The sequence below is a fragment of the Juglans regia genome, chromosome 9 (assembly GCF_001411555.2).
Source record: "Juglans regia cultivar Chandler chromosome 9, Walnut 2.0, whole genome shotgun sequence".
In the NCBI taxonomy this organism is placed as follows: domain Eukaryota; kingdom Viridiplantae; phylum Streptophyta; class Magnoliopsida; order Fagales; family Juglandaceae; genus Juglans; species Juglans regia.
In genome coordinates this window covers 19489764-19561387 of record NC_049909.1, presented here as the reverse complement: position 1 = coordinate 19561387, position 71624 = coordinate 19489764, and the positions used below count along the sequence as shown (strand labels likewise).

Below are 71624 nucleotides of genomic sequence, written 5' to 3'. Positions count from 1 at the left end.
TTAACCAATTAACCTCAAGATTAATCTTTAGTACTAATTGAATATTTAGATTTGTCAAAAAATGAAGATAAATACAAAACGAGATCATTTCATGACAATTTTTTTTAAAATACAAAACTCGATCGAGTACTACAGATACCGGAATAGCCTCCCAGCTCGAGAGATCCCCTCTTCCCTCTATGTCGCTCAAACCAATTAAGTAATAATTACTAATTAGCTTATTTGGTTGTTGAAGCGAGTTCATTTTATCCTAAATTAATTATTGATGAATCTTACTACTTTTTCAAGTTTTCGTAAAAAAATTAAACTCATATAAACTTATTTCATACATTCAAATGTTAGAAAATGTATTTTAATTATAGTCGTAAAAATGAAACTTCAATAAGTGACTATTTGCTGGCATATCTATAAACACCAGTAATATAAATCACATTAAATCCTCTCTACTTTACTATCACTTATGTAATTGTCAACAAATGTATATTTAATTACTGTCGTAAAGATATACGTGCTAATAATTATCGGCACAAACATGAGACGTCAATAATGTCTATTTTTACCAGCATCTTCATAAACGTTGGTAATAAAAACTTTGAAAAATTGGCCTTTTTTATAATGATGAAATTTATAAAATACTACTATTTACAAATCAATTCAAATCATTTAAAATCACCTTAACATTCACATACAGAGTAAGATCATATTATCATATTGGGCCGATTATGTTCATCCGAACTAGTTTCAGCCATTAAAAAAATACAATAATACATTATACATCAAGTGTTTTGTTTTTACAAATTTTTATTTAAAATTACAAGCATTTAAATTTCCCCGCGGGGGTGGTCCTGTCCCTGCTACTCAATAGATTCGTTTCGGTGTCATATCATGACGACGACAATAAAATAAAAAAAAAATAAATAAAAGATGATTTGAGCGTTTTAATATTTTTTAATACGATTTAATGTGACATATTATATTATAAAATTTTTTTTATTATAAATTAAATACCAGATTATCTAAATCAGACTTAGACCTAAAACAATAAAAAGAGAATAAATTAACTTAATTATGAACTATTATTTTTTAATAACAATAATATTATGCAATTACATTAATTTTCCATCATGCTATATATTAACTGTGAGTTTCTTAAAAATACGATTTCATGAATATATATTAGTTTTTAATTGAAATCTAGAATGCAATTTCTAGCTATTAATATTATACTAATTAGAAAAAAAAAATAAACATTTTCAATAAATTTCCGAGCAATAATTATGCACTCAAATTCAACAGGGGAATGGGGGATCTTAAGTTGGTTGAATTGTCCACCTTGTGACTACACGTCTTTCATGAGCAAAACGCATAGCAGCACAGTATAATTGGTTCACAATTATTCACTCTTCGAGAAGACACACCACTACAAAGTACAACGACCATCTAGAAGTCAGCAATTCCACCCGCCGTGTTTGGTAGCAGAAGAAAAACTCTCCGTGAGTATCCGTGTTTTTAGATTCTCTCACCTTTTCCTGGAAGCTAACTCTAAACTCATCTTTCACCCTTTGAGTCCCGATAAATTAATTTCCAAACCCTATATATATGGCCCAACACTCCCCAGCCAATTATCCATACAAACAATCACCTTCTAATCTCCTAGCACCATTCAGTAAAAGGATTAACCACAACAATTTTCGAAACTCTGTATTGTATACACTGCTCGAAACAAAAGAAAGAGCCAGAGAAAACGAACCAACAGGTGTATCAAATGGCACCAGCAACTAAGCAGCCAAGCAACGACGAAGAATCGGCGATTTTGCACTCCGATGAGCTCCGCCGGAAGAAAAGGATCAAGTGGGCCATATATATTACTATATTTGTTGTGTTTCAGGCCATAGTCATCGCTGTTTTTTCCGTCACTGTGTTGAAAGTGAAGACCCCAAAGGTGAGGTTGGGCACGGCTGTGACGTTCCAGAACGTGAGCACTAGCACTCAACCATCGGCCTCCTTTGACATAAGCTTCACAACCCAAGTTAGGGTTAAGAACACCAACTTCGGTCCCTACAAGTATGACAGCGCCACTGCCGCGTTCATGTACGACGGCGTGACGGTGGGTGAGGTTACTATTCCTAAAGGAAAGGCTGGGATGCTTTCGACTAAGAAAGTTAGTGTTAGTGTTAATGTGAATTCAAAAGCCCTGCAAAGCACATCGAATCTTGGAAGTGAGTTGAGTAGCGGGATCTTGACGCTGAGAAGCCATGCCAAGCTCAGCGGGAAAGTGGAATTGATGTTTGTGATGAAGAAGAAGAAGTCCGCCGAAATGAACTGCACGATGGGCATCAATTTAGTTTCACCGAATGAGCTCCGATATTTGAAGTGCAAGTGAAAACTTCAGGCTGTTTTAGCAGTAGTTTTAATTCCTGTGTTCACTTCTTCTGGTTTTGCTCTTATTATTATAATTAAATTTCGTGGGAATACATGTATTTTGACAGCAATTTTCCGAGCGCATATACGAAATAAAAAAGGAAATGCAAGAAAAACCCATGATTTGAGTCTTGAGCCAAGAGTGCGTCAAGTAGTCTCTCTCAATGTTTTGAATACTGTACTGGTCAAGATACTGGAACAAAATATTTTAATACAGATACCGTTTCGAGTTAACGTTTCGGGATAACATTTCGAGATAGTCGATATATAAATAAATTATATATAAAAATTATATTCCAAAATAATAGTCTATATATAAATAAATTATATATAAATACATATATATAAATTATAAATAGTCTAGTCTGAATTGAAGGTTAAAAAATAAACTTGTAGTTAGAAAAAATGAAAAAAAAAACACTGGCCGAAATTGAGGCCGGTACAGGCCGAAATTGTGGCCGAAACGGTACGAAATTCACAATACTGCTCTCACTACTCTCACTACTATTTTTTATTTTATTATTATTTTTTATCTACTTTTTTTACTATTCATTACTTTCTCATACTTTTTACTATTATTCAATATTCTATTATTATTTTTTTATTATTTTTTCACTTCTATTCACAAACATTATCAATACTTCTTATATATTCTCACTACCCAAACGTAAGTCACAGATCACTAGGATAGTTGGGCAGCTTATAATAGTGTTGTAATCAGCAACACCACGCCCATCGTCGGCTATGACCAAATTAGTTATGTATTAAGCGGACCGATTAACATTAAGAGCATCCAGATTGGTCTATGTATATGTATATATAAAGTTATATTTATATAATATGGCTCTAAAATCCTCTATATTGACTTATGCATATCCAAATATTTAGCTAGTTATGAACAATACTTATCTAAATTTGGATAACGCCTATTCACTCCACAAAACATATTTTACGGTTGGACGGCAAACGATATCATGTGAATTTATCTTTTCTAATAAGAATGAAAGCTATGGATAAAAAAAAAAAAAAAGAGAGAGACTGTTATAGCTACAAAGAAATTACACAAAAGTAATCACACAAATTGACGTGATTTCATATGATCTGTTAGATCTACTTTACAATAAAAGTAACTTTACAATCTGACGAATCACGTGAAGCCATATTAATTTGTGAGATTATTTTCATGTAATTTATTTATGATTAAAATATTTCTCTTAAATATTAGGTATGGAGTCAACGTCTATGTCTCGCAACTCTAGAACAAGCAAATGAGAAAATTCTTAAGTTTTGACTTGGTGATGATAGCTAGCACTTGTGAATCTGTGGTCTTGAATGTAAGCTTCAAATAGTTAGATCAAAATGAGCTCACGATCCAACTCGACTGGGCCCAATTGCATTCGTACTAGGGGACGGATCCCTTAAAATAAACAATGAGGCAGTTTATTGGGTTTTCGGCTCATCGAGTATTACATTGGGCCTCGTTCGGTTTTTCCCTTATTGATATTCATTTCTTTTTTTTTTTTTTGTAAAGATATTGATATTGATTATTAATAGAAAAATAATATTTACAGCATTCATTTTTAAAAAAAGTCAGTAAATATAGAATTAACATGAAAAAAATTAAATTTTTAATAATAAATTTCATGTTTTTATAAAAAAAAAATACACAACTCATTACTATATCTAACGTTAGTTTTATTAACCTATCAATAAATTACTTTAGTTCAAAATGATCCTCTTTTTGGGCCGAGAAGGATTGTGGCAAGTTCAGAACAAGCTTGGGCTGTCCAAAATGTTAATTACCCTAAGAATAAGTCTACGGTGACTGGACTATTTTCTACATATGGGTTTTGAGTTGATGCCCGTAACAGTTAAAAGAAAAATTATACTTAATTAAGTATAGAAAAATTCTACTTAATAGTTATACATTACACGCATGTTAATGGAAAAAAATAAAAAATAAAAATCCATGTCAACAGGTCATATGTGGTGAAGGGCTGCTGATGAGTAGAAGAACTATTAACAATATTAATTTGCTGTCATTAATAAATCTATTTGCAAATCTGTAAAATATATATATTATCGAACAACTATAATATAAAAAATAATATTTATAATTTTAGAATGTGTAAGTCATGCGCAATCCTTTTAAAAATGGTGGATAAATATGAAACTCATTGTTGGGGGAAAATACATTGGCCCATAAATTGGATCCAACCTATCAAGATATCACTAAGGACAAAAGATGAGACAAGATAAAAAGAGGACTGCACATGTCAGAGAGGATAGAAGGGACATGAGTGAGACGTGAGGGCTGCACATGTCAGGAGGGATGGGGGACAAGAGAGATATTAAGGCCAAAAAGTGACAGGGTCAGAAGAGAAGACAAAAGGATCACGCAAAGGAGATTTACCAAAGGCAGTCTAACATGTACAGTAGATGGGTCAAACAAGCCTATAAAAATGGATGCCCGGATTGCCTTAAAAGAGACTTCTGAACTGACGAAAAAGAGACCATCCGGACGAATGAATCGATGGAAATATACATAGAGAAAGAGCTCTAACTTCTCTACACAGTAAGGCAGGAGGATCCATGAGTGATTGTAAATATATATATATATATATATATATGTTATATTGGAGACTTCTCTCCACAAACCCTGTGGATGTAAGCATATTGCCGAATAACGTAAATCTTGTGTCGTCTCTTTTTATTTTCATAGCACTTATTTTTCATTCACTGTCATGGATGTACAAGCTGCCGCTAGGGGTGATACCCGCCCCCTACGGGCCGGGGCCACCCCTCCCCCGCCACCCACCCCCGCATATGCGGGGGTGAGATTTTTTTCCCCGGACCCCGCCCCCGCATGGGCGGGGGCGGGGTCCCCCGTCCGCTGCCCGGGGTGCGGGGGTGGACCCCCACCCGTCCGCACCCCCGCACATGGTACTGGGCCGGACAGTACTTTTTTCTGGGCCCTAAATGGCCCAAAATCAGTTTTTGGGCCCCTTTGGGCCCAGAATTCGTTTTGGGCCACTTTGGGCCCATTATTTAGATTAAAAAAAATATAAATTTAAAAACAGAAAATAAATAATTTTTTTTTGATAAGTAGATATTAAGTTTTAACTATTAAATAATTAAGTAAAATTCATCACTAAGGCAGTAAGACACTATGCTACAATAAATAGTTTACAATTATACAAATTAAGAGAACTAATAAACTATTACACTATTACAAACTCTTCTAAAAAAAATAAATATTACAAATTGTATAATTAACTATTTTAGCAACATTACAATAATTGTAAATTAAGAAAATTAATTTTGGGGTGGAGCCGTAGTTGTGAGTTCACTGAGTTGTGTCGAATGTCGATTGCTGTGAGACTGAAAATCAATAAGTTAAAAATAAAAGTTAATAAGTCAAAAAACCTGAAATATTAATAAGTTAAAAATAAAACAAATTAGAATTAAAAAGTTATAAAAATGAAACAAAGTTTTAAATGCAAAAAAAAATTAGGGAAGAAATTATGCAAACCATGGCAATGGTGAGTCCAATACAAAAGTCATACTGCATCGGAGGTAGCCGTAGACGCCGTCTCATGTATCACTATAAGTATTAAATTTGAAATGAAATTAATGAATACCGATTAAATGAAAATAAATAATTGAAAATAAGAAATTAGAATAAATACCAGATCTAGACTGATCATCACCCTCCTCCTCGACGTCGGCCTCTTCATACTCAAGAACATCCGGAACATGAATTGGAGTTCCCTTGATCTAATTCTACGTGCAAATCAAAGTCTCCACAGTGGCAGGAGCTAATGAACTCCGAAATGAATTTAATACACGTCCTCCGGTGCTAAAGGCCGACTCTGAGGCTACTGTGCTAACAGGGATGGCCAAAAGTGTGCGGGCTTTCTCTCCAAGGATGGGATACTTCACAGCATTCACCTTCCACCAACTTAATATATCGAAATCTCGTGAAAATGGTAGAATCTCTGCTGCTAAGTATCTGTCTATCTCTGACTGAGCCTCTACAGAAGTCCGGAGGAAGGGGGTCTGCTCATACCTCTCACCCCACTCCAATCTACGCCTTTTCCCACTCTCGACTTCAGGAAACTGTGAGCCTGAGGCTGAGGGGGTAGATGTAGGTGCCGCAATATTACCACCCCGCAGGGTGGAAAACTCATCAAATAATCTAGTAAGGGTTTCCCGAACCCTTGCTGCAATAAGCTCCGCCCATATTTGCCCATACGCAAGGCCCAATCCAAATATCATGCCATACAACTTATACATCGGGTTAAAGACGACAGCTACATATAACAAAATATTAGCCCTAGTTAAATCTCTCCGATACTTGTCGTACTTTGACCTCATAATCAATGCCATCTCCCGCAGCCTAATGTGACCACCCGCGACCATGTCATCTAATTTCTTCTTTTACCCTACATATTTGCTGGCATACAACATTGGATGTAAGGTACAAAGTTCCAGATAGCCTTGTGGTGACATCGTAAAAAAGCCTCAAAAACTCTACAAAAATAGTTACAATTTTCCAATCATCAGCTACGGGTTTCCCCAATCCCCCGTGATCATCAAAATATTTTACATATTGGATATCTTCATCACCCAATAATGCAAATGCCAGCCTATATTCTTGGGCCGCCTCCAACATCAGAAATGTTGAGTTCCATTGTGTAGGCATATCAGTACAAAGACCCTTTCTTAGATGTTAGACCCGCAGATCTCGCAGCAACCTTGAATTTCTCCAACCTTGAAGGAGAATATCTCACCCATCGCACAGCAGTCCTAACTCGAGCAATCGAGTCATGAAGATCTCTCAAACCATCACTGACAATCAAATTCAGAATATGTGCTGCACATCTCACATGCAGACACTCACCACCCATAAGTGTCTTATTTGCCTCTCTAAGATAAGTTTTCAAATGTCCTAATGCAACATCGTTAGACGAGGCATTATCGACTGTGACTATAACAACTCGGCTCAAACCCCACTCTTTTATTGAAGCCTCCAAGGCCTTCCCAACTGTCTCACCCTTATGATTGGTGATTTTATAAAATTTTATAATTTTCTTGTGTAATGTCCAATGGCAATCAATAAAATGCACAGTCAAAGACATATAATTAAAATTTTGGATCGATGTCCAAGTGTCAGTGGTCAGACAAACAAATTGATCCGCCAATTGACCCCTCAACTTCTCCTTTTCAATGTAAAAATACTTTTTTACAACCTTTGCCATCGTGTGGCGAGAGAGAATATTAAACCTTGGTTCAAAGTAGTGAGAATACGCTTGGAACCCTTTCCCGTCTACAATTTGAAAATGTAGCTCGTCCATTATGACCATACGAGCTAGATGTCTTCTACACTCATCGGGATCATACTTAGTATATCCCCTCAAACTTGCACCCCCACTAGTCCCATCCGCCATTTTTTGAAGTCCAACTTCTAGCCTAGATTGGCTTTTATCTTGTAATGATTTTAATATTAGACTTTTTTTGCATTCCTCTTCTAAGTGCACCTTTAATTGTGAGGTGCCATGTTTCCTATAGTGGCATCCATAAATTTTGCCACAATGGTTACACTTGGCTTGGGAGTTACTTGAGTCACCACCCTCTAGTTTGGTGAAATAACTCCAAACTATTGAAGCATGTTTCTTGCTGGGCTTGGGGGCGGGGCAAGGTGCCGTAGGGCTAGGGGTAGGGGTATGAGTAGGAGGGGTAGGTGTAGGTGTAGGGATAGGGGTATGGGTGCCCTAGGCCTGAAAAGGAGAGCTCGCACTCGAATCCGCTGGCATATCCATGAACTAAAGCAAACAAGAAATCTGAAATAATAGAAAACATAACAACTATATAATGAACATAAAAGAAAAGTAGAATAAAAAAAAGTATCGCACTATCATTTGGTTATAAATGTAATAAAGTATATTAACAACAAATACATTATATGTTGTTAATAAAGTATACTCACTCTCACTACATGAGGAAAGAAAATATGAATGTTTCCTTTATTTAAGTAAGGTAGAAAAGTCCACATCCAACAAATTAAAAAATATTAACGAAGAAATGACATCTTTTTATTTATTTATTTATTTTTAAAAAATATTCATCTCTTAATATAACATCAAATAATTTTTAAAATGTAGTATTATGCATGGGTTGAAAAATGATATTTAGAGTAGATAAGTCTTGTATATTTTTTTTTAAAGAAAAAACTTGATTAGTAAATGTGAAACTTGCAAGAATAATATTTTTTTTTTAATGATGAATCTCATTTTTTTTAAAGAAAATCCTTAGTATACTTGTATAAATTATATCTAGCAGTACTAGTCTAGAATAGGGTATTAGAGGATAATATATACACACACAAAGTTAATTTCCAGATTTTAATGGCATGCAATTTCCTATTTATACATTGAGCCCTAAATTAATTTAGGGGTTCCAATATTTGAAAACCCTAAATTAATTTAGGGGTTTCAAAGATTGAAACCCCTAAATTAATTTAGGGTTTCAGATTTGAGCCCTAAATTAATTTAGGTGTTCCAATCCGAATTAATTACACAATCAAATCCAATCCAATCCGAAATAATTACAAAAATGAGAAAACAAACACAATTCACATGCATTTCACGGACTCATTCAAATTTCAAACCAAAACACATGCACAATCTAAGCTCCACAGCACACAATTCACAAAAATCTCATACTCCATCTCCGATAAACCCCATCCTTCCTCCAATCTCCATTAAAAATATAAATCACAAAAAAATAAAATAGGATAGGGTTTGAGTTTCTTACCTTCGAGTTCGGGATTCGGATCTTCGGTGAGATGCAGAGAAAGGGACCGGATGCGCACGGCGACGTTGAAGGAGACGCTGGTAGCTGGGTGCGGCGCCAGAAACTCAGAGAGAGGGAGAGATGAGCGGAGCTGGGTCACTGTGAGGCAACAGAGACAGAGATGAGAGAAGTGAGAGTCTGAGAGTGAGCGAGGGAGGGAATCCTGAAACGACGTCGTTTCATGCGTAGGTTTTTATATATATATATATATATGAACAGTAATGGCGGGGCGGGGTATATGCGGGGCGGGTGTCACCCCCATCCCGCACCCGCCCCCGGACAGAGCGCCAGATACGGGGCGGGTGACCCCGCCCCCGCATCTGGCAGACGGGGTGGTCCACCCCGCCGCACGGGTGCGGGGCGGAAACGGGTCGGGGCAGCGGGGGCGGGGCCCCGCTGCCCACCCCTAGCTGCCGCCGTACAGTCGCACCGAAACACTATCGGGAGCTCCAAATAATTCGCATCGCTGTACCGGGGGCATGGATTTACCCGAGCCTGCGAAACACGACATTAACACCCATATTAAAAAGTTAATTTTTTAATAATAAATTATACTATTTTTCAAAGAAAGTGCTTAGAGCTTGTATACCTTAAAACTAGATCTAACGTTACTCATAAAGTATTATAAAACATATTTTATGTGTATGTATTTTCTTACTTCATCGTAGTTCAAGTCAATTTCACGACTTAGCCAAGAAGTAAAGGCATAAGCCACTAAAATGCTGATTGCTGAAAGGTAAACGCGTATGTGTACGTGTATACATATACATACATATATATATATATATATATATCAACAATATAATAACGTGTAGAAGATTTCTTGGGTTTCATCGTGCTATCTTTTTCTTGTTTTTGGGACCCATGTGTCAATTATTAGTTCTTTCTTAAACCTTATCTTAATTAAGAAACCTAGCTCATTTATTATGTAGAGAATTCCATATAACCTGCATGATAGCTTTTGCACTAAGTTTGGGAAGCAAAAACGGTACTATACGATTCAAGGCGATTGATTTGGTTCATTATTGCCTTATCATACTAATAGTATTTATAAATTATTATATTATAAAGTTGGCATGTAGAGTATGCTATGCACATTATTTAAATAATAATATTTAATTTGTAAGATTTAAATTTTAAAAATTATATTTTAAATCAAATTATGTCATTACAATATAAAAGGGCAATACTAGAGATCTTGCTGGGGGATCCCGTTCAGGCATCCCGTTACTTTTTTTTTTAATTTTTTTTATGTAGTGATTAAGAAAATGTTGTTTAATAATATTGTGAATTTTTTTCTTTTTTTTTTAAATATTTAAAAGTGTAAAAAAAGGACTTAAAAAAAACACTTTTAAATATTTTTTAAAAAAGAAAAAAATTTAAAATATTATTAAACAATATTTTCTTAATCACTATATTAAAAAAATTAAAAAAAAAATTGCAACAGAGAATCCCCCAGCGGGATTCCTATCATTTTCCAATATAAAAACCTTTAAAATAACAATAATTCTAATACTATATATCCCATTATTGGTCCATACATGATCCTTCCCTTCCTACAGCTTTACCGGCCTGCCCGTTTTCATGCTTGCTTCATAAAGTTTTAGAGGGTGGTGCTGTAGAACCGATAATTCAATCGAAAATTCAAATGTACTTTTCTTCAAATTATTTTTTATATATCTTTAAATATTTTTTAAAAATAGAAAAAAAAAAGCCTTATCTATTATTTTTTTATAGGTACAACTTCATTTTCCATTTTTAGATCCGCATCCTCCATAGATCTTTCACACTACTTTTTTGAACATCACTCTTTTGGGTACTTCCACGCCAAGAAATCAATGCCCCCGGTGCCAGGTTGAGGAGGCCCGACCGGCCTTTTTGACCATACCCATTTCTATACCTTTAAGAATTGGAAAATGCTGGAACTCCCGCTGGGGGCTCCCGCTGAGAGCTCCCGCTGGAGCTCCAGTGTATTTTATTATGTGTTTTTTTTAATTTTTTTTTATATAGATATTTTTAATAATTTTAAATATTTTTAAAAAATAAAAAAATTTATAATATTATTAAATAATACTTACTTAATCACGAAGTAAAATATAAAATATTTTTTTATGATTTTTTATTTTACTTCGTGATTAAGGAAGTATTTTTTAATAACTTTTTTTTTTACTTCTTGATTAAGAAAGTATTTTTAATGATGTTCTAAATTTATTTTATTTTTTAAAAAATATTAAAAAAAATTATATAAAAAATAACTTAAAAAAAAACACATATAATATATACAACAGCCCCCAGCGGGAGCTCCCAGCGGGAGCCCCCAGCGGGGGCTGTAGCATGATCCTTAAGAATTTATTTGTTATACTAGCAATTATATAACGTGTAAAGCGCGTTTATCTATTTATCTAATTAAAAATAATATATTAAAAAAGAGTATATATTGTATAAAAATAATAAGTTTTTTTTTAAAAAATTAATTAATTAATAATTTAATATACAAGAACAGAAAAATAAATTTTAACAAGCATCATAATAATAACAAAATATTATAATACTATGAATAATATGAAAATTAAAAAATTTTAGATATTTTAACAATAGTTTTCTTAGCAAAATATATGAATCGTGTAGGATTCAACCACAATACTCAATGACTCAAGGAGTACTGAAAAAATACACAATTTTTTATTTCTATATTGTCCTCACATTTTTTCATCATTAAAATAAATATTTTCTATTTTAGAAACTCTAAAAATATTATAATAATAGAAAATCATTTTATCTAAATAATTTTAATTAATTAAGAATATTATAAGATTTAAATTATATTAAAAAATTTAATTATTTATATAATTTTACTATCTTAAAAATATTTAATAAAACTCTATCATTTATTTTATTGTCTAGTACTGTTTGTTACTGTAGCACATACGGTAGATTTGTTCGATACTGTTAATTACTGTTCATACTATTTGCACTGTTTCATTACTGTAGTATTATATACTGTTTATTACTATTCACGTCATAGCCACTTTTAAGTTAAAAAAAAAGGAGATATTGAGAAATACTTACAAATTAACGTGCTAAATATTCATATATGTGACTCCATGTCAGTTACTTAACTCATGATGTCATCAATCCCAAATGCCACCTCAGGTTAAATGTAACATTAATAATTATTTTTGAAAATTAATTTTATTAATTTATATTGAGCTACATGCATACTCCATAGGTTGTTGTACTTTAGCACTAGCATTGGTTTAGTTATTGGTTAAATACACTACTTTTTGCATTTTGATTAATCTATTTAAAATCAACCATATTATATTAATTATTATCTATATAATAATAACATATTATTATTATTATTGTTAGATTTCATTAAATTTTTTAATCTATTTTTCTAATGTGTATTTATAAAATCCATCCAATCAGTTCCATTTTCCTTTTTTATAATTTTAAAAATACATCCAAAAAATTTTAAACATCAAATTGCATAAAATCAACATCAACATCAATAAATCACATCAAATTATACAAAACATAAAATTACATCAACTTACAAGAGAACACAGCTAGCTCAACATATTTTGGGACAAAAAAGCCGGCCACCTCGTGATAGAGACCCGAAGGCCTTGCATGTGGCTGCTCCAAAATAAGGCCGCCAAGTAACGCATTCAACGCGGTTAGATTCTACACTGTATCACGTGCATACAATATCCCAGTCCTCTACGTACAGTACCTATATATATGCATATCTTCATTCTCCTCCAACGCCATTCCCAGTAATACCTCATCTCCTAGCTCAACCTTTCTAGCTCCTATTAAGTAAAAAATGGCATGATCATTCACTTCCTTTTGCACCCAGCAAAATGCACCAGAGAAGCGACGAAGAGATTGCCACGTTCAAAGCACTTAAAAAAGAACGAAGTGGCAAGTGTTTCGTTTATGTCTTTGCTGGTATAGTCATCTTGTGCCTCCTCACATTGATATTTGCCTTAATCGTGTTACGTTTTAGATTTCCCGACGTGAATTTGAGTTCGGTCGCAGTGAAAAATCTTAGGTTGTCTAACGTCGGCACTGCATCATCGTCTAATTCTTCGTTTAGTGCCACTTTGGTCGCCGAGGTGACTATCAAGAACACGAATTTCGGCCGGTTTAATTTCGAGAACAGCACGATGAGTGTGCTGTATGGAGGCATGAATGTTGGCGATATTCGAATAGGCCGCTGGAGTGTTAAGGCCAGAGAGACCCGGAAGATGAACGTTGCAGTGGAAGTAAGATCCAACAGGCTGTCAGATACCAAGAACCTTAGTAGTGATATGATGTCAGGGATGTTGAAACTGAACAGCTATGCCAGCTTGAGTGGTAGAGTGAATTTACTGAATATTATTAAGAAGAGGAAGATCGCAGAAATGAACTGCACCATGACTCTTAACTTGACAAGCGGTGCAATCAAGGATCTTCAATGCTAGGAATGTGAAGGTTTTGTGGATTTTTTGTTCCTATTTTCTGCATGATGTTTGTATTGAAATCGAGTTGTTTATAGCTAGCTAGGAGTCGTCTTCTGATTAATTGAGCTTCATGTTCAAGTCATGATTATTTGTTTACCAATCCCATACTGTTATAGCTAGTTTGGTGCTTCTGAATTAAGTTTGTAACTTGCCTTTTCTTTTAGGAAAAAGGGGGGCTCCCGTTCAATTTTTTTTTTAGTATTTTTTTTAACTTAACGACTAAGAAAGTGTTTTTTAATAATATTATAATTCTTTTAAAATATTTAAAATTATTAAAAAAATCATGTGAAAAAAAAAACCTTCAAATGTACAAGAGCCCGGCGGTGGGCATAGACCCACCTTTTTTTTTAGCAGGTTGAGTTTTGATAAAATTTTTGATAAACGGCGGGACTGGTTTGTTTTCGGAAAATATCTAATCTTATCTTATCTAATTATTATAATTTTTTTAATTTTTAATATAAAATAAAATAAATAATTTAATTTTTTTAAAATTTTAAAATAAAAATAAAAAATAATATTAAAAAATATATTTTAATAATATTTAATTTAATTTTTTAACTTTAATTTTAATTTATTTTATCTCATCTCATCTAAATAATAATGAGTTGTGAAATTATATATGTTAACATAACATGTTTTCTGCTAAAAGATACCCATAGTGTTCAAATTTCTCTAGTCCAGGCCTGTTCTATTTGGTGTGGGTCGATCTAGGCCTCGGCCTCGGCCCAGGGTACCCACCGCGCATATTCGGGGAAATGTTCTCTTTTCCGAATCGGCATAAAACTTGAGGAATAATCTCATATATTCCAAACCAACCACATCGGAAATGGCCGCCTTAAAATTGGAATGACTCAAATGGACATGTCGAAAGAAGACTGGACAGTTTCAAGGACTAGAAATTGTGGTGTTTCACGATGGTTTTAGTGGTCAAATAGAACAATCTCATGAACTTTTATCGTTGTCCTTTTATGTTGGCTGTGGCACCCCCCGAGCTTCGCATGGCGGCCTCTCTGCTTCTCTTCTTTGAGCTCTAGGAAGGTAATCCTAATTCCTAATGCTATGCTGCCCTCCTTCCTTTCTACATATATAGCCTATCATGCAGAATTTTATGTTCTGATACTTTATAGAGCTTCGTCTGCTTAATTTTTTATTTGTTTTTTCTTTTTCTAAAGTTTGGATTCATTTAATCTCAAAATTGCTTTCATGCTATCTGATTGCAAGGAAAACTACATGGTTTATATACATATGCATAAATAGGGGCAGGGAGGTTAAGAAGAAACCTTGAAAAGCATTGAAAATCGGATGTCATTTGATGATTCCTGAACAAACGAGCAATGCCAATCAGTGCATTAATCTGTTTTATTCCGCGTCCCTGCTATTCATTGGGGGTGAAACCTTACCGAGGGGCTTTGAAATATGCTGTAGATCTTGGATTTTGTAGTGCACCATGTCTTACTAGCCTCGAGGGATGGAAATTTCGTATCAGAAGTAGTGTTCCTGTGTTGGAATGCCCCCAGCTGTATTAATATCTAGGTTTAGCACGATGCACCATGTCTGGTTTTATCAGTCACTTTGCTCTCTTCTTAACAATGTCTTCATTGGAGTTCCATGGCATTTTAAAGGAAAAAGTGACCTGCACACCAAACTAAAAAGGAATAATTTTTCGTTCCCATTTCGCTTAATAAAGAAAATGAGCATTGTCAAATCACCACTTTTTTCCCAGTTTGCCTCTAACTCCATCTGTCAATCGTTCCCGAGCATTCCTCTACTTCCATAGCCTCTCCTATTCCATTTTCTCCCTTGCCAACTTTTGGGGCTCCTTCTAGAATTGTGCTTTGCTTCCATTTTACACCACCATATCTCAATCCCTACTTAATGAATGGCATCCATTGCTCATTAAAAGAAGAAGAAGAAGAAGAAGAAGAAGAATTGGCCATCCGTTTAGTTCTAGACCAAAAGACTACCATGTTTTTTTCTCTGAGAAAGGGTACTTTCTGCATATTGATTCTAAAATGCAATTAGCTGGCACAAAATTACAAAATAATTTTTGCTGAAAACAGTATCAGAATAGCTTCTATTTCAACTTCATCTTGATATATGCTTAGGTTCCGTTTGGATGTTTAGATGAGTTCAGATAAGATGAATTGTGTTCTTTATAAATAATAGTGAGTTAAGATGGTGAAGTGAGTTTTGTATGACCCACTTAAGATGAGTTGAGATGTGCTTGGATGTTAAGATGAGTTAAGATATCTTTATAATAAGTGAAAAAAATGTTGTGGATTCTACATGTAAAAATGTATTTAATTGAAAAAAGTTATAGGTCTCATATGTAAAGAAGAGTTAAGATGAATTTAGTGATCGGATAATTGAGTGTTTGGATGTTAGATTCGGTTTAAAATTAAACTGGACTGAGTTGATATCAATAAAATTAAACTAAACTGAGTTGATATCAATTCAGTCGGGACCTAAATCTTCCTTTTCAAAAGTTAAAGATGCTCAGGGCCCAAATTTTGGGGTATCAAATATCAATCGCTAGCTATTAACTTGCTATGGCTAATGCGTAATTCTTGTGGTTGTACGCATATGCAAGTGTCGTAAGCTTTTTTGACGAATGCTTTTAGTTTTGCCTCACAGAAACGGGAGGGATGAGGATGTAGGTCGATTTCAATCATGTCCAACTTTCTGAATCTGCTCTAGAATTCAGGTTAAACATTGTTAGAGGGTCTACAGATGTAAAGTTTTCGTGGTTTGATGCTTTTTTTGTTGGGAAGTTATTGTTTAATCTTTGCCCATTTTGTAGGCTAGTGTTGAGCACTTTTAAGCAAAATTTATCTTCTTCTCTTCTGGCCCATGATAATAACTTTCTCTCTGGCTCTCGCCGCATTCAGAGAATGCGCGGGGCGGGGTTCACAAATTTGGTAGCTGCATGTGGAGTCTGGGCCATCTCTACACACAGCCTTTCAACTTTTAAGGCTGTTTGTTATGGTGAGGTGAATGGGGCACGGGTTGTCAAGGTGTCTTCCCTCTCGTCTGTTTCCTTTCAATAACATATAATTGGCTATAATCCTTTGTCAACTACTGGTCAGTATCATGTCTGCAACCACAACGTTGTGTTTGCTGCCATTTGTTAAAAATAAATGTAAATATAAAAATTCAAAATTTATAAATAATATCACATCGTGTGAAAACTTCTTGAATTCTTGATAAAAATCTCAAAATGCTTTTTTTTTTTTAATTATTATTATTGGGTTTGTAAGGAAAATTGTATGTATAAGTTGGTGTAGATAATATACTTAATAAAACGCTTACATGATATGATTTAATTTGATTTGAAAAAAAAAATTTTAAAATTTAAATCTTATAAATAAAATCTTATTATATAATTGATGTACGTGACTCGCAAATAAACATATTCTTGTGAAAATAGATAAGAAAGCGAAAATGCTGGTTAAATAATTTATTTTTTTGAGATTTTTTTATATTAAAATTTATTAAAGTGAATATATAGGTTTGAAAAGTTGTTTGGATAAAAAGATCACATGCGAGTTTTTAATTTTTCTTATTATTAAAAAATGTAGACACTAGATAATATTTTTATATTAAAGGAAATTTGGTTTAAAAGTTGGAATTTTAAAAACAAAATAAAAATGAACGAGACATGGTGTATGGTGGTCCAATTTATGTACGTGTAGGAAGATCGATGCTGGCGTGATTATGTCACCTTAGCACTTTGTCTGAGGTGAATTTTTAGTTTTATATGAAAATTTATAATATTATTTTTAAATATTATTATTATTTTTAAATTTAAAAATATTAAATTAAGATTTTAAAAAATTAAATTATTTATTATATTTAATGTGAGAGTTTAAAAAAATTATAAAATGAGATGAGAACTTTATAATTTTATATTTTTATAATTTTATAATTTTTTCAAAGAGAAAATATACTTATAACCGTGAATTGCGTAACCGCCGCGTAATCGCTTTGAAAAAAATGAATAAAATATGAGATTCGCATAAAAAAAATTAATTTTTTAATAGTGGATCCCACTCTTTTTCAAAGCGATTACGCGGCGATTACACATTTCACGATTGTATGTAAAATTACTCTTTTTCAAAACATAATAGGACGAGACCGGTCTAAAAAAATTATTTATTTATTTATATTATTAAATATATAGAAAAAATGTAAAAAATATTACTAAAAAATACTTCTTTAAACAGTAACTAAAAAAACAAAAAACATTTATTGGGATCTAAACGTCGGTGACTAGCATTTTTCTTCCAGAGTATCCGCTCTCTGATTTCAAAACAACGGTTAATCCTTCGCCCGCCACGTGTACCTGAAGAGTACTTCAAGTGTCTTCTGGGTCGGACCGACTACTCATTCGGATTCACTCCATCTCAACGGTCCCGATTAAATCTCCCTCGCTATATAGATTAGAGGCCCCTTTACGGGGGTACTGAGAGGGTGTCTGAGAGTTTCGAGACTGCACAGCGGCCGTGGGAGATTTGGTTCATTGGACAAGGTTTAGGTTTCGGGGATATAAGAATTAGAAAGCCATGGCGGATGAGCATCACCACCAGGAGCCTAAAGAGGAGTCGTTGATTGAGAAGATATCGGAGAAGATCCACGGCCACGATGACTCCTCGTCGTCGGATTCGGACGACGACAAGAAGAGCGGTTCTTCTCCTTCGCCGATCCAGTCCCAGATTTACCGTCTCTTTGGGAGGGAAAAGCCTGTTCACAAGGTTCTCGGTGGTGGCAAACGTACGTTGATTTAATTTTTGTTTTGTTTTCATATGCCACTGAAATTTTGCTGCAATCCGATTCTATTCTTTGTGGCCTCTTTTGGTTTGTCCTATTTCATTTCTGGTGTGGAAATTTAGTTAAGTTTGCTTCGAAGGCATCTTAAGATTTGTTTGGTGGCTGAGAAAGTGTAGTGGCGGTGGTGGGGAAATCAGGGGAACAGGTAAGGCTGTGAATCTGTCTGTTTTAGCAGTTTCTTTTTCCTTTCACAACCACACGTAATATTAGTGTGTCGGTCAAAGTACGGTTCGAGTGAGAGTTAAATCTAACCCCTTTCGAATAACTCTGAGATTTTTTGCACTTTCGTAACGATTGTGATTGGTTCCGCACCAATTAGTATTATTGTTGTTGTTGTTGTTACTTGTAAATTGTTTTCCTTTTGAGATTTTGCCTTTTTTAATTTGGATTTAGATCTGAATTTGTATCCGAGTGGACTGCGGCATGATTAAACTACGATGTTGGAGATTTTAGATGTTGGACTGCGGCATGAATTTGTATCCGAGTGGACCGCAACAATTAGTATGATTAATAGGTTTTGTGGATGTATTTTTATTGGCTCTCAAATGCGGTTGAAGTGATCGGCTCTTTTAGATGGTTTTCACTTTTTAGCTTTACAAAACCTTCTGAGGTTCGTAAACTTTTCAAATGTTACTTTGTAATTAGAAATTGAGATATTATCTTCCTTCCTTAGTTGAAAATGTGATTTCCTAATATTTCGACTTGGGAAAACAAACGCATATGTTGATCTGATCTTCATGCCACAGCGGCCGATGTTTTCTTGTGGAGGGATAAGAAGATATCGGCAGGAGCGCTTGGTGGGGCAACGGCTCTATGGGTTCTGTTTGAGTTGATCGAATACCATTTGCTGACTCTGGTCTGCCACATCCTGATTCTCGCTCTCGCAATTCTGTTCCTGTGGTCCAACGCATCCACTTTCATCAACAAGTGAGGCCGCTGGTCTTGTTGTAATCGTGTAATTATTTTGACTTCTCCATGTTTAGTCTGTTTGTTTATGCATCCTTTTGATCATTTAGGAGTTCACCACACATTCCAGAATTTCATATCCCAGAGGAACCAGTTCTACAGATTGCTGCTGCACTGAGGATAGAGATCAACTGTGCTTTTGCCGTTCTGCATGATATTGCATCAGGAAGGGACCTGAAGAAGTTCCTATCTGTATGTCTATACCAGCATTATTTTCTCTTAGAAGTATTGTTGATGTTGCATTATTACCCTCATCTCTTGGAGAAATTGAGATTGGCTTTTAAGTGTTTAAACTGCATTTTTGGTTCGTATTGTACTTCGTACTTTTTAGCTGTTGGGTTTTCTTTTGTATGGCTTATGTTGACGCACTATATGGGAATGATGTGATGTATTAGGTGATTGCTGGCTTATGGTTCTTGTCTATTGTGGGGAACTGGTGCAATTTCTTGACCATTTTCTACATAGGTAATGGACTGCTATACGCATCATTTATCAGTTATAAATTGAATAGATTAGCTCTTAACACATTGTTTCATGGCTTTAATACAGCATTCGTTTTGCTCCACACATTGCCTGTGTTCTACGAAAAGTACGAGGACCAGGTGGACAAATTTGCTGAGAAAGCACATGCTGAGATAAAAAGGCTATACGCAATTATTGACGCAAAGGTCTTGAGCAAGATTCCTAGGGGGCCATTGATGAACAAGAAGAAGGATTAGACTGGCAGACTCGTGGCCCTTTTAATCAGCTGACAAATATTTGGTAGGGCTGTTGTTTATCAAGGTGCTGTTGAATTGTATCCATGATTGTCATGAAGCCTGTAATCTTCTTTCTTTGTCGGGTCTTTGGGTTCACAACATGGATTGATATTGGGTTTCCTGGTACACTTTTAAATGGGTTTATCGTTGGTTAGCCACCTCTTGGTACGCCTATATATTACATATTTGCCAGCGACATGTACATTTTTGGATTTAATTTTTACTTCAAAATGTTTTGCTTTTGTTGTTTATCAGATTGCTGTTTGCTTTGCGTTCAGTGATCTTGATCACTTGATGCTTAGGATGCGCGTTTGGTTACTGTATTTCCGTGATATGCTATTTTCGCCCTCTAGATATCTCTCTCATTATTGGATTTTGTCAGTTTTAGGTTAACTGGTTGTAGTCTCGCGTTTAAGATTCTCTGCAATTATTGATTCTAAATATGTTCCACAACTAAAAGAATTATGAGAGAGAGAGAGAGAGAGATGTAAGCCCATGGAGAAGATTCTGATCTTGGCTTGAATCAACAGTTTTTATTGTTTGGTTGTTGTCAAAAGTTAAGAATTAAGATGATCCTCATCATCGTCTTCTTCACATTGAATTCCTGGTTTTCCCATTCACTTGCAGTACCCTTTGTGAACCAGCCCTTTTTTCCTCGCATTTACTCTGAAAAGTTAACCACTGCTTCCCGTGTGGTCCTTTAAAAAAACAAGTGGTGTCCTGAGAGTTTAGATCTTGCTTGTTTTTACAAATTTGATGAGGTGAGTTGAAATTTAAGTTAAAAATTAAATAAATATTATTAGAATATATTTTTTTAATATTATTTTTATTTTAAGATTTGAAAAAGTAGAATTGTTTATTTTATTTTATTTAAAAATTTGATAAATTTGTAATGATTAGGGTTCGTTTGGTTCTTTAACTCATATCAACTCATCTCAATTCATTATTACAATTTTTTTAAATTTTAACATAAAATATAATAAATAATTTAATTTTTTCAAATTTTAAAATAATAATAATATTAAAAAATAATATTCTAATAATATTTTATCATCTCAACTTAACTTAATTCAACTTAACTCACTTCAACATTCAAATATAATCGAAATAAAGATAAAATAAGTTGAAAAAAATTGTAAAAATAAACTAATACTCTTCTAATGTTTTGAGTTATTGGTACTGCTTTTAGGGAGATAAGAGCTGGTACTAATGATATGATATTCCCGAGAAGATGACAGCGTTTAAAAGAGTTTACACGGTATTGTCCTTGCAAAAAGGAAAAAGAATGTTCGCCTCCTCCTTTCTGAAAGGATGGATTAGGGTAGATGAATTCTCAGTCATTAACTAATATTATCAAGTAATTAGAGCATTCTCATTGGATTAGTTAAAAGTTAAATTCAATGAGAATTTAGCTATTAAGTCAATAAATTGCTCACATTGAATTAGCTATATTCTAAATATTTGGAATATAGCTACAGTAATATCCAAACTAATTTTCAAATTTGGAACACACTATTCATTCATCAAATCCTTTTTATATTATTTATTTCTCTCTCTTTTTAATATTAATTATTTATCTCTCTATTTTAAATGACAATTGAAAAAATATAATTAGAATACAATTACAAATTAATATATAATATTATAAATAGTAAAATATGATAAAATAAAATAAATTTATAATTAAAAAAATTAAAAAATTTTCAAAATTATTAATTACTCATTACTATATAATGAATAAATGGATAATTCAATTTGGAAATTTGATGTGAATAGTCAAAATTAAATTCATCTTATATTATTTTATTGTCATATAATGAAAAAATGGCTATTCCAATGTGGAGATTTATAAAAATGGAATAGCTAAAAGTTAAATTCATCTTACATTCATCAAAAATGTACTTTAATTTAGCCATTCCAATGAGAGTGCTCTTAGGAGTAAAAGATGGTTATATACTTGTTTCGGAAAAAGTATTACATGATTCTGAAATACGGATTATGTGATATTTTCATTTTATCAGTACTTACATTGCAATAAACATTTAATAATTACTTGAGAAACGGAGGAAACAAGTGAATGACTGTCTTGAACTCCTAATTATTTGATACTATTACTTATGAGAATGATATTTATAATTGTAGAGTGTGTAAACATTATGTAATCTTTTTATAAAAAGTGAATAAATATAAAATTTAAATAATAATAATAATAATACTTTTTTAATAGTAAATTTAACTCTTTTTTCAAAACAATTTCATGACAATTGCAACATTATCGTTAAGAGAAATGATAAGGAGAAAGGTTTCATGCACCCTATTCCTTCTCATTTCTACCTGTATAATAGGTTGTAAACTCTCTTAAGGCCTAATTTAGTTACGCATTTCAAATAAGACGAGATATTTTGTTTTGTTGAAAATTAAATAAAATATTATTATAATCTAATTTTTTAATATTATTATTTTGTTTTGAAATTTAAAAAAATTAAATTATTTATTATATTTTATGTAGAAATTTAATAAAATTATAATAATTATATAAAATAAGATAATTTAATTTTATGTAATCAAACCATCGTAATTGTTGTCATTGAGGAAGTCAATTCTTTACTTAAAATTAATTAGTTAACTCCTGCAGAGATAGGCGCCATATGAACTACACAACATTTATGATATCTGCGTCAGGTTTGTCCACACGTTTAATTCTTACAAATTTTTATTTTTTATTTTTTGTTAAATTGGATCATCCGATTCTCTATGATTACTAATGCAAGAGAGAGAAGCGTAGAAGGTGAGTAAAACAAATTTCACTCACAAACAAGGTGGACAAAAGGAAGAATGAACATCATAAAAATTAAGAGGTCCGCATGTAATTTGGTATCTTCTGAAACCCTTTGGGCCTTATTACTTTCACTTCTACTTCATTTTGATTACCATTACGACATAGCAGCTGTTCATGCATCCTTAAGATGCCGAGTACTGCTAATCTTAAACATTCTCATAATTGATTCTCTCAACCTATTAATGATCAGTCAAAAGGAACTCCCAAACAACACTGCTTAAAAAGCAGTGAGTTGTTTTAGATTGGAGGCACAGACACAAGAACCCTTTAGTGGTGGCTCAAGTTCTTATTCTCTGGATCAAGCAGGAAAACTTGTAACAAGCTCCGTCTGAAGCATTATTACACACATTATCCCTACAAAAACTATAGCAACCGTACTACTTGATGGTTCCAGATTTTCAATTACCAGTTATTAGGGCATATTCAATGGACAAGCTCTTCTCAGCGCTTTGTTTTCGACACCATCTTCTTGTTGACTGCTTCAACTCCATGTTACACTGGAGAGGAACCTCGCAGTCAGAGGAGAGGATTAGCCACCAGCATTTCATAACTCATGGAAAATGCAAACGATTCAACCCAATAATTAAGATCATTTTTCTCGACAGCCTTCTGACTAACCTCATTATAAGAAGTAAGTCAACTGCTGCTTCTTCCTTGAGCCTCCCTCTCCATACAAATCGTTCCACTGCTTCAGCTCACTCATTACAGATCCTTCAGCTGCAAAGCTTGCAGCAGCCTGCATTCCAAATAGCAAAAGAAATGGTCCAAACATTTGCTTAAATAACAGAAACCTCAATTGGCTAAAACACTCATGTCAAATCAATCTCGGTCCTCTTCCTAAGCATAATACATTAAGGATTGGGATGAGATACAACTTTCCCAAACTCCTACACAAATCCCAAAACAATAATAATATTTTAAACTTTCATCTAAAACTAAAAAATTTCATCTCTCCCCAAACCTACCCTAAACCTCAAATCCCAGGACCACATGAAATTCACAAAAGATTCCCACCCTACCTGATGATATCCACAGTTGTGGATACCAGAACGTGACCGTGTACTCTAAAAAGGAATCTTCCAGTGAAAATGGCCTGTGCACCTCCAGATTAGTAGGGACTTTGTTCCTGGACACCCAGTGCGAATAAAACGTAATCCTCCAGACACAACACACACGGATATTTTACCTGATTCTTTGCTCGTCTCAAGTCTTCCATGTTCAATGGCCTAAGGGTAATTACTCCCTCCTGACCTTCCTTTGTCTCTGAAGTACTTCCTGGAATCTGCCCTCCTGCAGAATGAACTTCTTTCCCTTCTGCAGCACTCTGCTTTTTCTCCTGCAAAGAATAGGTCATAAGTAGAATTTACGTTAAAATCACTTACACAAAGTATTCTGTAACTAACTAAAATTTGTTGCTACACTTACCAAAACCTTTAGACTTTCTTGTTGTATTAGCTCTCTGACTGGCCGATAAGCAGCAGTTGTGCATAAAATCTGTTCTAAATGGTTGCACCTAGTTAATAATAACTAATTACACAATCAAAGATAGAAGTATGCATCAAACTCGAACCTTCAGATCACTTCCAGTATATCCTTCTGTCATTGTTGCTAGCTCCTTAAAGTCTAGTCCCTCTTCTACCTGTTCTTTTGCCAACAGAGTTTTGAAGATCATTTCCCTGTTCTCCACGGATGGCAATCCCACCATAATTCTGTTACATCAAAGGGAGCATTTTTATATGCAAAAGCGATTCTCTCAAAAATTGTAGATTCATTAGCGTCCGTCTGTTGGGTCCTAATTCTCCAAAAAAAAACTTTGTAGAGAAAACTTGAAGCATTGTTCAAGTGGCTTGACACTAGACAGTATTCCTTTTGCTGGGAATCAAATATGGAGATTTCCCTCCTGGCTTACATGTTAATGACAGGCTATGTTATGCGACAAGCATTATACTATATTTAACACTGCAATCTTCAGAGTAATCAGGTGATTCTCACAAAGTCGTAATTGCATTCATCATATACATGAAAGGAGATTAAAAAAAAATTGCATTTCTAAAGCAAATTTTAAATGGAAACAAAAAAAGAAAACATGATATTGCCAAGTAAAAGTCTTGACGCAAAACTAAAAGTCACCATGTAATGTTCAGTTCACCAAACAATGTGCAATTGTCTAAGTTTGCAGGCTGCAGACATGACTTCCTCAATGCATGATGCTTTCATGATTCTTTACCAATAAAAAAAATTATGCATAATTTAATATTTGCCTAGGAAGGTAACGTCAATTTTCTCTCTGTACACATGCGAAATACTACGTTTTTCATCGTTGGTGATTCGTTTATGGCGCAAGATTTCTGAGTACTGTAAGTTGTCAAGATTAAGATGGGCCAATTGGTGATTGAATCCAAATGTTTCATCTTGTCTAAACTTAGAGAGGGTGGTGTACGAGTAACAGAGAGAAGATGGAAAACAGAGCACTCGGTGCTGCTGGGGTACTCTTCAATCCAGTGGCTCTTGAAGGTGCTGGAGGAGTGCTTAAGTGAGGGGAAGAATGAGGTTTATTCGGCAACACGGAATGGATTCTCCAGCATTATAGCACAACGATGCGTGAATAGGAGAGGGATATTTATTGAAATATCAGAGTATAATCAGGGGGGAGGAGAAATGTTATTTGTATTCCTGAGGGTGAATACGGAAGGGGATGGAGGAAGATGAAGGAGATGCTGAGTGAGTTAGGAATGGATGGCTCAAGAAGGGATGGTGTGCATGGAGGAGGGTGGCAGAGTCTCGGTAATGGGGCACTGAGACACAACGAAAGATCGTATAAGGAGGCTCTGTCCGTGAATATTTACCAGCGCCAGGGAGGTGAGAAATCGCGCGATGGCGGTATGAATATGCGCGATGGCGGTGGAAACCGAAATACAGAAGGTGCGGCAGGAAGAGGACATCGGCCATGGCAGCAGGAAGGTATGCTGCATCTGAAATGTGCGTCGAGCCATGCTTTGTGTCAGGAGACGTGGGAAGTCAGAAGGCGGTTGGCGGAAATGCAGGGACAGCTGCGTTCACTGCAGAGGAATGTGGCTGTAATAGTGAAATATGTTGGGTCAGTTAAGGAAATGGAGGACACGGGGGTTGTAAAAGGGAAGGAAAAAGTGAAGGATAATGGGCTGGGTTATCAAAACAAGGCTCAGCAGAAAACAAAAAACGGAAAGGGCTAGGCTGAGTGGAGAAAGAAAAGTGGGCCGTGGCAGCCCAAGATAATCCTAAGTAGCCCACCCGTATTCACTTGGGCTGATGAGGCAGGGCCTTCTAGGCCTTCTGGACAGCAGATCGATGGGCATGGGCCTGCCCAGGCCCAACCCAGGAAACAAATGAGATTCGGGTCAGAACCCGTGTCGTCGGGTTCGTGCCCTTGCCATCTTCCACCCGAGCTGAGCAGCCTCGGGTTCGTGCCGGATAGCCAGCCGACGGCGCTGGGTCAGCCGCCGATAACACAGACGGTGCCGACGGTGGCAGAGGACGTCGCCGATGAGGTGATGCCGTGTTCTGCACGCAAAAGGCGCTGGTGGGTTTCGAGGAGCCTTTTTCTCCGCCACACGAGGGACAGAACCTGCCGATGAAGGGAGGTGGGGTGTTCTCGACTCCGATGGACTTACCTGTGAGACATTTGGAGGAGCTTGAGGTGGATGAGGAGGGGAATGATTCGGATGACTTGATGCACTCCGTGGAGGATGAACTTTTCATCCCTGAGGCTTGCGGTTTTGATGAGCTTTCGGTTGGGGGTGGTTTTCAGGATAATAAAGTGGGGAATCCAATCCCTTTGAACTATTATTTTCCAGATCAAGTCTCAGATTGGGTAATACACAAAGCAAAGGAAATTCAAAATGTGGTAGGGATAGCTTGTGATGGGTATGAGGAGCAGTTCATAGCTTTGTTAACTGCTTTGGAAGCTGGACACCGCCAAAATAAGAAGGGGGAATCGAAGAAAAGCCGGGAATTGAAAAGATTGATGTGGTCGATGAACTCGGAAGGTGGTTCTAGTAGAAATAGGGCAAAAGGGAAGGGGCTGACTGTTTCCCAATGAAGCCCAAGATTGTTTCTTGGAATGTTCGGGGCCTCAATGTGGTAGAGAAACGTCTTCGGATTAGACATTTAATTCGTGAGTGGAAAGCCAACATTGTATGTCTTCAGGAGACAAAGATGAAAATGATCAGTAGGAAGATTGTGAGGAGTTTATGGAGCAACATATACGTAGACTGGGTTTATTTGGCCTCTTCAGGGGCATCGGGAGGCATTGTGGTGATGTGGGACAAGAGAGTGGTGGAGAAAGTGGAGGAATATATAGGGAGACATTTGATAGCCTGTGCTTTTAAATGTGTATCAGATGGTTTTTCGTGGGCATTTGCAGGTGTGTATGGGCCGAATCAAGATTCAGATAGAAACATGCTATGGGATGAGCTGGTAGGGGTGTATAGTTGGTGGGAGCTCCCTTGGTGCATTGGTGGGGATTTCAATGTGGTTCGTTTTCAAAGTGAATGTTCTGAAAGTAGAAGATTGAGACCAGCAAGTTTGGAGTTCTCGGAATGTATCTTTGACTTGAATTTGATCGACCTTCCACTTGTTAGGGGTGTAGCAACTTGGTCAAATAATCAGACTTGGTCCCGTTTGGACCGCTTCTTAATTTCACCTGAGCTAGAAAGTCATTTTCCGGATATCTGGCAAACACGTTTGGTACGCCTAGCTTCAGATCATTGGCCAATTTTGCTTGATTGTGGAGGTATTCGTAGTTGTAAAAGGTATTTTAAGTTTGAAAATATGTGGTTGAAGTCTGAAGGGTTTGTGGATAGGGTCAAACAATGGTGGAGTTCGTATCATCTTGAAGGTACACCTAGCTACATTTTTGCAAGTAAATTGAAAGCGCTAAAAAGAGACCTAAAGGAGTGGAACCAACATACTTTCGGCAATGTAGAAGATAATAAAAATACCAAGTGAGAGGAAATACAGGAGTTAGAAAGATTACAAGAAGGGAGACCACTTACTGAGGAGGAACAAGTTCATAAAACTATGCTGGCTGCAGATCTTGAGAGAATAATTCTACAAGAAGAGATATCATGGCGCCAGAAATCAAAAGCCCTTTGGCTAAAGGAAGGGGATCGGAGCATAAAGTTTTTCCATAAAATTACAAATTCTCATAGGAGAAATAATACCATTGAGATGCTGAAAATTGAGGGGGTCGAGTGTAGAGAAGAAGAGGCTATAAAAGATCACGTGGTAAATTTTTTTGGTGAGCTTCTTACTGAACAGGTGGGATGGAGGCCGACTTTGAATGGATTGGTTTTTGGTACTATAGAGTTGGAGGAAGTCGCAAGGATGGAAAGGGCTTTCGAAGAGGAAGAGGTCTATGATGTAGTAAAGAAAATGGCAAAAGATAAGGCTCCCGGCCCGGATGGTTTCTCCATGGGTTTTTACCATGAATGTTGGGAGGTGATAAAGGGGGATCTCATGAAGGTGTTTCAGAAGCTTTTCTCGGTAGGCAAATTTGAGAAAAGCCTCAACACCACTTTCCTTGCTCTAATCCCTAAAAAGGTAGGGGCTTCTGAGATTTCTGACTTTCGGCCTATTAGTCTAGTGAGTAGCATGTACAAGATCATTGCTAAAGTACTCGCTAACCGTCTGAGTGGGGTATTGGGACAGATCGTTACTAAGCCCCAAAATGCCTTTGTGAAGGGTAGACAAATACTTGATGCGGTTCTAATCGCTAATGAATGTCTGGACAGTCGTGTGAAGGCAGGTAGCCCAGGGCTTATGTGCAAGCTAGACATGGAGAAGGCATATGATCATGTTAATTGGGATTTTCTTCTATATCTACTGGGTAGGTGTGGATTTGGGAAAAAATGGAGGTCATGGATCAGATGGTGTATCTCCACGGCAAGATTCTCTGTGTTAATCAACGGCAACCCAGAGGGTTTCTTCCCGAGCTCTCATGGCTTGAGACAAGGGGATCCATTGTCTCCATTACTTTTTGTTATTGTTATGGAGGCACTAAGCAGGATGATTTCAGCCTTAGTGACTAATGGTTATATGTGTGGTTTTCAGATTGGATCGGCAAGTAGGGGTACCACTACCATCTCACATTTACTGTTTGCAGATGATACGCTTATTATGTGTGATGCTGAGTTAGATCAATTGAGGGCTGTGAGGGCATTGTTGCTTTGTTTTGAAGCAGTGTCTGGTTTAAAAGTGAATTATGATAAATCTGAGTTTGTGCCTATTGGAGAAGTTCAAAATTTGAGAGTATTGGCTGGTACACTGGGTTGTAAGATAGGGTCTCCCTATGAACTATTTGGGATTACCTTTGGGTTCAGCCTCGAGGACGATTACTATTTGGGATACTGTGATTGAAAAAGTAGAGAGAAGATTGGCAGGTTGGAAGAGAATGTATTTGTCAAAAGGGGGCCGGATTACGCTTATTAAAAGTACGCTCTCTAATCTACCCACTTACTTCTTATCCTTATTCCTTATACCGGCTAGTGTAACAAGACGTCTTGAGAAGATACAAAGAGATTTTCTGTGGGGGGGTCTAGGTGAAGAATTCAAATTCCATTTAGTCAAGTGAGAAATGGTGTGCCGTCCTATCTCCAATGGTGGTTTGGGTATTAGAAATTTGAGGATGTTCAATCAGGCACTACTTGACAAATGGTTGTGGCGGTATATTAAGGAACCGGATGCCTTATGGAAGATTGTGATTGAGAACAAATATGGTAGTCTTGAGGGGGGTTGGTGTACTAGAGATGTTCAAGGGGCCGCTGGTAAAAGGCTATGGAAACACATTAGAAGAGGATGGGTGGTTTTCCATCAACATACAAGATTGCAATTGGGTACAGGTGCAAAGATCAGATTTTGGAAGGATGTTTGGTGTTCCGATAGTGCTCTACAAGACAGGTTTCCTACACTTTTCGTGATTGCAAATGCTAAAGATGCCATGGTGGCGGAGGTAATGGAAGTTGTAGGTAGAAACATCCAATGGAATATCAATTTCTTTCGGGCAGCACATGACTGGGAGATTGGGAGGTTTGTAGATTTTTATAGTCTCCTATACTCTTGTCGCCCAAATACCCAGCATACAGATGATTTGTGGTGGAGTCCAACAAGGAAAGGGACCTTCACTGTTAGCTCATTTTACAAGGTACTTACACAAGTTCCTGACAGACAATTTCCATGGAGAAAGCTTTGGCGCAATAAGACTCCTCTCAAAGCTTCTTTCTTTGTTTGGACAGCGGCTCTGGGGAAGATTCTTACTACGGATAATCTAAGAAAAAGAAACATAATTATAGCAGACTGGTGTTGTATGTGTAAAAAAGGGGGTGAATCGGTGAATCATTTACTTTTACATTGCAAAGTAGCCAGGACTATTTGGCATGCGGTGTTTAACAGAGTAGATTTAGCGTGGGTAATGCCAGAAACTGTGGTGGATGCTTTGGCCTGTTGGACCTCAATTGGAGGTGCGAGACAGATTAAAGAGGTTTGGAAGATGATTCCAAACTGTATTTTGTGGTGCTTATGGCAGGAGCGCAATGAGAGGATTTTTTAAGACAAAGAGAGATCATTAGCGGAGCTAAAATTGTTATTTTTTAGGACCCTATGTACTTGGGCTAATGCTGTGGTCTTTAATGGCATGGATTTTCATGAGTTTTTAGTTTCTAATGCTCCCACCTAATTAGGATGCGAGCATTAGAACATTTGTTTGTAATTGACATTTGGTTGGATAAATATATACTTATTTTACTTATCAAAAAAAAAAAAAAATACCTCCTTTCAAAGCGCCTAATAATTGCTTCATCAAGGTCAAATGGCCTATTGGTTGCACCGAGAACAAGGATGCATTCACCCTGTTTTGTCAAGAGCCCATCCCAGTGAGTCATGAACTCGTTCTTTATCTTCCGCATGGCTTCATGCTCCCCAACTCTAGTCCGCTGCCCAAGCATGCTATCAACCTCATCTACAAATATAATGGTTGGAGAGACCTTGGCTGCCAGAGTGAATAATGCTCGGACATTCTTCTCATCTTCACCAAACCATTTAGAAGTGATGGTAGACATGGATACATTTATGAAGCTTGCTCCAGCCTCCTTGGCAATGGCCTTGGCCAGCATTGTCTTCCCAGTGCCAGGTGGACCAAATAGCAATATTCCCTTGCAAGGTTTTAGAAGGCCTCCCTTGAAGAGGTCTGGTCTTCGGAGAGGGAGCATCACTAGTTCCTGAAGGGACTCTTTGATCTCGTCTAATGCACCAATATCAGCAAAGGTTATATCAATCTCATTTGCCGGTATAACCTCTGGCCTAATGCGCTTCTCAAATTCATTGTCGGGTTCCTGTTAGAAAGTGACATGCAAAAACATTTCCACAAACAATTATAGAAAAATAGCCAATTAGAAAGCCATACACTATTGTACCATGAGAATTGATAAATCAGCCACAATCTCATACATTTCAAAGAAGTCCATAAAGTGGAAAAGGGATTTTTTTTTTTTTTTTTTTTTTAAAAACAAAAAAAAAAGAAAGAGAGAGAAGAAGTAGTAGAAGAAGATAGGCTCACTGGAGCTTTGGAAGATGAAACTGAATAAAAAAAGAAAGAGAGAGAAGAAGTAGTAGAAGAAGATAGGCTCACTGGAGCTTTGGAAGATGAAACTGAATTATCCCCATCTGCCTTTGGCACTGAAGCGGATGTTTCTGCTTCACTTCTGTGTTCACGGGTACTGCTTTCAGCCTTTGTTTCTGGCTTCACGCCAATAGCCTCTTTCCCAACAATATTCTGTAAGTAATTGAAAAGAAGCAGGAAACTGATCATACTGGTATAGATCACATCGATTATTCTCAACATAATGTACAAACATTCGTCCAACAGACCTTAGATGTTTCAGGATGGGCTTCCAACTTCAAAGAATCTTTGTCACCAGATTTTCCTTCCTGGAATATACTCAATCCACGGGACAAGCTGTTCCAAAGTGACAATATAAGTACATAGAACTTAAGTCTTAAATAACTGGGACACCACTAGAAATGCTAATCTTACCTATTAGATGATATGACAAGTTTTCCATTTCTGTATTCAGGATCCTTGTTCATTAAATGAAAAGAAATTGCTGATACCACTATCTCTTCAATGTAGTTACCGAGAACCATTGTGTCTTCCACACAGATTGTATCCAGATCATCACAATCAAGGTCATTTGATGAAAGTACTTCCACGATGTGGTTTCTGTTATCTTGAACTTGGATCATCTTCATATCTTCCTCCAGTTGAGACTTCCAGCTGACAAGATGGGATTCATCCTCTGGAGGCCGGATCTCAATATTGTAAGGGAAGAGAGCAGTAAGCCTCTCGTCCACATCTCCATAGTCATTATCAGGATCCATAACTCGTGAACCAAGGATCAGCACTGATCCAGACAGTTTCTTCAACATTTTCTGGAAAAAGTTATATATCTTTTGTGATCTAAGCAAGAATTTATCAACATCCCTAAGATACAGCACAATGGGCATGGTTTTTGACACAAAAACCAAAACCTGCAAAACAATTCATCACATGTTTCCACCTGTCAATATCTTCATGAAGTAACAAATAAAGACTCTGGAAGACTGTCACTGAAATTCACAACAAAAGGACAGTACGCTGTAGAGAGACTGTATAAGAAGCTTCTCGTCAAAGGACCAGCTGCTTGTGCGTTTGAGAGGAGCTAGAAAATTAAAGAACGCAGAAAGAAAAGAAATCAAAAGCAGCAGAAAGCATAGAAACCTGTTATGGGGAATAAAAAATATCTACAAGATCTTGTCTTCAATAAATATCATAATAATAAAAAGCATGGGCATGATTGACAGAGAAAAGAGACAGTAAAGAGCAGTCGCACTTAAAATTCGTATTAAGTAGCATCTTATTATCCATAATATATCATGCAGTGAGTCGAGCTTTCATAACTTGGATGAAACCTCAAGAGCATGTAACGCATTGAAAGCATCTATGCCCCTGACATAAATACACTGATACGACGTGCTTAAATCACCACTAAAAGGTTCCTGGACACTCATTGCGTTAGAAAATGCACCAAACTTCAGATTCACTATAACCATGGTGAATTGGCACATAACCACGGTGAATTGGCACACAAAGTTGTTAAAAAAGAAACACCAATAACAATGTGCACAACAAGGGCTTGAAATCCTTCTTGTCAAACATTGCACATTCTAGGAATAAAATATCCATCACACAGCATGACTCACACTGAATCAGTCATCAAATACCATACTTATTTTATTAACACAATGCACTATTCCCTGAACTTTCTTGCAGACCAACGTATCAATCAGGAATCTTTAATATATTTTTTTTTTGGGTAAAAAACCTGGATTTGCAGGAGTGCTTTGTGAAGCAAGGTTGCTGATGTTAGCTGAAGCAGAGGCATTCCTACGAAGCTTAGAAGGATGAGAAGAAGCTTCTGATGGCCTGCAATTTGTGAACAACAGGCAATCATAAAGATAAAGTAATAAAGAGGGACCTCAAACATTTATTTTGTCACCAATTAAGGCCATCTGCCCTAAGATACCTTGATCCAATATCTGCCCCACTGCTTTGCCTCCATAGTGTACCTGAAACTAAAAACTTTTTTGTCAGAGATACAGCACAAGATTAGAATCATAGATACATGACATAGACAGTACTGATGAAAATATCAATTGAGTCAAGATATACATAATATAAAAGTAAAAGGCATACCAAAATATTAATTAGGTTGAGCGTGATATTATCAGTGTACGTGCTACAAACTAAAGATTGGAGCCAAATCCTATATCCTGGCAACTAAACTTATCAGATCTTGCTATTCTTCCTGTTTGAAGAAAACATAATTATCTCTATTAGATAATATGTCACATATAGGGCCCAAAACTTCTCAGAGGAAATATAAAACAACAATGAGATGATTACAGATCTTACAACAATGTTTTATAGAACCATACTGTGTAAGATTCATAAGGTGTAAAGATCAAATGATGACAAAGCATTCATATCTTTTTCTTTATACCTTTAGCATCCTCCCTCTGTGAAAGGATTGAAAATGATCCAAATAAGTCAGACAATCGCTCCAAGGTTGACTCTGAAGTGGACCTTCTAAAGGACTACAAAACAAGATCACCAACTGGAGGAAATAAAAAAAGAGGCAGTCGAATGGTAAACTCTTCATGCATGCAAATCGTACTGGAAAATACACAATTCATACACGAGGCGAACATGATCAGATCTATCAGGGAAATCTTACATATTCTTTGTTGGCACTACCATATTTGCTCTGAATCTGTACATACAAACCCAACCACTACAATTATTAGAACGAGATAAACTTCAAAGACAACAGCAACTGCAGATACTAACCTTCAGTGAAAAGTCGGTTACATCTAACAGTAGTAACTTTGCTTCAAAGAAATGGGCTAAAGCCTTGGCAAGCATTTGTTGGTAAAGTTCTGCAACACAAAAATTATATTGATTAACATCTTGGTGAAATTTTAAAATGTAAACATGTTTCATATATTCCAGATGAGGTAAATGTCATGGTTCAGACAACCAACCGGTAGGTCCAGAGAGCAAAATAGCCCGACTTGCAGGAGAAAGATTTCGTGTGTGCTTCGAAATATCTACATGCTTCAAATGGAAATAGGCAGCACTTGTTAGCAAGACCCGTGTCTGCTCACTGTCATAGGAATTGTCCAAATAAGAACATCAAGATTAGCGTAAAATGATCGAAGGACTAATAACTGTATGCCAAATATATTACAGTAACAATAAATTATGTGTACATCCCATAAGGAAACAAATAACAGTGTGAAGCTTCTTCAGAACAAACAATGCCCAGAACTGATGTTCTTTTGATGGCATTCTCATTTACTGAGACGATATGACATTAAATAATATTACTTTAATAGTAAAATTAGCGATGGCCTTAGCGGTCATCTTAGAATTAAATGAATGGGCAGAAACAAAGAAAAGCACTTGATGCATCTATATCACTTCCATTTAATTTGTACACTCTTTTATTAAACAATAATACAAAACTGTGGTATATAAGTATACATCAATACAAGCCAACAGAATCCCCACATCTCCATTATTACCCTTCTTTTAAATGGGACACTCCAGAAAATCCCATCCCGGTTACAGTCTCCCATCTTTGTAGAAATCATTGTGAATTTAGTGGTATACAGGTTGAGTATGTTAAAAAAAACGGATAATAGATTTTTTATTTATTTTTAATCGGGGGTCACAAAACCCAACAAGATCTTATTAACGAATATCAAGATTGAATAATCGGAATTGAAAAAGTCTATAGGTAACCAGCCAGAGAATTGCGGGGGCACTGCGTACCACGTGGCAAAAATTAAACGATGCCGTTTCTTTGTGATGTCCAAAATGAGTCGTTCCCCTTTTCCCCCCATTTTCAGAGCTCCTCCCATTTCACTTTCGTCTTCGATTCCTCCCTTCTATCTTTCACCTTCATCTTCCTCAAGCACAATTACCAAAATTTTGAATTTCATACCGTATCCGAAACGGTATTAGTATCAAAATATATCGTCTCAATGTCTCGACTAAAACGACCACGGGTACAGTATTCAAAACATTGACGATTACCCTTCATTCCCACGAAAGCCCCACCTCCCACTCGAAATCGACACACGAAACCGAAAGACGACGCAATTCCTTCGAAGCCGAAAGCTCTGCCTCTCCCTTCGATCCTCTGCCTCCCCCTTTTGATCCGCAGCTTCTCGCTTAGAAGATCTGATCTCCGTTCGTGCTTTCATCTCCTTACCCAAAACACAAAAGGCATACTCGATGGTTTCACGGAATAACACTTGCATTATCGCGGTTTTAAAAGAAAGAAATATCGAGATATATGATATATTATAACATAGTAGTAAAATAGTGTGATATTACATTTTTTTCATACCGTTGGAACATTGGAGTCGATGGTAGGGAGACAATAATGTCTTCAAGTTGCAATTGTCAGCCCAATGCTACGTTTGAATGCATGTAATTTGTGCCTTATATCTATTTTTCATTATTATGATCAGATTTTCAATTTAGTTGTTCTATATGATTAATGATAAAAAAAAAAAAATTATTTATAAATAATATATTTAGTAAAGTGTTTGAATATGCTTTGATTTCGAATTTAAATTTTATAAATTAAATCTTACAGCATAGATGGTATCTTCTGCCCATAATAACTCAACAAAAAAAATTGATAAGAGTAAAAGTAAAGTGAAATATGCATGGTAAGTAATATTAATTTAGAAAATCCGCGATGAAGTTGCATTAAAATTAAAAACTTAATCATTAATGCGATATCAGCTATCATTTTCACAAAGCATAGATTTAATTGTGTCGTATCATCATCTATGATACCTGAATTTCTAGCAGAAATCTTTATAGTTGAAAGTAATTTTATCATTCAAATCAGAGAGAGAGAGAAGGAAATCAATGGAAGGGGAAATAAGGAAGTAGTCTAGTTTCAGTTCACCTGAGGTAGTAGGGGAATTGGTCGAACGTGACCTTGCTTTCTCTGCCGTCAACTATAAGCCGGAGCATCTCCTGCTCCATTTTCTCCAGAGTGACGGCGTTTGAGCCAGAACCGGCTCTGCTCCATTTGCTCACGGCCTGTCCCGAAGCAAAACCAAGCCCCACTCCCACTCCCACCCCTACACTCAACGCCGACAACAATATGCTTTTCTGTTCCATTTCGAAACCGATTTCACAGCCAAACACAGAGGACACGAGTTCCAAGCCTGTTATGTATTATTACCAGAGAATAAGGATTCAAAAGCTCGGGAAAAATAGTCAAATTGCGAAATCAGAAGTTTTCGTGTTCGAAACTGAAAATTCCACGATCTAACCGACTTTTCCTCAATCGATTCTCCGTCTTTCTCCGACTCAAATTCTTGTTTCTTTTTTAAATCTCTAGTGTCACGGCGGTAGATTAATAAGGCGGGAAAGAAGCGGATCTTGGAGCACGTACTGAGAGCCGCCGGGAAGTGGTTAATGGCGGCGGTGAAGCAAGAGAGACAAAGACGGAGACGGAGAGATAGGCGGTGATAGCGTTTGTTCCCGCTTTTTCAGGAGACTCTTCCTTGGCTTTTTAAGTTTTTAAAAGCCAACCTACACGGAGAGAGGAGTAGTGTCAAGGTTCATTACGTGGCACTATTTTGGCTGTTTAATGTATCGGTTTGACAGTTTACGAATTTTCAGACTTTCTATTTGTAAAAGAGGACTGCTACTATGGTCTCGAATAGGTTTTAAAAAATATTTTAAATAGTATTTTTTATATATTTTTTTAATTATTATAAATATTTTAAAAAAATAAAAAATTCACAATATTATTAAAAAAAATTTCTTAATCATTCAATAAAAAATAAAAAAATCTCATTCTAAATATTTTTTGGATCGAATTCGAAATCTAAAATATTTCTCTTTATAAAAATTAAATAAAATATTATAAATAAAATATTACAACATTGATTATACGATAATAAAATTTAAGAAATTATATTTATGGGTGTAAAGCAACGCATAATCTATTTGAAAAAATATAAAATTTATATAAAAAAAATTAATTTAATAATAAATTTTATTTTTTAAAATAATTTTATAATATTTATATATTTCATGATTATATATATGTAATATTATTTATAAAATTTAAAAGATGATATGTTGGTAAATACAAATGGGTTGGTTGACATAATTAATTAGATAAAAATAATAAAATATATTAATTAAGTGAAAGTGTATAATATAACATTTTTTTATAAGATTTCTCCATTAATAAAATATGAATTAATAAAAAATTTGTAAAATATTAAAATATCTGATCCTTTGCCTGCAGAGTGTCGTAAATTGTAATAACATAGAACAGTTTCCAGAAGCTCCGAAATGCGAATCGGATAAGCTCCCAAAGGCGAAGGAAGAGTGAGTTGCACGTACGTGTTGAGAAATATCTGCACCATTGATGGCTGGGACCCACACCCTTATTCTTTAGATGCTGACGTTGGACGGCACAGATGCAACTTGAATGGGCAGTGGAATCTCTTCTTACTCGACAGCCGCCCCACACTGTCCCAGACTTCCAGGTTCTTTTTTCTTCTATTTTGTTTTTTTTTTGTTTTTGTTTTTGTCTTTTTCTCCAAGATATTATGGATGGTTCAATGCATCCTTGTTCAATTTTTTTATTATTTTTAATTAGGAAAATGCATGCAAGAACTTCAAGATTTTCCCCCGGACCTTGGAAGATACGGATGGCCCAATTCATCCTTATTTACTTCTCGTTTTGTTGGGAAAATGAAAGAACTTCAAACCCAAGAAAACCCTACTTATATGTAATTTATACTTGTGGTTCGTGAAATAATGTAGCTTATAAATTATTTGGATCATCCTATTTCGATAGATTTTTTTTTATTTTTTTAAATAATATTGAATACAAGTTTAGAACAAATATTTCGGATGAATCTGACTTTTTTTTTTTCCATAATATGTCTCGGTTTTTTTTTAGAGTAATTTTTTACATAGATCAATTTTTTATTTTAAAAAAATAATGTTATATGTAGTCGTAGAATGCACAAACATCATATAATTATTTTTAAAAAATAATAAATTTACTATTAAAAAATTAATTTTTTTTTAAACGGACTTCAAATATTGTTTCTCATTTTAAAATTAGCAGAAAGATAACACTTAAAAGTTGGTCTTAGAGTATTGACATTAGATTCATCAAAAGCATTGGCATTGGATTAATAAAAAACCTAGAAAAATATAAAATATAATGAATTTCATCAAAATCCAACTGCATTGGATTAGCCAAAGAAATGGATGAGAAGTTTTAAGCTACAATAAATATATGGATCCTTCAAATTTGAAGGGTTATTGGTCACCAAGCAAATATGTTTTTTATTCGATTTTAATCCCGAAACGGCCTTTTTTTTTTTTTCCTTTCCCTCTCTCATTTTCCTCGTGTCTTTTCTCTCCCTCTTTCTCTCTTTCTCTCATTTTTTCAGTGCACTGATTCTTCATCTCTTCGATTCTTCACGCAAAAACAAAGCCACACTGGTTTCTCTCCTTTCAGGTTCGCGCGAGTTTCTTTTCCTTTCATGTTCGTCTCCTTTCTTTTCTCCTGAAACCCTAATTTCAAGAAGAAATGGAACTGGTCAGCCCTGATGGGGGCTTTTGCTCTCGACGACGGCTGGGAAAAATCTCTTCGACCCAGCATACATAGAACTGACTTTTGTTTAATTTTTTTTTTGGCTAATTTTCTCAGGCACACTCAGTGTTGCGGATTGTCAAGCAACCACTAGGAAAATGGTATTGTGTTCTTTATTTCTCTAATGTACTGTTAGTATATTTCTAGATTTGCATCCCTAGTGTGTGATAATTTACATGCAAACTGTAATGTATTGTTGGTATATTTCATGATTTGTTGAATGTATGTGTGTTGTTATATTTTGTGTTTCATCAAATTAATTAAGAAACAATAATTTAAGTATCAAATTAAATTATTAATTAACATATGGTTAGTGTAATTATAAAATATGAAAGAAAAAATTAAAAATATTATTATTAAAAAATAATATTATATCATTATTTTGATGAATCTAATAACTAATCAAATGTGAGGTTATAAATAGAGTGATTTTAAATTTATGAAAAATATATATTTTTCAATAAGACAATGCTCTAAAAATTTTACAAATGTACACCCTAAGAGCACCAGCATTGGCCTCATCAAAAGGAGGTTTCATCAAAATTTAATGATTTTGGGGTTAAAACGCTGGCATTGGATTCGGTATACCATCAAAGCTTAAGTTTTGAGCTACAGTATCTTCACTTCTATCTCTATATTTAAAGATTCACTATTCATCCTCTATTCCTATTATTTTATTACAAAATGTATTTCTTACATTTCCTATAATTGGTGCAATGTAATTCTTTCATATTTTCTTTTGAGTGCATTTTTTACTAACACTACTGCATGGTGGGTGTTGATGCATTTTCTGGCCTTAACAATATAAATGACCCTTTGGTTAGTATCAATAATTTAAGTATCAAATTAAATTATTAATGTACATATGATTAATGTAATTGTAAAATATGAAAAAAAGTTAAAAATATTATTATTAAAAAAATATTATTATTTTGATGAATCTAATAACTAATTCAATGTGGGGTTATGGATAAGGAGGTTTTGAATTTATGGAAAACATGTATTTTTCATCCAATTTTGAAGATGAATTTGATGAAATCAATGTTAATGCTCTTAATGCATGGGCCAGGCGAGGTCTCCTAGCTAGCTAACATGTACAAAAATAAAAAATCATTAATTTGGAGAGTTAAGTGCAGAATAAGTACAAAAGCTTCTTACTCTGTACTCTCCAAAATTCTCTGAGCTCTAAGCATCTGAGCTCTCTGACTTGACCTTCGTCAAACTTCGCACTTCTTTCAAACTTTTCAGATAGTATCATAGACATGAATTCTCTTATATAACAAACAGAAGTATTATCTTAGGAAGACCTTAACATTAGCCTAGCAGAAGATTCTGCAGAAGAAACAATAGATTTGCTGTTAATAGGAAGAATAGTTGCAACAAGACCTCTCAACAAGATTTCATTGCATGCCACTTTCAAGGCAGCATGGAATTTTCTCAAAAAATTCCATATTGAAGATCTGGATGCAAACAAATTCATTTTCACTTTTCAGTCAACTAGGGACAAGCAAAGGATTCTAAGTCAAGCTCCTTGGAATTTCAAAGGTCATCTACTGATTCTCAAAGATTGGCTAGCTGGATTAACCTAGCAAGAGATAAGCCTAAACTCATCAGTCTTTCATATTCAAATCATGGTCTTACTCTTAACCATACTACTGTTGAAAATGCTATAAAGATTGGGAAAACAATAAGAACATTACTGGATATAGATATTGATCCAAACTCTGGTATCACTTGTAAAAAGTTTGTTAGGATCAAAGTAGAACTTGATATCAATTAACCTCTGAAACAAGGTTTCTGGCTTGCTAGAAACAATAATATCGATACATGGGTTTCCTTTAAATATGATAGGCTCTAGGATTTTTGCTATGCCTGTGGTAGATTGGGTCATTCTCAGAATTTCTGCAATTTTCTAAAAATTATCCCCGATCCATTACCCTATGGTTCGTGGTTGAGAGCTGAATATCATGCTTCGGGAATTTTCATCCCTCCTCAACAAGATCAATCATCACTTCCTAGACCTTCTCACTTAGGAAATCTTTATGAAGAAAGGAATCTCATCGAGAATCTGAGTTCTACTAATACTATGGAAAGACAGGGCATTAAGGTTTATCCATCTTCTATGGTTTTCCAAGGACCGACTTATGTCAATGTTAATAGCAGTTCGGTTGCTATGGTTTTAGATCAAGATGCAAAGAATATCAAGATGAATCATCTCTCAGATACTGAAAATACCGAAAAAGGGAAAGGGAAAGTGCTTTTAATCAATGATCAAGAAAGGCTTCCAAGAAAAATCTTTAATCTGCCCTCTATTGCTACGCCTACAAGTTTTTCTTCCCATGAAGCTCCTTTGATAGATAAAGTTTTAATTGATGAATCACATTTTCTAGGGAAAAATCCCAAACTCGGAGACCAGAAAATTGAAGAGTCCATGCCATATTTACAAGATATCATCTGGAAAGAAACAATCGGAAAGCAATTAACTCACGGTGGTGCAAAAAATCTAGAGAAATCGACACTTACAGATCACGGCGGTGCAAATTTTCTGAAGGAATCGACACTAGTTAGTGGCCACTCTCCCTCAAGCTCACTGTTCACAATTCCTGTAGATCATAAAGGAGACTCAACTGCCAACCAACTCTCATTTACTTCGGCAGTTAATTCCTTCTCACCAAACTTATTCTCGTCAGCCAATCCGCTGCACACCCATTCCCATCTGACAGAGCAGCAGTTACTCTACAGCAATTTGATTCAATCGGCGAGACAATGTAATCCTGAACCGTGCTACAGCCTCCGCTCCCTCTCCCGCTCTCAGTCCCGCTCAGTGTAAAATGTAATGTTTTTTTATTTTATTTTTTTATACATGTATTTTTTTAACACTATAAAATATTTTTTAAAAAACTAAAAAAATTATAATATCGTTAAAAAACACTTACTTAATCATTAAGTAAAAAAAATATATATTAAAAAAATAAAAAAAAATGTAGCGGGATCGGGAGCGGGACCGGGAGTGGTGAGAGTAGCATTATTCATGTAATCCTTATCCTTCTAAGAGCACTCTCATTGGAATGGCTAAATTAAAGTACATTTTTGATGAATGTAAGATGAATTTAACTTTTAGCTATTCCATTTTTATAAATCTCTACATTGGAATAGCCATTTTTTCATTATATGACAATAAAATAATATAAGATGAATTTAATTTTGACTATTCACATCAAATTTTCAAATTAAATTATCTATTTATTCATTATATAGTAATGAATAATTAATAATTTTGAAATTTTTTTAATTTTTTTAATTATAAATTTATTTTATTTTATCATATTTTACTATTTATAATATTATATATTAATTTGTAATTGTATTCTAATTATATTTTTTCAATTGTCATTTAAAATAGAGAGATAAATAATTAATATTAAAAGGAGAGAGAAATAAATAATATAAAAATGATTTGATGAATGAATAGTGTGTTCCAAATTTAGAAATTAGTTTAGATATTACTGTAGCTATATTCTAAATATTTGAAATATAGTTAATTTAATGTGAGTAATTTATTCACATAATATCTAAATTCTCATTAGATTTAACTTTTAGCTAATCCAATGAGAATGCTCTAAGTTGACTTCTGAGGCTTGGTCTGAATTGAGGAGTCGGTTCCACGCTTCTACTATGAGCTTTAAAGCTCATCAAGTAAAAGGGGTTGAGTCTATTATTTCGCCCCATTTAAATATCATTGCTAAGGACTTAAAGTTTGGTAAGCCCTTTATGGGTATCCATGACTCTCAAGATATACGTGAAAGCCCGATGCTTTCACCAATTTTCAGTTGCTCCATGCCCGATGAAACCCAGCTCTCTGATTCGACTAATACTATTTCTGCATCTCAGTCTTCACAAATTTGTGCATCAAGTTCTTTGAAAAGAATTTTGGTTACAACATCTGCTAAAGATCTGGATACTAAAAGTAAAATTCCAAAACTTATGAAAGATGCTATGGAGATCAATCTTAGCAAAGAGGAGAAAGATATGGCACACATGCTACTTTCAATGAAGTCAGAAGCCACTGGGAAAATACTAAAGAAAAAAAAATCTTATCAAGACAAAGCCGTATACTCAGGCTACATCAAAATTGGATTCATCAGAAAAGAAAAGAGAGGCAGGGGAATCAAAGCCCTCAATGAATCCATGAAGACACTTGTTTGGACTTGCAGAGGATTGGCTCGACCCAAAGCAATTAGAAGTCTTAGGGCTAATATAAGAAATTATAATCCGAATATTATTTTTTTGTCGGAAACCATGGTGCCTGATACACGCACCCATAATATAGTTAATATCTTAGGTTTTCAAAATTTTGTATACTTCCCAACCTCTGGGAATAAGGGAGGCCTTTTGCTGTTATGGAGACCAGGTATAGATATAGAACCGGTGCATGTAAATATTAATGCAATTTCTATTTTGATTTACTCTAAACCTTCTTTTCATCCATGGTTAGTTACTTATGTTTATGCGCCTGCTAGATGGCAACAAAAAACAACTTTTTAGGCTCATTTGGAAACCATTCACAACTCCTATCTGAGGCCATGGTTATGTATAGGGGATTTCAATGATCTCATGAATCAATCAGAAAAAATTGGAGGGCGGCCAATAATTTCTTCCTCTTCTATTAGTGGATTAAAGAATTTAATGACCAATCATGGACTAGTTGATATTGGCTTTTCAGGACATAATTTTAGTTGGACTAATAATTGTCATGGTAGAGCTCTTATTAGAGAACGACTTGATAAAGAAATTGCAAGTGCACAATGGAGGTTATTATTCCCTGATGCCACTATTCAACACTTAACATCAGGAGCATCGGATCATCACCCTCTATTGTTAAATACCACAAAAATACAAAAAGAGAGCAACCTCTTTTAAATTTGAAGAATTCTGGACAAAAGAGCCTTTTAGCAGTATAATCATTCAGGAAGCATGGTGCAAGCAAGCAAGTGGAAATCTCTCTTTCATTCTCTGCAGTAAAATTAAAGTTACAAAGGACGTGCTCAAATATTGGAACAAAGTGCAGTTTGCAAGAATACAAGTTAATATTCAGGTATTGGAATTAGAGATCAATCGTCTTCAATGTGCTCAAAGGAATACTAGCAATCTTCTTCAAGAACGCCAGTTGCAAATAAGGCTTCAAGACCAATTGAAATATGAAGAAACATTATGGCGTCAAAAATCAAGATTCAATTGGCTCACCACCTCGAATCTAAACACAAAATTTCAGCATATATCGACGACAATCCGAAGGAGGACTAATGGTATTGACTCTATAAAGCTTGGTCCAGGAAATTGGACAATGGATCAAAATACTATCGAATCAACCTTTATAGATCATTTCAGGACTGTTTATACCTCCACAAATCCTATCATTCCAACATAGCTCGATGATTTATTCCAAAGGTAAGTCTCAGATCAAGATAATACTTTCTTAACGGCAGTTCCAACTGAAGAAGAAATCTATGGTGCGTTCAAACAAATCCCAAATCATAAAGCTCCAGGTCCAGATGGTATGACAACTCTCTTCTATAAGCATTACTGGAATATTATCAAAAAAGAAGTCATCGCAGTAGTTCAAAATTTTTTCCGAAGTGGGAGGATACTGAAACAAATGAATCGTACAAATATTTCTCTAATCCCAAAAGTGCCAAATTCGAGTTCACCACAACATTATCGGCCAATCAGCTTGACCAATGTTATCTATAAAACAATCACAGAGATCCTGGCAAATCGGCTGAAGACAACACTTCCAAATATAAACTCTCCCTTTCAAACAGCTTTTGTTCCGAGTCGCAATATCAAAGAGAATTCCATTATTGCGCATGAGCTATTCCATCATCTCAAGAAATTGAAAGGAAAGAAAGGTCAAATGGCGATTAAGCTAGATATGGAGAAAGCTTTTGATTTTATAGAATGGAATTTCCTATTTACAGTGATAAAGGCTTTAGGTTATAATAGTCAGTGGATTAATCTTATCAGAGAATGCATTATGACGACATCATTCTCAGTTCTTATAAATGGTTCTCTGAGAGGTTTTTTCAAAGCAGAAAGAGGACTTCGACAAGTTGATCATATCTCACCCTTTCTATTTATATTATGTACAGAAGTTCTATCAAGATTAATTGCCAAATCAGAGGCCAATGGCAACATTGAAGGAATTAAAATTTGCAGAACTTGTCCGTCAATTTCCCAATATTTTTTGCAGATGATCTTATAATATTTGGGAAGGCAAAAGAAAGTGCAGCAATGTCCATATATGTGAATCTGGAAAAATATCAGGCTTGGTCAGGCCAACGAATCAATAATGGAAAATCATCAATTTTCATCACAGGAAATACAAATCAAGCAACAAAGAGAGTCATTCTTGGGAAGTTGGAGTATAAAGAAACTGCATCCAGTATGAAATATTTGGGAATTCAAACCTCTTTTGGTAGATTCAAGAAAGAAAGCTATAGAGAATTGCTAGAGAAGATCAATCATAAGCTAGAAGGCTGGAAGTCAAAACTCTTATCAGAGGCAGGCAGAACGATGCTAACTCGCACAATGGCAAGCACAATTCCCACATATCAAAAGTCTACACATCTTCTACCAAAATCTATGTATAGATTGTTGAATACGAGCTTTAAGAATTTTGGGTGGGGAACGAAGAATGATCAAAAGCACAAGTTCTATCTAAAATCATGGAAGTCAATTTGTCAATCAAAAAAAGATGGAGGTTTGGGATTAAGGCTAATGGAAAATATGAATGTTGCATTGTTAGCCAAGACGGGATGGGAAATGAGTCAACCAAGTACAAACATATAACACAAGCTTCTTTCAAAAAACTATCTGCTAACAAACTCTTTTTGGCAGGTGACATCAAAAGCTTCAAATTCCTATTTTTGGAGAAATTAATTGCAAACACGAAGAGTATTAGAAAAATGTATGTGCAATCAAATTTTTAATGGCAATTCTGTGAAAGTCTGGTTTGATCCATGGATTCCTTCATTGGAAAGTTTTAAGCCACAACCGCTTAATTATCTCATGGAATTATCGCTTTCTCTTAAAGTTTCTGACTTCATCAACAATACAACCCACTCTTGGAATTTACAGAAATTGACTAACTTCTTCCAATGTGATAGTATTAGAGAGATACTTAAAATATCATTGCCTCATTCAAATTTCAAAGAAGATTGCAGTATATGGATTAAAACTCAATGTGAGAAATTCATTGTCAAAACAGCTTATCACTTGGCAGCAAGTATTGATTGTGCTCCTCAAGTAAGTTTCCCTAATTTTGCAATAGAAAAGATTTGGAAACTAAAAATCCATGATCGACATAAACTTCTTCTGTGGAAAATTCTCTGGGATTTACTTCCAACTAGAGGAAGGTTAAAGAACTTCATACCATCTATGTCTTCCTTAAGTTGCCCTTTGTGTAATGATAAAGAAGAAACGCTACTACATCTTTTTCTGGAATGTCCTGTATCAAGAATCCTATGGAGCCAAAGCAAGTGGCCACTAAATTTGTCTTCCTTGGAAATTATTACAAAACAAGATTAGATATCATTTATTCTTAATCCAGAGCTAAAGTTAGGATTAAGCTCACAGGAAGTGCACCATTTTTAGCTGTTTGCAGTTATGATATTGGATTTCACTTAGAGATTGAGAAATGATATAGTCCATAATCAAACAGGTTTATCTATTAGAAAAGCTATAGATCAATTGAGTTTCCTTTATCAAGAATATATATTTGTTTGGCAAATGAAATTGAAAGAAAAGAAACCACAACTATGGCATTACCCTCTTCTCAACACTGCAAGCATTTCTTTTGATGCGGCAGTCAGGACTACTTCCTCTTTACAATAAGTCATGATTCTAGAGGAAGTGCAATTGAAATATGGACAGAAGAAATTGGAACAACAAATCAAGTAGTAGCAGAAGCAATTGTGGCAAGACTTGCAGTAAATATGGCTAAACATTTAAATTTCCCGGATGTCACAATTGAAGGTGATTCTCTTCTTGTAGCCTCAGCAATTCAAGGGTCATCATCAGTCTTGCAAATTTTAGCCATCTCTGAAGATATTGCTCTTATCATGTCCTCTCATAAAGGATGGTGTTTTAAAAAAATAGATCGATATCAAAATCGATTTGCACATTCTGTAGCGCAATGGGCTGTAACCAACAGTGTGATTGGTCGCATACCAATAACTATTTTACCTTATATATAGTATTATACTTATTGATAGTGGCAAATATCCTCGTTCTGTAACTTAAACTTCTTATTTATTAATATGCAAGCTTGATTAGAAAAAAATAATAATAATGCATGGGCCATGCATTCATGTTGAATGGGATATCATAATATAATAGAAATGGTGATCCGCCACACAACGTGTATTGCCCCAATGCAAATCTTGTAGATGATCCGCTCATGTATTGTGGGGACATTGGAGACTGCGGAAGTGGGAATCCATCGACCTAGCTAATTAACACACTCATATCCTTATTAATTTGCAGTGGAGAATTGAGATCCATTCAGCATCCTTTTTTTCCAAATTGTAATTGTTTTCTCTTTATCTTTTTTTCCCAATAACTGTACAAATATGTCACTCATCAATATTTATTTTATGGGATACACGCAGGGCCACGTACGTACGATATGGTAGTACTGCATAAAGGGCCGGCATGCATATATCTTTTAATTTCGAAAAAAATCCTTCGGCATGACCATTAATAAAACTGAATTACTAAGGGAGCTGCATATATACGAGTGAAAAGTTATGGGTATTTCATGTGTGGCCACCTTTGTATAATTAGGAATGGAAGTGAACATATACTATATATATATATATATGACTTCTATAAAAGATTATTATAATTTGAAGCGTACGTATAACTTTCAGCTTTTGTAAATCACATGAGTTGGGGGCCGGAGATCAGGAAGTGGCCGGCCACATATAAGAAGATGTGGCCAGCAATTACCGAATGATCTCGACAAATAAATCATGCCAACACTTTGTATCACCTTGAGGGTACGTACGGTCTACTAGTCCTTATGTCTGCATTATTGAATATTGTCCCCATGACATGATAAGAGCTGCTATCTAGTTGGCTTAGCATCAGCAGCTAGGAAAATGATCTTTGGGTAGAGAAGGAAAATTAAGGTTGACATCATGAGATCATCGATGTTTAAAACTTCCGATGACAAAAGAAGCAAAGCAACGAGCTGAAAGTGGAAACAAAGTAGGTGGAAGGAATAACATATATCCGGTCCAAAGTGGTTTTTTAAGTCCGTCTAAGGTGGGAGGTTTCATCCGAATGGAAGAAAGAGAGAAGGAAGAGAAATGAGGAGACAGAGAGTTGAGAAACGAAAATGGAATCAAGAGAAAAAGTGAAGATGTGATGTAAAGAAGAGAAGATGAGACATAAAGCAAGGGAGGAGTAGGCCAAGGATAAAGGAGGCAGCCATATGACTTTCAAGGGGGCTTCTTATTCTTCTTCTTCAGTTTCTTCAACCTCACGACAGGGATTCCAACGAAGAGAGCTCCCCAAAAGATAGAGTTTCAATCTCCATTGTACAGCAATGATGAAAGATCATGAGAGACTGTAAAGCATTAATATTATAGTAGATTCTCCCCTACCCTGCCAAAACCCCCATGGACGTAGGCTTTACGCCTAGCCACGTAAATCCGTGTGTCTCTTACACGTCGGACCACTATCAGGGGATCCATATAGCACCGATCAAGGCCCAAATAGTCTTAGTGGGTCGGGAATGACTTTTTCTCCCAGCCTTCCTACCTGTTGCACTATTTTTAGGCCTTAACAAGCTTCGTATCTGATAGATAAATATAGAACATTTTCATCCAGAACTTGTTATAGGTGACAGTAACAATATTGCTCTAGCTAGCCTTCAAAATTTTTGCGAGAGCTTGAAATATATGAAAAATTTTATACACCATATTACCATCTTATTTTAATCATACTATGTAATATGTGGTACGTTTATACTATTGGATGATCTTTTATTAAATAATTATTTATCATCAAATGACGATAAATATGTCACTTCTTATATAATAAGATAAAAATAGAATAAAAATATTAAATATAACATTATTCAATAAATACTATACATTAGAAATGACCCTTTTTTATAAACAGCAAGGCATTGATTTCTTTGAGAACTGCAAGTATTTACGTTCCAAACAGGCCCTTATTTACGTCCCCTCTAGATCGAGTGAGCTGCAGAAGCCGACATATCTTTTCTGTTCTGTGATGTATAAAAAACAGCAGCATCACATGCACCGCTCCGGTGACCATGTCCTTATATGGGCTTAGGTGCGCCCACATGAATGCGCGTGATGGTTAGTTAAAACCAACAACAACGTGACCACATTGGTCTGTGACAAAGTTTGAATTAGGCCTGTGCATAAAACTATGCTATCCGATCCGTCCGTGAAATCCGACCCGACCCGAACCGTAAAAGCGGTTTGAATTAACTTGCAGGTCGAACCCGTTGAAACCGACTACTCTCAAACCCTAGCTGCCATCCTTTCGCATTTCTCTTTGTCGTCAAAACCACTTGCAGTAGATTGAAGAAGAAAAACAGAGCATGCTTGCATCGACCGTGAGGAGCTCTGAATGAGTAATCAATCGATGACAACAAAAGCCCCATTGCCTTGGCCATCTAGTACTATTTCCACCATCATAAGATCCCATCCATCCAGAACTCTCCATTTGAACTGAACCAGAGAGTGCAGTAGCTAAACTGGCTATGAAGGCTGTTGTGGGAGAGATAGTACTAGACTAGCTATGAATTTTATGAAATCGTGAATCGTGACTAAACCCAACTAGCCCACGAGGGAAACCCTCAGTACCAATGGCCTCCTCGTACAGGAGTTGTGTCGGTGCCACAATCTTCTGGAGAAAGAATGGCTCGCCGGTTGGTTGTGTAACGGCGAGAAAACGAGTTCTTCCAGCCATGAAATGCCGGAAATCAAGCAGGCCACGATACTCGGCATCCATTTCTAATATTCTCTGGGTTTGAGAGAGAGAGAGAGAGTTCTTGGCATCCACGATACACTGCACAAAGGCTAGCTTCTCTGAATGGGTAATCAACGACGAAAGCCCCATTGCTCGTGCCAAAATGATCCGACGTCAAGTGCTGCACTTTAGCATTCTCTTTCTCCACGGTGAAATCGACGCCATCTCAATCTCGCTTTCTTGAGAATAAATTTCTTTCACTCAGCAAACTCGGGTCGGGTCGGGTCGGGTCGGGTCGGGTCGGGTCGGGTCGGTCCAAAACACAAGCCGGTTTTGTCGGGTTGCAGCCCTAGTTTGAATTAGATTAAATAATAATAATAATAATTAAAAAAAAAATGACATGGGCCGAGTAGGCCAAGTTGTCCATTGCTAAATCAAGGAGTAGCAGTGTCTAAAACTTGTCCTCGGAACTGAAACCCTATTCGTCCTTCTCCCCCACAATGGACTGATGTTTGGCCCAACAGTCACGGGGATATGTGAACTACAAATTTTTTGCTATTTTGTTTTTAAGAAAATTTTGGTGGTACCGATACTAATTTTATTTTATCTTCATTTATTTATCATGTCACTACCAATTTCCTGTTTGTAATTACTTTTTATTTTTATTTTTAAACAATAAAAAATAAAATAGTGAAAGTCATGCACTTAGATTGTGTTTGAGTAGTGAGGTATTCTTAAGTATTTTATGAATAATAATAAAAAAGTAATGATATAATATTGAATAGTAGTGAAAAATAATAATAAAATAATAAATAGTAGTGAGATATTATGAGAATACTATTTTCAGTATCCAAACTAGTCCTTATTCTTCTTGTTATTTCTTTTCTTCTTCTTCTTCTTCTTCTTCTTTTTTTTTGTGAAAGATTTGTGATAATTCAGACTCTTTTAAGATAATGAAATACATGTTTCTCAACTATTGTTCCGAATAAGTTACACAAATAATCTAAACAAGCTTGAGTCTTGAGTTTAATAATAAAAACTAAGCAAGCTAAGTGTAAGTCAGGATGGCCGAGTGGTCTAAGGCGCCAGACTCAAGTTCTGGTCTTCGAGAGAGGGCGTGGGTTCAAATCCCACTTCTGACATTTATATTTTTGGAAGTTTGCAATGATTTTAGTTAGAATTGCATGCAATTTTAGTTTTCTGGGCCACTAGGACTAGGAGGGTAGTCCAAATGCACATGCGGAGATTAGAGTTTAGAGTCAGGCCAACCAAAGTTCCACACAGAATAATGTGTTCAATAAAATGATTGCATGCATGCCGAGAAAGGTATACTCGATGGGCATTGGTTTTAATAATAATATCTTCCGTCGCACCATGAATTCTAGCTAAACTAGCCCAATTTGTAGACATTATAAGTTCCTGTCTGTGTAAATCATTCCAGGACCAAGAGAGCTTGCTGTCTGAGCTCACTGTTATCTTGGGGAAGGGAATACATGGGATTGTTCGAATTAAAGGGCATATCTTCAAGTTCCTTTAATTTGGTCCGCAGGGCAAATGAGGCGACATAATTGTATGCCACCAAAGACGAACAGAACAGAACAGATCAGAACACAGGTAGAATGAGAAAATGCCCATTAAAAAATTTACACGGGAATTTCACATAAGATGGAATACACGATCCATTTTGGAATATTATTGTTCACATTCTCTCTTTTATACCTTATACCCTTTATGTCATCAAATACATGAACAAAGTGGTGGAATGATGCTCTCAACAAACAAGATTTGATTGAATGAATAGCACCTCGGCCCAGTACTTGGTACTTCTTGCATTCAGTAGGTGGACTCGCGGTACTGCTTTCTGTCAGCATTTTGGGATCGACTTTGCTGTTACAGAACAGGCATCCATCCGTGTTAAGGGGAATAGACTCGGTACTTGGAAGAATTGCAGCCCCACGAAATGAGCCTGGAGTTGTGCTTCATTGATGTTGGATGGGCCAATCACTGTTACTATATATTAAGCAAGCACAACGTAAAGAAGTTACTTCATCAAATCCAAGAACACAAATCCGTTCCAGAGGCTATGCAAGAGCATTGATGGTAAGAGATTCCTCGACCGTGTAAAAATAACACCCATTACCACTCCAAGAAAAATAAGCGGTAGCATCCTCTGTACATTAAAATGTGCTAGAGCAAAGACGACCGAGCTCACCAGTACTGCACACCATACAGGCATGTACTTTGTCAAGGAAGGAAGAAGAAAACCACGAAAGACTATTTCCTCCCAGACAGGAGCACAAATTGACACTACTACAGCATACAATCCCATCGCCACAGGATCTCGAGCCAAAATTGACTGCTCAACGCTTGAGAGAGTGGCAGGTGTAGAAGGCAAAAGAGGCAATAGGTTAAGGTTTAACTGTGAAAGCCGATTAACCAGTGGAAACATGAAGCACCCCAGAATCACATCAATATGCCAGTTCCCTCTAAGGTTAAACCTAAACCAATCGGGTGGAAGAGGACGAAACCTAGAAAGGCAGCGATGAAGGATTGCAATTCCAGCAATGCCTTCAGTTACATCAGTTATGAGGCTCAATAAGGCTTGACCTCTAAATGTCAGAGAGTCCTTATTGAAACCCGCAATGTGGGCTGCAAATGGAATCATCCATGAGCCTATAAACCAAAATGCAGCAATCCAAAGAAGCATAACCTTCAATATGGTCTCTGCTGTCCAGGGTACAGTCCATCTGCTCCCAATCACCCCGAACATTGCATTTGCAGCCTGCAAAGTCAATCGAGCCAATTAGTGAACAGCTTGGTGCATGCTAACAAATATGTCATATATCTAAAACTTACTTCATGATTGGTAATAACTTCTAATTGAAGTACAATAAAAACTGTATCCTAGTCGAAAGTAAAATTTTGTTCCTAGTTTTCTATACGTATACGGATAATCATAGATCTATTGAAGTGCTTGGAAAGTTGCAGCACAAAAAAAGAGGGGTGGTTTAAGCAGCATCTTGGGCTTACAGTGGAAATCATGATAAAATGGAAAGGAAAACCTTTTCCATCACTCTCTAGGCAACAATACAGAGCCTCTGTCAAACAAACCAGTAAATAACAGATAGCGGGGACCTATAAAAAACTTACAGACTGCAGGGACAATGCCACAACTTAAGAGTTGAGCTAACTGCCTCACTGCTAAATCATAACTTCAATTGTTAGATCTCTTGAATACTAAGTAACAGCTTCACAAATATATACCACACAATGCTTAGATTTCTTTTATACTAAAAGCCTCTTAATCCAATTAGCCATTCCATATTCTTTGCACATCTACCAAATGGTAACAATCCAAAGCACATTTATAGGCTAAAAAACAAAGAATGGCATGTATAGCACCTGAAATATAATTAGCATCAAATACCCATAGGAATCATGATGAGAAGTGTTACCTCTCGAAGGTTCGATGCCCAATCTCTTTTACAGGCATATGACTTGTCATTTTCAGTCTTCACCGTTTCCTCAGGCAGATAATGTTCAAGAAATTCGGTCTTTGGGGTTTCTGAGGCAAAATCCTCGTGCCTAAAGCATGATATTTTCAATTTCTGCACAATAATATGTAAAAAGAAAATCCTTAGCAACCCACAACTCTCACCACTAAAAATACCAAAAAAACTAAAAAAAATTAAAATAAGCCCTGAACTATTCAATTGATTTATTTTGATAAGTAGTATTCAATATATATTATCATATATATTATCTCCAAAGGAATTTAATTCCAATTATATGCAGTCAGTAAGTAAAACAAAACTCAACTAAGCCTCCCAACTCGGGTTCCCGATAGTCGATAAAAAACCCTGAAATATTTAATTTTTTTTCTTTGCTAATATTTCCAGCAACCCAACAAAGAGTTAAACCCTAATCACACGTTCAGTTCACTAAATTAAACAGATTACACACACACACACACATATGAATAGAAGTTGAAAACGAGAAAATATAAATTTGATAATTGCTTACGGTCTTTAAGAGGTCCGAATGAGATCGAAAGCTCCGGAAATTCGGGGTACTTTGAGAAAAAGTGCCTGGTCGGTTCGAAACCCAAATCCGAGTGATAGAGGGAAGAAGGAAGGGGCGGTGACTCAGACAGTTAGAGCAAGCGGAGCTCAACATGAGTGCCAATCCCGGTCGGTCACAAGCTGATTCCCAGAAGTTCCGAACACTCGCATCAAAGAGAGAACTAGAGAGAGAGAGAGAGAGATGGAAATTATGTATCAAGGAGAATGGGAATTCGACCTCGAGAGGCCAGGGATATAAAAATGGCGTCTGGAGAGGGAAATAGTTAAAATTTCTGGTGGAGAAAATCTGGGGGAGTGGGGTTAGGGTTTGCTTGGGAATTGGGAATTGTCTACTAATTTTCCATCGTCTAAATTCGTGGCTCAACATTTTTACTTATTTTTGTGTAATTACCGGGCCCTGAGATTTTATTTTACCATCTTATCATTGTTAAAATTTTATATAAAATATAATAAATAATTTAATTTTTTTTAATTTTAAAATAATAATAATAATAATATATATTTTAATAATATATATTTTTTAATTTTCATTTAAAATTATCTCATCTCATCTCATTCAAACCGTACCTAATTTTTAACTTAACCATCCACAACAATAGCCCTTGAGTTTTTACTTTGGATGGTGCTTGGGAGCTGTAGCATGTATTTGTATGTGTTTTTTTAAAGTTATTTCTTATATAAATTTTTTTAATATTTTTTAATATTTTTAAAAAATAAAATAAATTTAGAATATCATTAAAAATACTTTCTTAATTAAGAAGTAAAAAAAATTATTAAAAAATACTTCTTTAATCACGAAGTAAAATAAAAAATACAAAAAAATATTGTATATTTTATTTCCTGATTAAGAAAGTATTATTTAATAATATTATAAATTTTTTTATTTTTTAAAAATATTTAAAATTATTAAAAAGATCTATATAAAAAAAGAATTAAAAAATACACATAATAAAATACACTAGAGCTCCAGCATTTTCCTTTTACTTTTGATGATGATAGACTTACTATCCTCTTATCATTCTTTTACTATTTTTTTATTATTTTATTAATTTATTTTTACTTAATAATTAAGAAAATGACTATTAATGAATTTATATAATTTTTAAATTTTTTTTAATGATTAAAGATGTTAAAAAAATACATAAAATAAAATAATAAAAAAATAAAAATTTCAAATACACTATAAAATTGTAAAAGAGTGGTAAAAAAATAATAAATATATCATTATCATTTTACTTTTTACCCTTTTTCTGTACCCATTTGTGTTTATTATTTAATACTTCTAAATATTTTTCCAATAAATAAAATAAAAAACTATTATTTAACTCTATTCTTAATTTTTAAAAAATATTCTTTACATTTCTATTTAGAGTTGAAAAATCTATGACATCTTTTGTTAATAACAAAAACAACTAGCAATTTTTTTTAAAAAAAATATATATTAAAAAAACTAAACTCCATTAGAAATGTGAGAAATATTTTAGCTCTATATTTTTTAATTCTTTATAATTAACTTGTTAGTGTTTTGACTCTTTTTTTTTTTTCTGTCTTTTTCTTTTTTGCTATGCAAACCAATTAGATTCTTTTGTTAGCCGTGTTCAGCCTAGTGTTAGGTAGAATTTAATTCAAAGGTTCATATTGGAGACCATTAAAGGAAGAGGGCTAGCTAATACTTAATAGCACGTTTTTAAAATGATTGTCATTGCACTCTTTTACGTTTACGGCCAATATGATTTGTTCAACAGAAATATTTTGGATCCCGAATTCAGATTTAAAAATGTTTCGAATGATTTTTTTTTTACTTTGTTATTAAAAAAATATTTTTTAATAATATTATAATTTTTTTTTAATATTTATAATGATTAAAAAAATACATAAAATAAAATAAAAATAAAAAAATAAAATAAACTATTCGGTGTAGTGATTCGAGCTAATTCTTTTGTAGCTGTAGCAGAACTCTTTGTTCAAAGCTTCTTTTGAGGATTGATTGGGTCCCCATCCAAGAGAAAGAGGACTAGACAATGTGTTGAACACAAAACACAGACTGAAAACACACGTTAAGATCACTGCTTTGAATTAATTAAAATGAATTCCTTGATTGAGGTGATCATCACCACTGATCTTCTAGATGAAGCAAAATTAGTTTTGAGTATAGGCCAAGCTTATTCTGCTCACGGACCCAGTAATTGCTCCTGGATTCTCGATTCTTGCCTCCTTATGTCAAGAAAACATTCATAATATATGTACGAGAGAAGTGTTAGGTCTAAAAATAATTTGATAAAAGTAACTTTAGAAATTTACATGACATCACATTATATTTATTTTACAATAATAAATATTTTACAATCTAAGTGCATGGCATTAGCTTCTTCAAAATTTGAAGAAATGTAGATAAAATGATCTACATTGACTTCTTCAAGAAGGAAAAACTCGAACTATGAACTATAGTAATTTTAAGTATAATAACTTCAAATTTGAAGATGTATTGTTCATCTTCAAAAGTAATATTATATATATTGTAAAAATTATATATCCCAACTGTTTTGCTTTTCAATTTTCATTTTTCACGATTTTCACTTCTCCCGAACACTTTTTCACTTTTATTTTTGTGTTCAGTTTTAAGATATGTGAATGAAGATATATTATTATTAATTAACATATAGTACTTAGTGTAATTGTAAAATATGAACAAAAAATAAAAATATTATTATTAAACTATGATTAGAGTGATTTTAAATTTATGAAAAATATGTATTTTTCATCAAATTATAATACGAAGCCAATGCTATAAGATACTGCATCAAGTCTTGAGAATTTGTTTATATCTGACACAAAAGCAAAAGCAATCTCATAGGTAAAGTTAGAAGGTGTTGCCTCTGGTGGGAATGGACGCTCACAACAGTACATAGATCTACCACGCACTAGACTGAGCAGGATTTATCGATATAAATGAGCCCAATTGCCAAGAGTCGTGCAGGCTGCATTTTTAAGCAAATCATAAATTGAGCAAACTTCATTCTTAATTTTCTTCTTCGATCTGTTCTTTGAAATAGAAATCGCACCCTCACTTTTTGCCAAAGCGAAAGAATGCGTCGGAACAGTTTTGTCAAAACCCACAATTGTACGTAACTCATGTACATGTAATGATTGAAGGAGATCAACAAAGCCATATACAAGATGTCTAGCTTGTTTGAAAACGCCCGACCACTCGAATTATCCATAGAAATCACTCAAAATTGCATGCAAATGTGAGTGTGTTGTGAAATACTATGCAAAACATACATATCAACGATGGCAAACAAAGTAAAAGCAACACAATAAAAAACACGACATACAATATATGTGGTTCGACAAATTGTTTACGTCTACAGGAGCAGCAGAAATCTTATTAACCAGAGAATATTACAATCACTCAATCTCAACTCACACTCTCTAAGACTTATTGCTTTCTGTCATACAATATGCATTCACTAGACAATTGTTCTCTCTCAAAATATGTTTGAGACCCTCCAACACAGTCTAATATCATATATTTATAGTGAGTGGCGCTAGAAACCCTAATCAAATTGCTTATTTCGCTCTAGCAAAGTGACAAGCGCGACTCGAGGGAACAATCAAATGAACATTGGTTCGAGCGGAGTGTCGAGCGAACACTAGGGTTTGTGTCTCGCTCGAAGAGAGTGTCGAGCGGGACTCGAGCGAACTATCGGACTTGAACTTCGCTCAAGCGGTGTGTCGAGCGATGTAGAGCGAACTTTGGGTCGAGTCAACTGTCAGCAAACATTTTTTTAGCTCTAAAATCAATCTCCACATTATATACCCCAACAGAGTGATCATTAATGCTGCCTAGCTCGGTTCAATCTTGGTCATGCTAGCTAGCTTGTTATTTGGACATGGCTCTCTCTCTCTCTCCCTGGTTCTTTGCACAGGTATCTTGGAATCTTAGTACGTACATATATTGTTAAGGTTAGGGACTCTCCTAAAAAAAAATCTAGAGTACCATAATAAATCAGAGAGTATCATGGAAGATTTGAAGGTTGATTTGAACTCTTTAGGAAACTCTGTATCTGCTGCAAAACCCTCGGATGAAGACAAGGTTGATTTGAACTCTTTAGGAAACTCTGTATCTGCTGCTAAACCCTCGGATGAAGACTTGGCTGTAATTGGAAACTTTGGAGACAACACTATCCAAAGATTAAGGCACCAGATCAGCTTGTAATATTCTTAAATATTATGTAAATATCAATCTTTTAATACTGATGTATACAGTCTGTAAAAAATTCTATAAATAAAGATTAGTCACACACAGTAGAGTGTGGTGAGAATCGTGAGATTTCTGCATCATCGTTTTACATCTTTCTTCTTGGTATCAGAGAAAAGAAAAAAAATGTCTTCCGCTTCTCTCAATGTCGGTAACTTTGTTACTCTCAGACTTAAACCAGAAAATTATCCACTTTGGCGTGAGCAAGTTCTCGCTCTCGCAGAAAGTCAAGAGCTCACCGAGTTCCTCACTGGAGAAAGCCAACCTCCACCTGCTGTACTTCCAGCAACTGAAGGCTCAAATCCTCTTCCCAACCCAGAATACAAAAAATGGAAAACTGCTGATCGTCTTCTTCGAGGATGGATCATCGGAACTTTAGCAGAAGAAGCCCTTGGTCAAGCCATTGGTCTTGATACCTCTGCACAAGTCTGGGCTGCACTCAAAGAGGCCTATGCTCAAGCCTCCCAAGAGCGTCAGTTTCAGCTTGTACAACATCTCACTTATATGAAGAAAACTTCCGATCTTTCACTCAATGAATATCTCCGAAAATTCAAGGGTATATGCGACAGTCTTGCTGCTATTGGACACCCTGTTACTGACCAAAACAAAGTTTTTTCTCTTCTTACAGGGCTTGGTGCACGCTATGAACCCTTTACAACTTCGATGCTCAAGCCACCTATGCCTTCTTACCACGAAGTTGTTCCTCTTCTACAGAGTTATGAGACTCGTCTGAGCCTCCATACACCAGACTCCTTGCAATACACTGCCTTTTATACAAACAAAAATGATGAAAGACCACATCACAAGAATTCGAAGCAATCGGGTAATTTCTCCTCCAAAGGACGTGGCTTTGTTCCTGCCTATCAATCCACCAACAAACAATCTGGTCAAGTATCATCTTCAGTATCATCCCAACGTGAGAATTATCGGGATATCATGTGTCAAATCTGTGGAAAGCGAGGACACCCTGCTATTCGGTGCTGGCATCGCTTCAACCATTCAGTTCAACCTGACAATCTTCCTCAGGCCTTCACAGCTTTGCAACTTGATTCCGACGTGACAAACGAAGAATGGACCTCCGACACTGGTGCGTCTGCACATATGACTTCTCATAAAGGTAGCCTATATAACCTTCGTTCTTATAAAGGTGCTGATCATGTTATGCTTGGTAATGGTGATTTTTTGAATATTACGCATGTTGGTGATGCTACACTTAGTTCTGGTACTTCCGAAATAATTTTACGTGATGTGCTTCTAGTTCCTGAGTTAGAAAGGAGTCTTCTATCTATAGGCCAACTTACCTCTGACTATCCAGTCAACTGCGAATTTTCTAATCGTGATTTTGTGATCAAGAATCGGCAGACCAACCAGGTACTGATGAAGGGAATAAAACGGGATAACTTGTACACCATTCGTGCTTCTCCAGTGGCCCTCTTCTCTACAAGGTTTCGGATTGCCTCAGAAGAAACATGGCATCAACGTCTTGGACATCCTCAGGCTGCTGTGGTTGCACATCTTCGACATTCAGGATTAATTAAAGTTGTAGGCAATAAAGCAACTCCATTATGCGAGAGTTGTCAGTTAGGAAAACTGTCTAAGTTACCTTTTACTATGTCAGGTTCTAAAACACTTATTCCTTTTGAGAAGATTCATATTGATCTTTGGGGACCAGCCCCTATTATGTCTTTACATCAGTTTCGGTTTTATGCAGCTATTGTTGATGATTTTTCCAAGTTTGTTTGGCTCATTCCCTTGAAACACAAATCTGATTTTTTTTGATCAATTTCTCTTATTTGAAAAATATGTCAAACGACAATTTAATGCTCTTATTAAAATTATTCAAACTGATGGAGGGGGTGAGTTTGTGAATCAACGTTTCAACAAGCATCTACAAGAAACTGGTATTGTTCACCATCTTTCTTGTCCGTACACCCCTGAGCAAAATGGAACTGTTGAAAGGCGTCATCGGGTAATAAGAGAATTGGGTATGTCAATGATGATTCATGCCAATGTACCCAAGCATTTTTGGGTAGAAGCCTTCACTACATCAGTATTTCTTCTCAATCGGATCCCTACTGCAACACTTCAATGGGATTCTCCATTTCTTTGTCTATATGGCAAAAATCCTGATTACACTTCACTGCGTATTTTTGGGTCACGATGCTACCCATATTTGTGGGACACGAAACGTAGTAAATTTGACAGCAAATCTTTACCTTGTGTGTTCATGGGTTACAGCGATCGGCATAAAGGCTATCGGTATTTTTCTCCTACAACAAATAAATTTTACATCTCCCGGCACGTGGTGTTTGATGAATCCACCTTGCCTTACAAAAATTCAATTCAGCCACTTTCATCATCGCCTGAACCACAAGCCACTACTTTCAAAGAGTTCGCTTCGTCTTTTTGCTCGTCCCCTACTGAGTTTCCTTCTTCTTCAGCAACTACAGAGGAACCTCCCACCACCGATGCTCCATTAAAGAATCCAATTCTTATCACTGATCTTGCAACTGATCAACAGCCATTATCGACACCTGTGCTTCCTATGGATCCTATTAATCAATCTCAGGTCCTACCTTCTCCTCCTCGAATGGTCACACGCAGTCAAGTAGGTGTCCGCAAGCCCAATCCCAAATATGCTTTAATTCATGATTATAATTCAATACCAAAGGAGCCTCGCACAGTTAAAGCTGCTCTGTCTCATAGTGGTTGGCTTGAAGCTATGGATGATGAACTTGCAGCTTTATCTCAGAATAATACATAGATCCTTGTCCCTCGTACCTCCTCAATGAATGTGGTTGGATCTCGCTGGGTGTTCAAAGTTAAGCTCAAGGCTAATGGAACGGTAGAACGCTTAAAAGCTAGGCTCGTTGCCAAGGGGTATCACCAGCTTGATGGTTTAGATTTTACTGAGACTTATTCTCCTGTTGTAAAACCAGGAACCATACGGTTAGTGCTCTCTCTAGCTACAATCAAAGGCTGGGCTATCCGTCAATTCGACGTTAAAAATGCGTTCTTACATGGCTTTCTCACCGAAGAGGTCTTTATGGAACAACCTCCGGGATTCAAAGATATAGCATTTCCTGATCATGTTTGTCAATTAAATAAAGCAATTTATGGCTTAAAACAAGCCCCACGGGCTTGGTTCGATCGGTTTAGTTCCTTCCTCTTACAATTTGGCTTTCACTGCAGCTCGGCAGATCCAAGCTTGTTTGTGCATCATTCGGATCAAGGTACCATGGTATTATTACTCTATGTTGATGATATCATTCTTACGGGTTCTTCTTCATCCCTTATTCAGAATTTTACAGCAAGTTTGCACGATGAATTTGCAATGAAGGATCTTGGACCACTTCACTATTTCTTAGGAGTTCAGGTCTCTTCAATACCGACTGGTCTTTTTCTCCAACAAACCAAGTATGCAATAGATATTTTAGAACGTGGAGGAATGCACGAGTCCAAGCCCATCAACACTCCTCTGTGCACGAAGACCAAACCTGATCCTGATTCTTCCTTACATCCCGATCCTCATCTCTATCGCTCTCTCGTTGGTGCTCTTCAATATCTTACATTGACACGTCCAGATCTTTCGTACAGCGTCAACTTCGTATCTCAGTTCATGCATGCACCTACAGAGGCTCATTTCAGTCTAGTCAGGAGAATATTACGCTACGTCAAAGGAACAATTCATTTTGGTCTTCACATTCAAGCTTCCAGCTCTCTTGATCTCTATGGCTTCTCGGACGCAGACTGGGCTGGTTGCCCACTTACACGAAGATCAACTACAGGATATTGCACATATTTAGGCAGTAACATCATCTCCTGGTGTGCAAAAAAACAGCCTACCGTTGCTCGTTCAAGTTCGGAAGCAGAGTATCGTGCTCTTGCTCAAGCTGCTGCAGAAATTACTTGGATCACATTTTTACTTCGAGACCTTCTTATTCCTTTGCATAATCCTCCTATCTTGTTCTGTGATAATATGAGTTCTTTATTTATGACAGTGAATCCCGTCTTTCATGCTAGGAGCAAACATATCGAGCTCGACTATCATTACATTCGTGAACGTGTTTCTCTTGGATTACTGGTTACTAAACATATCTCCACCCACTTTCAGATAGCAGACGTTTTCACAAAACCACAATCTCGCCTAGATTTGATCCTCTTGCGTAACAAATTATGCATGTCAACCATGCACAATTTGAGGGGGGTAATAAATCAGAGAGTATCATGGAAGATTTGAAGGTTGATTTGAACTCTTTAGGAAACTCTGTATCTGCTGCAAAACCCTCAGATGAAGACAAGGTTGATTTGAACTCTTTAGGAAACTCTGTATCTGCTGCTAAACCCTCGGATGAAGACTTGGCTGTAATTGGAAACTTTGGAGACAACACTATCCAAAGATTAAGGCACCAGATCAGCTTGTAATATTCTTAAATATTATGTAAATATCAATCTTTTAATACTGATGTATACAGTCTGTAAAAAATTCTATAAATAAAGATTAGTCACACACAGTAGAGTGTGGTGAGATTTCTGCATCATCGTTTTACATCTTTCTTCTTACGTTATATACAATATCATGTGGTTATCATTGAATCATCACCCCACCTACTAATCATATGTATTTCGGATCCGATGACGCCAAAGAATTTTATGTCCCATATACTGTCGGCCTGGACTCCTAAATATCGTTCATTGGTTTATCCCGCCCCGAGCTAGGTAGGAATTAACTAGGAAGAATGGTTGGATTTGACATAGTCATATATAATGTTAATTGTTATGTTTGTTCCATGCATTCATCTTGATCGAGACACCATTTGACTTTTAATTAAATACAAATTACAAGAAGTCATGACCTTTTCTCAATCAAGACGCGTGTTATTTACGGTACCAAATATTTCGATCATTTTATCAGTGATCAATGCAAGATTAATGTATATATATCTCTAACATCATCTCTTATAGCTAGGCTGAAGAAACCAACCCTCCCCCGGCCCCAAAAAATGCCGTATATAAAATTATTATATGATTAGATAGACGAAATTGATTTAATTTGCTTCCTTATATACCAAAAGAATTGAATGAAGGGAAGTATATTAATTTTGATTCAACAAATAGAAGAATTAATAGCGCGTCACCGTTGTCATGAATAATGACGAAGATCATCCAAAAAGCAAAATATATTTATTTTCTCCAAATTATTCTACTGACGAGGTCGAAGTACGTACCTAGCTGCCATTCGTTTTGACCGGCCCATATATACTAATTGCATGTATTTAAAATTCTTGTCTTACCAAATGGGTCACATCTGGGTAGTTGTCTGGAGTTTTCCGAAAGTCTTCGCGGATGAGCCCAATCAATAATATTCGTAAATTTGGCTTCAAAACAACCCTAGTTAAGTATTAATGGCATCGTTCTTTGCAGAGATCTCATTGAGATCGCTTGCTGGAGAAGAAGAATGCGTGGAATAGAATTACAAGAAGCTGCCCCAGCTGCCCCAGGGAAGAATATCAGTTCTGAAGTCCAAAATGACATAGAAAAACTAGAAGCAATCAACCAGAAACAAGAAGAGCGAATCCATAACATAGAAGCCAAAGCTCTCCAGCTCACCAATTTATATTTCGTTTTCCAAGGAGTCATCCTCTCCTCAATATCCATCGCCACCCCTGCCAAATGCCACCACTGGTTGATTCCCTTTTTCCTCTCGCTGCTCGCTGCCCTCCTCAACCTGGTTGCCCTTATTGGCACCGTCAGTCTGTTTCTGAGGTATAGCGAAGAACTGGACCAAAACTACGAAGACCTTCGCGTGATGAGGTTGCGTGGGCTGACGAGAGCTCAAATAGAGGAAGTAGATCCTGGAAGACCACTTCGTGGATCAGTAGTGGAAGATGGGATGGAACCTGTCTTCAGACAAAAGCCAGACGCTTATAAAAATAGGAAGCGCAAGGTTTTTTCTTTTGCAGGCATCTGCTTTTTCTTGGGCTTCAGTATTGTTATACTTTACGGTTGCCGTGCACTTCTCTGTGACAAAAATTCGTATATTCGATGAATGACGACTCCTTTTCCCTCCCTCTGCATGCCTGAACGTACGTCTGTTAATGTTTCCACACGTCTTTGTATTAGTCTTTTGGTTAAATATATATCTTCTTCCTCCTGCCTGTCTGCCATGCATGCGAAACCCCCCCAAGTTCCCAACAGTACTGAGCATTTCTTTTCTTCATGCTTTTTGTAATATGGTCTTTATAAATAAAAGAAGTATTCGCAAAATTCAGTACTTTGCAGTCAGGTTTTGGGATTCTAAATTCTACCCGAAATGTTTTGGGTCTCGAATTTAAGTTTCAAATGATTTTATATATATATATATATATATTATTATTATTATACTTAATAATTAAAAAAATATTTTTTTAATAATATTGTAAATTTTTTATTTTTTTATAAAATGTTTATAATAATTAAAAATATATATAAAAAATAAAATAAAATACACAATTCGGACATTTCTTCGAGCCATTAATGCAGGTCAGACAGCTCGAAGCAGGTTGTTACATCTTTTTTCCTCCTGTCAGAATGCAGTCTCGAAGCAATTTACGCTAGATTACTAAGGTCGTGCATGTATATTGTATACCGGGTCCGACAGACCAATAATATCAGGTCAACGATAACAACGTCGTTTTGAATCTCTTGATAGTTGATTCGGCCTAGCTCCAACAAATTTCACACTCGTGCAAGCGCCAGCTCCAAATCCCACGTCAAAAATAAAAAAACCACTTATGTTTATTAGGAACCAGTACAAGTTTAACTAAGAGAAATATTCTTTTATAACTTTTTCTACATTTATTTGACATATCTATTCAAAATTGGACGTAATCTTACAAAATTAAAATTCATTTTAATAAAATAACTTGCGTGCGTTACATTAATTGATTGTAGGATAATTATAGGTTTATTACGTACCTTCCTATTACCGTTTTACTACTTTACAGTATATTTAAAAATTTTATTTTTTTATTATTTTATTTTAAATATTTTTTTAACATCTTTAATTATTAAAAAAAATTAAAAATATATATATATAATTTTATTAATAGTCACTTTTTTAATTATTAAATAAAAAAATAATAAATAAAAAGAATAATAAATAAGTGATAGAAATATTAAATCTATCATTATCCTGGAATATTGTAAAGTTACGTGTGTATCAATACTCTTACGATCTTTTTCCTTGCATGCATATATAAGTATACAATTACTTAAAAAGGAAATGATCAACTAAATCAGAATGGTATACGACTATATACTAAAAGGAAAAATTTACTTATCACCATCCTCTCAATATTTTTTGATGTGACATTAAATTATATGTCCACAAATAAAATATAATAAACAATCTCAAATCATTTAACACCACATCATAAAATAACAAGAGGATGATTGTAAGGATCCGGTTCAATAATTTTAAGGTTGGGATATTGATAATTTTTATTGGACCTAAATTATATTTAATGGGCCATATTAGATACTTCAACAAGCAATAAATTATTGAGATTGATTATGAGTTTTAATTAGACTTAATAGCTAGGTTAAATTTCATTTATTATTGAACGAGTTAGACTCATTTTAAAATTTAAATATCAACTATTAGAAATTTGTTTCAATTTAAAATCATCACTGATTGAAGTCCCCTACGCAGTCTCAGTCATTCACTACAACAGAAAGGGTATTTTGGGACGAAAATTTTCGTCCCAAAAGACCCCAATTTCGTCCCGTAAAAATTTTTGGGACGAGAAAAATTCGTCCCAAAGTCGTTCCAATATCACTGTGCCAAAAGGTATTTTGGGACGAAAATCACCATTTCGTCCCAAAAAATTTCTTTTGGGACGAAATTGAAGGAAACCGTTCGAACACGTTCGAACGAAAAAATTTTCGTCACGGTTTAAATTCGTCCCAGAAAATAGTTCGAACGGGAAAATTTTTAAGTTCGAACAGTAGTACCCTGTTTGAACGAGTTCGAAATATGTTCGAACACACATGAATTCGTTCGAACGTTATGAATTGTCTTTGTGTTCGAACGTTAAATGGTCAGGTCGAACGCGCTATATAAATTCGAACGGTATAGGATATGTTCGAACAAGACTGAAATTATTTACGTTCGAACGTTGTGTGATCGTTCGAACGTATTATCTACGTTCGAACGCTATTGTCGTTACATAGAGTTCGAACGTTTTACGTTCGTTCGAACGATATCTCTTTAATTTAAATCAATAATAGAAAACCAAATAGACATTCATACTATTTGCCACAATACATTAGAAACTGTTTAACACTCACAAAAGTGTGAAAATAAGCGCAAAGTAAATAAATAACATGCGAGACAGGTATTGTTCGTACATAAATAGATAATCCCAAAATCCATCAGTTGTTTGGAGGCCTGTACTGTTGCATAAGCTGCTGCATTTGGAGTTGCATCTGTCTTCTGAACTCTTCTTGTTGTTCTTCATGTTGTTTGAGGCGCATCTCCATATCTGCTTGTTTTGCCAATTGAGCCTCTAACTCATGCTGTCTTGCAGTCAATTCTTCGATTCTGGAATTCGCATTCTCTAGCGCTATAGAAGTCATAGATGCATTCCCAGAAGAAGAGGAAGAGGGACCAGGCTTTACACAACGACCCAAACCCCTCAAATATCCTGAACGTTGACCCAGGACTTGTGTAAAAATCTCAATATCACTTGTTGAGGAATTTTGATCTGACGCAGATTCAGCACGTAGGGCAACCATTTTATCCTAGCCATATATAAGATAAAGAATTAATATCGTCATAAATATTCTAATATATTTAATTCAAACAGGTTATAAAACTTACATAATTTTCACGGGCATCAGGATGAGTCCACTCTCCATTACGATCAGTGTGCGATGCAGCATATAATTTTGTCAGATCATAATTAGTATCTGAATCTTGCTACAATAAATGTGTTAAAGATATAAAGTCATTATGATGAGTCCAAATAATTAACTATATCCAATAAAAAAAATAGCAATACCAATTTCTGAGAAAGACGATGGAAAGATCTTGAGCCTGCATGATGATTAATCTTCAATTTTGATCTATTTGTTTTGTTTATAGAACTTCGCTCCTGCAAAGAAATTGAAAATATTATGAAGCGAAATGACAGATATGACAAGTAAAATAATTAAATTTCATTATACCTGATATGATGGATCCTCAAACATGTCACAAAGTTTTTCCCACTCAGAAGGTCGGACATCCTGGAAAGGATGTTGGCGTGCATCTTCCTTCTTCTCAAACTTATTATAATGCTCATGACACCTCGCCTTATATTTGCGGAATGCATTACCCATAAGCTCTTCCACAGTCTTACGCTCCTCTCTCCGACCAAAATTTAATTCGAAATCATCCTTAAAAAAATAGTCACAAACACATTATCATTTATAATATTCTAAATTTAAGTAAAGTATAGGAATTTATTCTACTAAATCAATATTTTAAATATTACCAAACAACGCTTCTTGATAAGCTCTTTAACATCTTGGGGGACTTTCTTCCATGAAGTCGTTGCCAAAGGTGCGTAAGTTCGTGTAAGAGCACCCACATGTGATGCAAGCCAAGCTGCTGGTTGTCCTTCGCCCCAGTATGTTCGTCAGGAATGTTAACCTTGATCTTACCCACCTTCCGATATTTTTCCAACGTCACCCCTCTAGTGGTGCCTCGACCTTGACGAGATTGTACTGTAGATTCTATAAAATATAACATTGTAATCAATTGCATTTATATTTCTATTACAGGACCTTAATTAATAACTTTTATGAGTATTAAATTTTTACCTTGTTCTGTAGAATCAATCTCTAATGGTGAGTCTGAAGGAGAGCTAGGAACAGGTGGAGATGGGTTGCGAACTTCCTTCCTCTTTGGCGGCATAATTTTAAACTACTGATACATTCAATAAGTAAAATATTTGTCATCAAGTGGAATGTTAACACTTAATTGGTCAATCAGAATCTGTATCAGTTTCATTTGACAATTCGCTCTCATCATCTGTAGATACTTCAGATGATTCAACATTTTCCTCAACTGTCGTATCAACAATTTCAGCCTCAATATCTTCTCTATTTAATGGAATCATCTCATACTGGCTCAAATCCACAAACAAATTTATCGCGGGTTGACTCTCTTGGTATGCTTCTTGAGTAGAAGAGTCATCTTCTTCTTCATCTTGTCCTTCCACCTGAGGGATAACATCATATATATTTCTTGGAGAATATTTTTGAACTACTCGCCATTGATTTCCTAACTTCGGGTCATCTAAGTAGAATATTTGAGATGCTTGAGAAGCCAAAATAAAAGGATCATCTTCATACCATTTTTTTGATGTATTAACACTCAAAAAATATTCATCATCACGGACTCCAGTACGAGGATTGCTTAAATCCCACCAATCACACTTAAACAGATACACCGCAAGCTCTCCCAAATATTTCATTCCAATTATATCGACAATAACCCCATAGAAATCAATATTTTCTCCATCATGACTTCCTTCGACTAGGACACCACTATTTTGGGTTTTCCTATAACAATCTCGATCCAGTGTGTGATACCTACTTCCCCGAGAAATACATGCAGAATATCGAGCAGCGCGTCTCGATGGGCCACGCGCCAATGCATACAGTTCATCAGATATATCATTTGGATTATTCGCATGCAATTGTACAACCTACATATTGAGTAAAGCATATACTATATCAAAGTTGAAATTAATATTTTTTCATTTGTTATTGAGTAACGCATATGTAATTTCATTACCCGTTCTTCAAACCATCTCGGGAACTCCTCTTCATGTTTCTGGTTTATATCATTTACTCCTAGTTCCTTGAGCACGTTAATATGATCACTGAAATTGATGATTACCACAAATATATTATATTTTGTATTTTTTCCCTGACGTAATGAGGCAATTTAAATTAAGAAAAAGTTATAACTTACTTCAAGTAGTTCTCTATCTCAGGGCAATTGTTCAGCACGTACCACTGAGCTTTCTCGAACTCTCTTCCACACAAGTCATAACCACGCACTGCACCAATTGGACGAACTTGTTGGGAAAACACAGAATATATAGTCCGTTGTCTTGCTCGGTCAACGTCAAAGTTTCTTTCTGGCCGATCAAACCGAGTGTCAACTCCGTGGAAATATTTGGAACAGAAGGTATGCCACTCATCGTCAATATATGCTTCTGCAATTGATCCTTCTGGACGGGCCTTGTTACCCACTGTACGTTTCAACTTTCCAAGAAATCGTTCAATGGGATACATCCATCTATATTGAACTGGTCCTGCAAGTCGAGCCTCACGTGGCAAATGAACGGCTAGGTGAACCATGACATCGAAGAATGACGGTGGGTAAATACTTTCTAGCTTACACAATATTATGACAATTTCTCGTTCCATTCGATCCAAAGCTTCTACATTCAACGTCCTCGCACATAAGTCTTTAAAAAATGCACCCAACTCAGTCAAAGCCACACGCACATCTCTGGTCAAGTACCCACGGATACCAATAGGCAAGATACGCTGTAAGAAAACATGACAATCATGACTTTTTAATCCAGTTATTTTCCAATCATTTGTTCTCACACACCTTGTTAGATTCGAGGCATAACCGTCCGGTAATTTGATCTTCATTAGCCACTCACAAAATGTAACCCTTTCATTCCTTGACAATGTATACCACCCAATCGGCATGTAGACAGACGAACCATTTTCTTGCAACTGCATTTCCCGTCTTATTCCCAACCGCTTCAAATCCTTCCTTGAGTTTATTGTATCCTTTGTTTTTCCTTCAATTGACATCAATGTTCCCAATACGGATTCGCAAATATTTTTTTCAATATGCATAACATCATAACATCAAGGCTATGTCGCAATTTTAATTTCGACCAGTACGGGAGTTCGAAAAATATACTCTTCTTTGTCCAATTTAACTCATTCGTAGCTCGTTTTCTCTTTCGTTGTTTTTTACCAAATTCATTACAACCAACATCTATAAATTGTGCAAGTACATCTTCGCCAGACAAATATGGTGGAGGTTGGCCCCATTCAACAGTTCCATCAAACATTCCAGAATTTCCACGCCATCTATGGTCACCAGGTAAAAATCGACGATGACCCATGAAACATAATTTCCTCCCGTACGTAAGCCATTCAGATTTGGTATATTTGTTACAAGTTGGACATGCCATTTTCCCCTTAGTACTCCAACCTGACAAATTCCCATAAGCTGGAAAATCATTTATTGTCCACAACACCGCAGCATGCATCTTGAACGACTTGCCTGTTAACGAATCAAATGTGACAACCCCATTCTCCCACAAATCTTTCAATTCTGCAATCAATGGCTGTAAGTGTATGTCTATATCATTTCCCGGTGACCTCGGACCTGGGATGAGCAAACTCATCATGAAATATGGATCTTTCATACACTTCCAAGGTGGTAAATTATACGGCATAAGTACAACTGGCCAAGTACTATGACTAGTACTCATGTTCCCAAAAGGATTAAATCCATCTGTTGCCAACCCAAGTCTTACGTTACGCGGTTCTTCAGCAAACCATGGGTGTTCCTGATCAAATTCCTTCCACACCTGGGAGTCAGCAGGATGTGACAAAATATTCTCGTTCCTTACTCTATCTGATGAGTGCCATGTCATATCTACAGCCGTTGCGCGTGACATAAATAATCGTTGTAATCTAGGTATCAATGGAAAGTGGCGGACGACCTTTTGCGGAA

The 71624-nt window shown here is 35.7% G+C and overlaps 5 protein-coding genes, 2 long non-coding RNA genes and 1 other non-coding gene across 12 annotated transcripts; 5 read left to right on the top strand and 3 right to left on the bottom strand.

Moving 5' to 3' along the window:
• Window positions 1–1602: 1602 nt before the first annotated feature.
• On the top strand, window positions 1603–2537 carry LOC108997293. Its single transcript, XM_018973497.2, has one exon. The coding sequence runs from the start codon at window positions 1766–1768 to the stop codon at window positions 2381–2383; it is 618 nt and encodes a 205-aa protein (XP_018829042.1). The 5' UTR covers window positions 1603–1765; the 3' UTR covers window positions 2384–2537.
• A 6960-nt stretch (window positions 2538–9497) lies between these two features.
• On the top strand, window positions 9498–13962 carry LOC108997345 (late embryogenesis abundant protein At1g64065-like). Its single transcript, XM_035693872.1, has 2 exons — window positions 9498–9578; window positions 13092–13962. The coding sequence occupies exons 1-2, from the start codon at window positions 9498–9500 to the stop codon at window positions 13746–13748; spliced, it is 738 nt and encodes a 245-aa protein (XP_035549765.1). The 3' UTR covers window positions 13749–13962.
• Window positions 13963–18177: 4215 nt separating this feature from the next.
• Window positions 18178–20614, top strand: LOC108997420 (reticulon-like protein B2). The gene is made up of 5 exons (XM_018973686.2): window positions 18178–18557; window positions 19361–19541; window positions 19631–19772; window positions 19976–20045; window positions 20130–20614. The coding sequence occupies exons 1-5, from the start codon at window positions 18350–18352 to the stop codon at window positions 20297–20299; spliced, it is 771 nt and encodes a 256-aa protein (XP_018829231.1). The 5' UTR covers window positions 18178–18349; the 3' UTR covers window positions 20300–20614.
• A 2591-nt stretch (window positions 20615–23205) lies between these two features.
• On the bottom strand, window positions 23206–37351 carry LOC108997437 (vacuolar protein sorting-associated protein 4-like). Of its 5 annotated transcripts, none has more exons than XR_001997155.2 (18): window positions 36737–37351; window positions 34791–34912; window positions 34597–34685; window positions 34484–34519; window positions 34250–34343; window positions 33773–33821; window positions 33572–33672; window positions 32844–32908; window positions 32245–32738; window positions 32079–32166; window positions 31840–31983; window positions 30981–31543; window positions 24748–24886; window positions 24603–24671; window positions 24364–24513; window positions 24197–24270; window positions 23796–23913; window positions 23206–23674 (listed from the first exon to the last, which is right to left on the bottom strand). XR_001997155.2 is itself a non-coding variant. In XM_035693937.1 (18 exons), exons 2-17 carry the CDS (start codon window positions 35670–35672, stop codon window positions 23800–23802), a joined length of 2406 nt encoding a protein of 801 aa, XP_035549830.1. In that variant the 5' UTR covers window positions 35673–36017; window positions 36737–36796; the 3' UTR covers window positions 23206–23674; window positions 23796–23799. The 5 variants fall into 5 exon arrangements, 4 of the variants coding, with proteins under 4 accessions (XP_035549830.1, XP_018829263.1, XP_018829264.1 ...); XM_035693937.1 differs by lacking the exon at window positions 24197–24270 and adding an exon at window positions 35584–36017 and having other exon boundaries at window positions 36737–36796; XM_018973718.2 differs by lacking the exon at window positions 24197–24270 and having other exon boundaries at window positions 36737–37349.
• Window positions 37352–39239: 1888 nt separating this feature from the next.
• LOC118349452 lies at window positions 39240–39705 on the top strand. Its single transcript, XR_004802393.1, has 2 exons — window positions 39240–39331; window positions 39524–39705. It is a non-coding gene; the product is annotated as an uncharacterized LOC118349452 (long non-coding RNA).
• On the bottom strand, window positions 39307–42271 carry LOC108997302. Its single transcript, XR_004802392.1, has 3 exons — window positions 41990–42271; window positions 40625–40798; window positions 39307–39387 (listed from the first exon to the last, which is right to left on the bottom strand). It is a non-coding gene; the product is annotated as an uncharacterized LOC108997302 (long non-coding RNA).
• Window positions 42272–51534: 9263 nt separating this feature from the next.
• On the top strand, window positions 51535–51618 carry TRNAL-CAA. The gene has a single exon. It is a non-coding gene; the product is annotated as a tRNA-Leu (tRNA).
• A 469-nt stretch (window positions 51619–52087) lies between these two features.
• Window positions 52088–54924, bottom strand: LOC108997455. Its single transcript, XM_018973760.2, has 3 exons — window positions 54500–54924; window positions 53932–54084; window positions 52088–53258 (listed from the first exon to the last, which is right to left on the bottom strand). Exons 1-3 carry the CDS (start codon window positions 54650–54652, stop codon window positions 52518–52520), a joined length of 1047 nt encoding a protein of 348 aa, XP_018829305.1. The 5' UTR covers window positions 54653–54924; the 3' UTR covers window positions 52088–52517.
• Window positions 54925–71624: the final 16700 nt, after the last annotated feature.

What these genes read in the sequence shown, in the direction of transcription:
- LOC108997293 (XM_018973497.2), top strand. Translation starts at nt 1,766, where the DNA reads ATGGCACCAGCAACTAAGCAGCCAAGCAACGACGAAGAATCGGCGATT.
- LOC108997345 (XM_035693872.1), top strand. Translation starts at nt 9,498, where the DNA reads ATGGCGGGGCGGGGTATATGCGGGGCGGGTGTCACCCCCATCCCGCAC. An exon ending in GAGCGCCAGATACGGGGCGG is followed by an intron (nt 9,579 to 13,091) that starts GTGACCCCGCCC and finishes CAACCTTTCTAG; the next exon opens with CTCCTATTAAGTAAAAAATG.
- LOC108997420 (XM_018973686.2), top strand. Translation starts at nt 18,350, where the DNA reads ATGGCGGATGAGCATCACCACCAGGAGCCTAAAGAGGAGTCGTTGATT. An exon ending in GGTTCTCGGTGGTGGCAAAC is followed by an intron (nt 18,558 to 19,360) that starts GTACGTTGATTT and finishes TTCATGCCACAG; the next exon opens with CGGCCGATGTTTTCTTGTGG. An exon ending in GCATCCACTTTCATCAACAA is followed by an intron (nt 19,542 to 19,630) that starts GTGAGGCCGCTG and finishes TTGATCATTTAG; the next exon opens with GAGTTCACCACACATTCCAG.
- LOC108997437 (XM_018973718.2), bottom strand. Translation starts at nt 36,954, where the DNA reads ATGGAACAGAAAAGCATATTGTTGTCGGCGTTGAGTGTAGGGGTGGGA. An exon ending in CAATTCCCCTACTACCTCAG is followed by an intron (nt 34,913 to 36,736) that starts GTGAACTGAAAC and finishes TTCCTATGACAG; the next exon opens with TGAGCAGACACGGGTCTTGC. An exon ending in CCCATCCTGAAACATCTAAG is followed by an intron (nt 31,984 to 32,078) that starts GTCTGTTGGACG and finishes AATTACTTACAG; the next exon opens with AATATTGTTGGGAAAGAGGC.
- LOC108997455 (XM_018973760.2), bottom strand. Translation starts at nt 54,652, where the DNA reads ATGTTGAGCTCCGCTTGCTCTAACTGTCTGAGTCACCGCCCCTTCCTT. An exon ending in ATTCGGACCTCTTAAAGACC is followed by an intron (nt 54,085 to 54,499) that starts GTAAGCAATTAT and finishes ATTATTGTGCAG; the next exon opens with AAATTGAAAATATCATGCTT. An exon ending in GGGCATCGAACCTTCGAGAG is followed by an intron (nt 53,259 to 53,931) that starts GTAACACTTCTC and finishes TTGACTTTGCAG; the next exon opens with GCTGCAAATGCAATGTTCGG.